The sequence below is a fragment of the Sinocyclocheilus grahami genome, unplaced genomic scaffold (assembly GCF_001515645.1).
Source record: "Sinocyclocheilus grahami isolate Dianchi unplaced genomic scaffold, SAMN03320097.WGS_v1.1 scaffold29.1, whole genome shotgun sequence".
Classification (NCBI taxonomy): Eukaryota; Metazoa; Chordata; class Actinopteri; order Cypriniformes; family Cyprinidae; genus Sinocyclocheilus; species Sinocyclocheilus grahami.
Window position 1 is genome coordinate 1,243,184 of NW_015505208.1, and position 68,073 is coordinate 1,311,256.

A 68,073-nucleotide genomic window follows, 5' to 3' on the forward strand; every position below is an offset into this window, starting at 1 on the left:
ATTCTTTCCAACAGAGGGTGCCAGAGGACTTCAGCGCTGTTTACACAACCAATCGGTCTTTTCCACAGATCAGTTTAAAACTTCAAATTCAAAGCTCATGTGCTTTACTGTCGGCATGTTTCAGATGCATTCGCATAAATATCCTTAAAATGATTGTAATAACCTTCTCTTGCCTTGACGTAATATTCAAATCAGCAGAAATCAAATAATTTGACATAGCCCTGTATAAACTGAAAGCTTTCCTGTACTGCCTTTCCACAAATGTGGATTTGAATCTTACATTGTTGCATGCTATTTTGAAGAACACCGCTAATAGATGAAGGAAATGATGTAGAGAAAGAATTGGACGTGATCTATGTCTATGTGACAAAACCTATCATTGTATTATATCAAATTAAACTGGTTCCTTTTGGAACACAAGAGTGTTTAGGAACACACGTTTCCTTTTCTGCTGTATTCACAGACGTTTGCTGTGTGGTGTCTTTGAGGATGTGTACTTGTTGTATAAGGGAGACCGGGGCTAAAATATTTCTCAGAGTAGGATTGTTTCGGAAAGTCCGTTTCTGTATATAAAAAAAAACGTACAAAAAGACCCAATATAGTTTACTGAACACGACCTAAAAAGGGCAGTTTGTCGAAGTCACATTGAAACCTGCCATTAAATAGCTTTTTATTGGCTTATCAGCTAAATTGTCCAGTAAAACAACTATAAATGAAATTGTAATGATCATTTGTATAAAATTACAAAATGTAAAGTATATGACAACTTACCCTAAAATTATGAAAAATATGTTTGTCCTGAAAACAAAGTCAAACCTTTCAGTCAAAATTATATTCTAATTATAATCTAAAATTATAATCTTCATTAAATAATTGACCTTTTTTTGTATCCCAGTGTGGTTTCATTGTGGTAATTAGTTCCAAGATATAATGATAATAAAAAATATAATGATATTTTAATTTCTGAGACTAAATTCACAGAAATGATTTGGTTTTTAGACTCTTTTGATCTGGGTGTTTGAAACCAACATACTAAATCATTGCTAGAGAAAGTCAAAATTTGTTTATTTGGACTTTTTGGCTTTTTAAAAAAAAAACTTTTAGTTATTGTGACAACTTGCCCCGTTAAGTAGGTTCTGGTGTAGTTTATTCAGAAGCAATTGGTCGGAACAAGACTTGCTTGTTGAATTTCTTCTTATTAAACTCCATCAGACACTTTATGTTGACCTACATGGATGAAAACCTTTACAGTCATTTTTGCTGTGGTGTATCGCAACTTTTTTGTAAAAAAAAAAAAGATAAAGTATATAGGATTTTTTATTTTTTTTAAACCAAAGACCAGAATCATACTGATATCAAACAAGAAGATCAGTGAGCTTTCTGTGATCTGGCTAGGGAATCTAGTTAACACATGCAGACATCTGGTTAATTTGTCTCTGTTTAAGTCACATTCTTTAGCAGTAAAGGGTTCATTTACACACACACAGATGGGGGAAGAGGGTTTGTGAGCATTCACTATCACAAAGGTGCCAAATCAAAGCAACTTCTGTCACGGCAAGTGGGATATAAACAGCCGGGGGTCCATTCACAGTGAGCTCCAGTAGAGCGCTATCCTCAGTGACTGTTGTCTGTCATTTACACCAGCCATTACGAGACAACATGACTGTGAACTTGATGGGAGAAGGTCAGACCACTGTTCTCATGAATGGCCTGACTATTTACTGACAACTGTAAAATGTCTGAAGTCTCTCCAGTCATGTGTCTTTGCTTTAAGTGCTTCCTCGACACCTTGGAAACAATGGCCACCTTAAATTAGCATCCTGAATGCTAGTACATTAACATTAGAATAAATGCAAAACGCTGAGGTCCGACACGCCATGTTAGATTTAACATTAGCCATTTGCTGAACTTCACACATCTGTTAAAATGCACGAAGTGTGCTTGATAAGGTATTAAACACTGTGAAGGAATGAACAAAACGAAGCACAAGATTTTGATTTGCACAGTTATTTGTGTTTATTAATATTTCACATGCTGGTCTTTAAAGAACTGTGCGCTATATAAACATTATATACATTCGGTTCATGTCTTGAAACTATTTAGATTTAGAGTGAAATAGATATTATAGCACATAGCAGTGCCATTCTCTGCAAGAAAACAAGACCTACAGTGATCTGTCAGGGAATAACGTTGACAAATTTTGCAACCAGAACTTATGATTTTAATATAAGGCATCAATTTCCCCTAAAAACTAGAGAAAGCAACAACAAAATGCAAACAAATGACATTATTACCATGTAACAAATACTTTTGATTGTGCTGTTTAGAGAATTTCTTTAGAGGAATTGAATTATCTTTAAATAAATGTGCAATGGCAAATTTGGTCATAAGAAGTCTTTGCATCCAGAGCCATGATAAAATGTCAATTTTATCAGCTCTATCACATCCACTGTGACCTAAAGTCTCTTTAAGGTCTCAAAGATCAATTTCGGTGCAGCATGGTGTGCGTTCAGGCCCATGCTCCTATTGCTTTTTGGAATATACTGTATTTTGAACAATTTCACCTTTTCTATAAAAAACGTTTAGATGACGCAAACGGCCTCAAAGGGTCTCTGGTTTCATTCCTGATACTATACTGTGTTCTTTTGCATTCAGCATCCTTTACTCTCTCTTAATGTTGCTTAGCAGTGCATCAGTCCCACTTTGAGAAGGCTGACTGGAACGGCTCTTCCTGCTCTGGTGGGTCTTCACATGCTTGGAGAGGTGATCGCTCCGCATAAACCTTTTCCCGCACTGTTGACAGCCGAAACGCTTCTCCCCGGTATGCGTGCGAAGATGCCTCTGCAGCTCATCTGAGCGAGTGAAGCTCTTTCCGCAGAAGAGCCAGTTGCAGATGAAGGGCCGCTCGCCGGCATGCCAGCGCAGGTGTGCCTTCAGGTGAGAGGTTTTTTTGTAGACCTTGCCACAATCTGGAATGTGACAAATGTGTAGTCTTTTTTTCCCGAACTCCAGAGCAGCACCTCCGTTTCCCGTGGACTGGCAGTTGGGGCATTTGCACCTGCGACAACGGCGAGTTGAGCTCAGCAGACCTTTTGAAGTTCCTTGCAGAAGAGCAGCGATTTGAGGCTGGTGGCCCAAAACCAGCTGGCGTCCCAGAGAGAAGGGGTGCCCGGAGGGTGCGCTGTTACTCTGAGGGAGACTCCACCACTGCTGGCCGTCCTCAATGTGTCCTCCTGGCAGGTGAGGTCTTCCTGAAGCATTCTGAAGGAAGCTAGGAAAGTTCTGACCCACAGCGTTGTGCTGCGTGTAGTACGGCACGTTCCCCTGCGCCTGGGAGGAGAGCATCTTTACTGGAGACAGATCGAATGAGTAGGCGGTCGGAGGCTCGGCTGGAGGGGGGAGGGGGAGCTCGTGGTGGTGATGGTGGTGATGATGGTGATGATGGGAGTGCGAGCCCAGGGGGGGCTGCATGTGGCCGGGGAACTGCATTTTGGGCACAGTGAAGGTCATCTGGTGAGCACTCAAGCTGGAGTTTGGGGCCACGTCATTGCTCCAGAACTGAAACATGCTGGAAGCGGAGCCCACCGACCCCTCGTAAGGGAGCTGAGACCCCTCCTGCCAAGCCTGACTGCATGTGGTGGCCAAAAAGGAAAGGGTGTTAGGACCACTTTCTGGAGAGGAGCTGGGAGTACGATCCTATATGGGGGGATAAAAATCATTGTAACTAAATGAACCTTCATACGTTCATATTCATATATACAGAATTGATTTAGAATTATATCTGGTATAAAAAATATTTTGTAAAATAAGTTTAATTACAGCCTTGTTTTAAGTTTTTATAATTATTTGGAATTATTTTTATATTATCAGTAAATTAATCATTTCTAAATAATTTTAAAAATAAGAATGTAGCTAATTTTACTAAATTATTTTTGTTTTTTAAAGTGAATATATTGAATATAATACATAATCTTGCCAAAATGACAACTTTAAGTTACTTGCACTTTTTAAATTACTTTTAATTTATCAACTGTTCTGAAACTAAATTCAAAGTTCTTAAATTTGAAGGAAACAATGTGACATGTTAAATCAATGGAAACTAGATGATAGATAGATAGATAGATAGATAGATAGATAGATAGATAGATAGATAGATAGATAGATAGATAGATAGATAGATAGAAAGAAAGAAAGAAAGAAAGAAAGAAAGAAAGAAAGAAAGAAAGAAAGAAAGAAAGAAAAAGAAAGAAAGAAGATGCACCCAAATAAATGTTATGCAGCGAAAATAATTGTTGTTGATTTAATTGTGCCAAAGTAGTAAGCGGAAAATGTATGATAAAACAAATGTATTAAAAAACAAAAGTGCAGTACCTGTAAGAAATTGTGCAGGAAATTGTCCGCTCTGGATAAGGTTAACGCAGCCATGTGTGCACGGGAGCTTCAAGATATATCCACACCTGCGTGAAGCGCGGCGCGCAGTGCGTAACCGTGCCAAAGTCAGAGCGTGCGGGCGAGGAGGCGCGCAAAGATCCTGCACGGATTTACCCCGTTACACAACCAGGTTATCTGTGCATGAGTTTAGATATAGTGATCATCAATAATCCTTTGATTCTCTCTTCCTACTCCTGTCCTTTATCGGTTGTAAGAGTCTTTGACCACTTCGCGCTCTTGCTCCTGGTTTTCTGGGTCCCTTTTCAAAAGCAGCGGCTTTCAAACCAGGACTCTTCCTTTTGAAGTGCGACTGAAGGGCCTGTCGAAATAAGTCCTGAGGATCATTTCAAAGGCGTTCGGATTGCATCTTCTCTTTATAGGGAAAAGATCCTCTCGACGGGGTCTCTTAAGTATGTATCAGGAGGGCCAGTGAATGGAGGAGAGATGCGGAGGGGGAATATTGGGGAGGGCAATCTTTGGGAGATTAGCAAGAGGGGTGTGTATTATAACCTTCATTTCATTATAATTTCATTTTGCCAAATGTTAACCTGTGAGAACCCCTTTACTTTACAGGTTGTTGGTGAGAAGAGTCTAATATGAGAACGTTTGTTTACATGATATTTACAGGTTTAAGGACTCGTTCTTTTGTCACAAATTAAAAACGAAATGAGCACACTTGATTCTTACAATTAAGACTTTATAATAACTTAATAAAACCAACAAAATGTAGCTAGTCACAATAATTTCCGCTCGATTTTAAGAGTTTCAACTTCATTTTTTCCATCAGTAATTACATAAAAGTGCGACGAACCACGCAAATTATAACTTTTTAAATGACCTTTAAAAAAACATATATTTTAGCAGTTGATGTGCATTTAAAACGAATATGAAAATATATTATACATTTGAAAATGTGACATTTCTAACTGCTTAATTGGCATTAATATAATGATTTCCCCCCCTATTGTTAGTTCCAAATGTAAGTTTTAGGGGTTTCAAGTATTTTAATGTATATTAGTTCCACTGTAGGCGGTTTGATTTTTCTGTTAATCTGTTTTGAATCTCTTCAGCTGTTATTAGTTGTCAATTTTCATTCTGGAAAGATGGCGTATTAATTATGACGCTTAATGAAGTTTGAAGACGATCGAATTAGGCTATTATTCTTGTCCCATTAATAAAAGCGAATGAAGAAGCTATACCAGGTAATCAGTAAAAGTTTCCAACAAAACAAATGTAATAAATCTCTATGCACACTCAGTAGTTCGCACTCTGAAGTGATATTAGAAAATAAAGAGCCCTGCGTGACATTTTCACACTCTGGGTTCAAGTTAAGGGCGTCATCACATTTAAAGGGATTAAATGCAGAGCATCCAAAGTTCATCTAACACTTTGAGTCTTTCTCTCACAGAATTTACATTGAAGTCGGAAAGCCATTTAACATCTTAATACATAGAAAATCCTCACTGCTTTGTGTTGCCTCTCACCTCCAGCCGCATAACAATCGACCTTTGTCCTCGCAGATGCATTGCTTTAGTCTGCTCAAATATACCACAGTGATGGAGAAATGAGAGGACACGCAGGAAACGTGCTTAACTTATACGTGTGTCGTCTTCAGATCGGTCAAAAAGGATTGAGTTGCTGTAACATTCATTTTTATTTTGAAGACTGCTTTTAAAATAAACTACCCTATAATGATACTCAGCCCATTAATGACTGTTTATACTGAGTTAGTGATTTCATTCACACATTTAAAGAAAGAAAAAAAGTTGTTTAATAAGAGATAGATAGATAGATAGATAGATAGATAGATAGATAGATAGATAGATAGATAGATAGATTGATAGATAGATTGATAGATAGATAGGCCTAGTCTCTAAAATGATTGCTGTTAAATTTGACATTTGCAAAATCTGAGTCATCATGTCTCGTTTTTATAATAAGTGAGAATAGTTGATCAGTTTTGTTAAAATTGCATTATTTTGCAGGATATTTTATGCCTTAGGTTATTAAAAGTCTAATTTGCATAGATTCCTCTTTCACAATATAGCTGAATTAATGTTTTCTGTTTGTCTGTTTATCTTAAATTTGACTGACTGCTGATTGCTTAGAGTTCATTAAAAAAACTTTTAACCTGCAGAATTGTTGCTCTGTGTAAAAATCATGTTAGAGAGAGGGGGCAATTAAGGTGTGGAATACTAATAAAACAAAATAATAGTCAAAAAAAAGAGGGAACAGAGGACGGAGGTATAACACATCAGAAATTTGGTGGCTTTACGTAGGGGAGGCTGCTTCTGTCTCCTTTTGCGTGCTTTATTACGGAGCAGAAGTTGTTAATTACCCAGATTCTTATTTCCTGTCCCCTAAAACCCCCCTCCTTCCCCCAGCCACCCCCACTCCTCTCACTGCCTCCCAGATGAGTGTCTTTGAAGTGCAAAGTACGCTCTCCTCACTTTGAACTGTGCAAACAATGCTCCAGTGGTTGTGCTTACCTTCCCCATGTTACCTCATTTAAATAGACCTGGATACGGCTTACGCCGTTTTCAAGGGAAAACTCATTTCCAAAGCAAGCACAGATCCCAGCCTTCATTAGGCAGCTGTAGAGATGGCAGGCAATCAGGAGAACTGCTTTTAACAGAGGTTTCGGCTGCACACTATTTCCTGAGCATGATTAGTTTACTACATCCATTCAGGCATAAAATGGTTAGCTCCTCCATTTATATATGGTTTGAACTGAAATTAAATTATTTAAAATTATGCTTTGAATTATGCTTAAGTAGCACAAGTATATTTGAAGAGTTCCAATGCAAAAGCCTCTAAAAGGCATCTTGGTCAAAAATGAGATAACGAATCTGAGTGAATGCTCTCCACACATAGTATATGTTCATCAAGTACTTTCACTTCAAATGCATTAAATCCCAGCCTCAACCCAATCAGAAGTACCAGTACTTACATAGAAACCTATACATAGCTAGAAAGAAATGCTAATTGAACATTTTTAAATGTTCTAATTTTAAAGAAAAACGTCAGACATACTTAGAGGCCTTTGCATCTGAACTCTTCATTTCTAGCAATAGCCAACAATACATTGTATGGGTCAAAATTATTGATTTTTCTTTTATGCCAAAAATCATCAGTATAAAGATTATGTTCCACGAAGATATTTTGTAAATTTCCTACCGTAAATGTATCAAAACTGAATTTTTGATTAGTAATATGCATTGCTAAGAACTTCATTCACTCACACCCTCAGATTCCAGATTTTCAAATAGTTGAATCAAGTTGTGTAAATAGTTGGCCAAATATTGTCCTATCCTAACAAACCATACATCAATGGAAAGCTTAATTATTCAGCTTTCAGATGACGTATAAATCTCAATTTCAAAACATTGACCCTTATGACTGGTTTTGTGGTCCAGGGTCACATATAATGCTAATTTACTATCATTATTTAAAATATTTTATATATTCTATATATTTCCCTATCATTTTATATATATGAAGGGATAAAATCATATAGAATATATATATATATATATATTTTAATAATGTATAAAATGTTTAATATCTACTGTTTTCTCCCCGCAACATTTATAATAAATTTTTTATTTATTATTTGTATTTTGTATTTATATTTTTTTTCAGCATGTAATCTGAAATATTATTCTAAATAATGGTTGTAAATGGTAGTAAATTTTATATAATGCATAGATATGTGTAAGATAAAATATATTACTTCCCTTAGCCTTTTCTAATTTCAGTTTAAACCGTTACTTTTACATTTAAATTGATCTGATTTATCAAATAATTTATCATAGAGAATATAAACGTATATATGTGTATAGTATGTAGATTTTATTTATTTCTACAATCTAATTTCTAAAATGTATTAGTGATACAGACCGCAAGTCTTTTCTCCATTACAAATGCAAAATCCAAAAGAAAAGAGATACTGGATGTCCAATAGTTATAAAACATTATATGTCAAAAATTAAAGATAATATTTAAATAATATAATATATAGAATATTATGTTTTTCTTTATGTCATCTTAAATGAATATAATTTTAAGTAATGGTAGTAAATGATCAAATTCATTCTAATTTATCATAGAATATATATGTATTATAGTATATAGATTATTTTAATTTAACTTTACGATCTAATTTCTAAAATGTGTTATTGGTCCAGACAGCAAGATTCCTAATCTTTTCTATCACAAGTGCAAAATCCATTCACTCAAAGATCAATGTCCTCATAAAATGAGCAAAACAATAGCATGCATGTTGTCAAGCTCTTTTTAGCATGTCTGGAGGGCAGTTTAAGAGTCTCAGATCGCTAAATTGTCCCAGCTGTCTTGACCATCTGCACTCCAAACAGCCAGCCACAAGCTTTTGTACTGCTGGCCATCTCCAAAAGCCAGTTTACAGCCCCACATGGACTAAATGACTTGAAACCCCCAACTTGACAAATGTGGCATAATGGATGAGACAGAGTACATGTAAAAACCTGCTGCCCCCTGCATCTTTCCATCTAAAACACTAATCAATACAATCAGGAACGACACTGGTCATAATTACCACGACAAGGAATGTCAAGGAATGTTGAATAGTTTAGGATGCTGCTGATGCTGGGCTTTAGGCCTAGCTTACTTATGAATTTGCACATATATTTGATTTAATTGGCATAAGCTCTCATTTAAGGTTCATATAATGCATCTTTAGAACACATGAAACTGTAATGCACATAATAAAATTGAAAGGATTCTTGAGGCATTGGAGAATCGTCTGGAGAACCTCTAGCACCTTTTGAAGTGGCCTCAAAAATCCTATGTTTGTATTCAAGAAAACCTGTTTCCACCACAAAAAAATAAAAAGTTGTGACAATTCTGAGTTTATATCTCACAATTCAAAATTAGTTTCTAGCAATCTGAGAAAATAAGTCACAATTAAGAGATATAAACAGAATTGTGAGATATAAACTCCTCTCGCAATTCTCAGAATTTTAAGTTTAGATTTTGCAAATCTGACTTTAATTCAGAGTTCACATCACAATTCCCTTTTTGTTTGTTTCTGCCACAGAATAAAAAATAAAAAAAAGTTAATTGCAACTTTTTCTCACAATATCTCATAATTTGAATTTTTCTTCTCAGAATTGCGAGTTTATGTTGAAGCTTATTTTACGATACTAATTAACTAGCTTTTTTTTCATCTCATATTTCTGATGTGAGAAGTGTTTATATCCCACAATTCAAACTTTGTTTCTCCCAATTCTGAGAAAATAAGTCTAAATTACAAGAAATAAATAGAATTGTGAGATATAATCTTGAAATTTTGAGTAAAAAACAAAATCCAAATTGTGATTTAACTATCCATCTCACAATTCTGGCTTTTAGAATTGCAAGAAAAAAAAAAACATTGATAATCAGAAACGTTTCTTGACCACCAAATCGGCATATTAAAATTATTTCTGAAGGATCATGTGACACTGAATTCTGGAGTAATGATGCTGAAAATTCAGCTTTACCCTCAGGAATTAATTACATTTTAAAATATATTAAAATATAGAAAACAGTTTTAAATTGTAATAATAGTTCAGTTTTACTATATTTTTGGTACAACAAATACCAAAGAGAGCATAAGACACTTTCAAAAACATAATAAAATCCCAAACTTTTGAACATAGTGAAGTTTGTTTGCTGCTTATAATGAGAAAAGACTTTCTAAAATTATACACAAAAGAGTCCAAAAGACTCCAAAATGCTATTTTGCATTTCTCAAAATTTTTCCAATAAAAACAACACTATTCAAATAATAATTTGAGCCAAAAATGTACATGTATTTCAGAATTTCTTAGTATCCGATATGTCTTATTTATTATTATAATTTTTTTATTTGATCTAATTTTTTCAATGTGGATTCTGGACACACAATATTTGTATTACTCTATTACTTTACTCTGACACTTATTAAAATGCACTCAGACACAGCAGATGTTGGTGTGTGCAAATAACGTATCTGAAATTTAAAATGAATGATTACTAATTTACAGTGTGAGGGGGGCATTGTTTATTTATGGATCATGTTCTTTAAACCCCTTAAAGACTAAAGACTAATTCCCCAAAATAGCTGTCAGTCTAAGGCAACATAATATAAATAATATACAAGCCCGGCTGAAAACAAAAGAAAAGAACAGGCGGATTATCAATCAAATACGGCTCATAACACGCAAACACACACTGAAAACAAAAGAAAATAAATAGTCAGAACACCTGACAATGTCAAGTTAATGTGGGTATTGTGCAGCACATGGACCCCAGCCAATTTCCTTAGAAGCTCAGAATTACAGTGAGACACATGAGCGGTGTGTCAGGCTTTGATGGCTGTGTTCTGATTACACGTATAATTCCTGTACCTCCATTTGATTACATGGCAGAAAGCTTTACTCTGTGGAAATCACTAATATAATCATGGAATTCTGATTGGATGATAACTAACTTTGCAATACATAATTTTTCTATCAAATCGCTTTAATTTAGTTAGAAACATTTCTAAGAAATAACTTTATTTCATTAGGAGAGGAAGTGAAAAAACAGCCTATCACATTTAACCAGCAATCAAAACCAAAACATTTGGTTAGAGGGGTCCAACCTTCCTATACCAAGCTATGCAGATCACAATTGTTCCTACATTCCAAGAAAAGCTGTTGAAATGGATATGACATTTGCTTGATACTGTAAAGCTGCTTTGACACTATCTGTATTGTTAAAAGTGCTATATAAATAAAGGTGACTTGACTTCTGACAGTGATGACATTCACATGGAAGGGACAAAAGTGAGTGATGACTTCAGCGTTTTCTTAACAGAAAGAATGTTCCTTTAAACTCATCAAATGCAGGTGATTCTACAGGCCCACACTCAGACCGTTACATGTGCGCACCCAGCAGATCTACTCAAATGTGCCTAAAATGCAATGGTTTAACATGCTAACTATAAAGTCCTTCAAATACACACTCTTAAAAATAAAGGTTGTTTATTGGCATCAATGGTTCCACAAAGAACGTCTCGGATACATATGTAACCCTTGTTCCCTGAAGGAGGGAATGGAGACGTCACGTCAGTGACCGATGAATTGGGATCTCAATGACTCGGAGTGACTGACTGAAAGGGAACCTTTTCATTCCACAGAAGGTTCTTTACAGTGGAAAAGGGTTCTTTAGCTTATTAAAATGTTCTTCACATTAAGAAAAAAATTATTCTTTTAAGAACTGTTCACTGAACGGTTCTTTGGGGAACCAAAACTGGTTCTTCTATGGCATCGCTGTGAAACCCCCCTTTTGGAAGCTTTATTTTTAAAAGTGCATGCTAAGTAAATAGTATCCTGATTACTTTTTTTTCCTCCAGACATACAGACATACCATAAATAAACATATACATACATACATACATATTTAAATACTCTTTGGAGTCTGAAAGTCAATAATCATTATTGAAGGCATAATTCACACCAAAATGATTATTCTGTCATCATTCATTCTGTCATTTTCATACGGAAGCTTGTTTCTGCCACTGGATAAATAAAAAATTAATAAAAAAGGTGATTACAACTTTTTTTCCATTAACAATTCTGACTTTTTAAAATCTAATTCTTGAGTTTGTGAGTTTATATCTCACAATTCTGTCTTGTTCTCTGAGTATGAGATAAACGTGACATCCTGAAATTTCGAAATTGTGAGCTATAAACACATTGGCAAGAAAAAGTCAGAAATGTGACATATAAAACAGAATTGCAAGAAAAAAGCCCAAGTTCTGAGTTTACAGCAAAAAAACAAAAGTTTGAAACGTGAGATGAAAAACTCACAATTAACTTTTTATTTTTTTAAATCCTGTGGCAAAAATATGATGCAATACCTTCATGTTATTTTAAATCTGTATGACTTTTTTTTGCAGAATATAAAAGAAGATCATTTGAAAAATGTTGGTAACGGAACCATTTCAGTTCCCATTGACCTTCAACAAAATTACAATGGAGGGCAGTGGAACCCACAATAGTTTGGTTACAAAGATTCTTCAAAATATCTTCTTTTGTGACATCAGGGTGAGTAACAACAGACCTTTCATTTTAATATGAATTCTCCTCACTCAGACCCCTCTGTGCCCCTCCTCCACCCTGTATCTCAGGCCATATGCGGCCTACTCATCCAATCCATTAGTGATGAGCTGGTGGCAGAGTCCCTGACACGAGCAGCAGCTCTCTGCTCATAGATGTAGATTTATTTGTGTTTGCACACCTCCATCAGCAGCTGTTTGGCCCCCATGGTTAGCACAGCCCCCGTAATGCACGGAGAGATGTCATCCGGCAGCGGGCCATGCCAGGCATCGGCGGTGTGCTGTTGTGTGCTGCTTAACCAGGGGCGCTTTGAAGATGCCACCTTTTGACAGAGAGGTGCTTTTATCTAATCCTCATGCCGTAATTTGCACCCCTGTACCTTTAATTTATGACTACTGATCAAATAGCTGCCTTTGGAAAATGAGAAACTTAAGTGTTTTTTTTTTCTTTTTTCCTTTTCTCGATGCAAAAAGAATTCCTAATGTTGCAGGTTGAAGGGCTGCGCTATGATGGAGAAGAACACTGGATCAAGGTGTCTTTGATCTATGGTTTAATTGAGTGTGCAGACAATAATAAGACCAAACCTACTGTGATGGATCAACGACAAATTAATTCCTGATACAAATTCATAATGCTAACTTGCCCAATGTACTGTACTAAGGAATGATGGGCATTTTCATATAAAATATATGTTCACACACCTTTAGTTCAATGAATTTTCAGTCACTTGTTACTGATTTGCGTTTTATTTTTAGCAATATTTTAGAGCTGAGTATAGCGAAAAAAACATAAATAAATAAATAAAATGTGCATAATTTTTCCATTAATTTTTAAAATATGTTATTTTTATTATGATTTTCATACTATTAAAATTCCCTGAAATTTCCTGGAATTGAACTGAATTTGATCTGTATTAGTTTGTCTATCTATCTATCTATCTATCTATCCATCCATCCATCCATCCATCCATCCATCCATCCATCCATCCATCCATCCATAAGTTTGAAATATAATACACTTACAAGTGACATACTTCTGAGTCACCACTGGAATGACACACACTGAGTGAGGCATTTGTGAGAAAGTCCTTTCAGGACGTCTCGGTCTACTGTACATTACGTCTATTGACTTCCCTTCATTGAGTTCACTTCACCCGCTGACGGCAAGCAGGCACGTCAGAGACAGTTTTACTCCTTGTCTTCTAAGATCTTTTCTTCCTCTTTCCCCACAACAGAACAGACGGCTCTAGTTTGCAAAACAAATGAACAAACAGATAACAGGAATGGAGTGATGAAAGAGTAAACAACAAGCTCAATGCCCCAAAACCATAATACACTCTAAGTAGGTTATCCGCCATAACCCAAATTGATTGTTGCGTAACCTACTTTCTCAATGACGAACTTCAACTGTCCACTAAATCCAGGTGAAATAAAAAAGATAAATAAGTCAAAGCTCTCCTTTCATAAGCTACAGTATACCCCAAACACTTCATTATGAAGAAAGATGATATTTAGTCAATCTATTGATGTTGCCTAACTAATTGTAAAGCAGGGACTCAAAGCAGATGCTGCATTTCAAAGCACTTGTGAGCAACTAGACAGGTTATGATTTATGCTAAGATGCGTGGCTTCAAAGCACCGAATGAGGCTTCTAAACAAATTGAACAAGTCAAGCACTATTCACCCAGGACTGAGAGAGTGCCGAGCGCATGCAGATCAGAGGAGAGTGCCTGCCGCTTGTAATATCCCTCAATGGAAGCACAGGTCCGCTGGGAAGAGCCAGCAGATAGCGCTTAACACTGGGCTGTGTGCTCGGGCATGGGAATTCTGTGCCAACGCTGCTGCAACACCTGTGCAGAGGATCCAAGCCCCACTCATGTCAGGGGCATGATCAGGCAGTCGGTAGTGGGGGGGCTGGCAGACCCTCCCTGGAGACTTGACACCTTTTCTGCACGGCACCGTTATTTAGGTGCGAGCAGAGAGAAACACACGGTTTGTGTCAACAATCTGATGCAATATCAGTAAACATCGATAATTATTTATGAAGCGCCAGCTTACTGTACCGTGATAGCTGTTAAAACAGCTTGTGGGATATCATCTGGATATTGCAGCTTGTGAGTAATGAGCGTTGACAAGTCAAGCTAGTTGCCAAGGTGGAGATGCAGGATTGTTTGGGATGAACTTTCCTTTTAAATTAATGTGAACTCTAAAAAAAATGCAGGTTTCAAAGGGAGGTTTTCACAGTGATACCAGAGAAGAAAAATCTTGGTCCACAAATAACCTTTCATTAAACAGTTCTTAAAAAGAAAAAAATGTTCTTAGTGAGAAAAAGATTGTTATCATCTAAAAACTTTAGATGTTCTCTGAACATTCAAAGAACTTTAGATGTTAAAGGTTCTTCATGGAACCAAAGATTCCGATAAAGAATTTTTATTTTTATGAGTGTATAGCCAGAGGAAATACAAAGTATTTTATTTTTAATATATTAAACATAAAAATATCATATACTTATTCCAGATATCTGTAATGATATTTTCTAGTCAAAAATGTAATGTGACAGGTTTATGCATCTCTCTCGCTCAATTTTTTTTTCCTTTTCCTTTCTCCCATTTGATGCAACCTAAATTGGTGCTGAAGAAACAAATTGCTAAATTTTTAATTAACTTCATAACATCTGCACTTCAGCTTTGAGAGAGCAGGGAGATTTCCTTTTAACCTATTCCAGCACATTTGCACACCAAGGTAAATCTTGACGCTGGCACTTTTACAGAGAGGAAGAAAAAAAATTAAAAATGGAAATGAACTCGTACTTCTGTGTGTAGATCAAAGGCACAGAATTATTCAACTTTTTGCCATTGCTTGATCTTCAAAAATAAAAGAAGTGAAAGTGGGGAAACGCAGTGCCGTCTGCTTATTTATCATACTGCTTTTACACTCCATCATACATTTGTTGTAAATATCTATCCTGTTGCTTTTTTATATTAAAGTAGATAATCCACATGGCAGAGAAAATAATATTTTCACATCAAAAACAGATCTGCATCCCTGTTCTTGTGAGGCTGTCATTTGCGTTAAATTAAGCATTAAAGAATTATAGTAAATGAGTACAGATAGATAAGTTTTGTTCATTTTCAAGATGTGAAAATATTCAGAAGATAGAATATTTATTGATGTAATGTGACTAGTTAAATCCAAATATTAGGCTATTTTATTATTAATGTTTTCATTTAAAATGTATTTCCAATGTGGAATACTATTTTAAATACTATACATTTAAATTAAATTGACTATCTTTAATCTGTATTAACTAAGATTTTGTTTCTTTTTTTTTTTCATAAGAAAATAGGAAACCAGTTTCAACTGTCTGTATTGAAAGTTCTGGTCCAGCAGAGAGCAGTGCTGAGTCAATGATCAATCAGTGAGTCTACACAGTATGTGCTTCACACATAGGCCTGTTGCAATATTCATAAACATAGTCTAACATAACAACCGACAGTTTGTTCTGCACAGACTTCACAAGACAGAACTCTGTAAAATAACAGATACACTATATATTTGCCAAAAACACAGATACGTTCATGAAGTAGACTATGCATGGCTGAAATGTGAGTGGTCCGGTGACCATCCCCCTCTGCACACCTGCACTGATGTGTATGCATAAGAAAATAGGAAACCAGTTTCAACTGTCTGTATTGAAAGTTCTGGTCCAGCAGAGAGCAGTGCTGAGTCAATGATCAATCAGTGAGTCTACGCAGTATGTGCTTCACACATAGGCCTGTTGCAATATTCATAAACATAGTCTAACATAACAACCGACAGTTTGTTCTGCACAGACTTCACAAGACAGAACTCTGTAAAATAACAGATACACTATATATTTGCCAAAAACACAGATACGTTCATGAAGTAGACTATGCATGGCTGAAATGTGAGTGGTCCGGTGACCATCCCCCTCTGCACACCTGCACTGATGTGTATGATAGTCCAGAACAGCACAGCTTCTTCAACAACTCTCTCTTTGATGAGAAACACAATGCCAGCTCTGTATGGCAGCCATCACCTGTCTACCTGTGGGAAAAGAGGGCACTAAGGGGATGCTTCCAACCCAAACAGCAGGGCAGTATACAGGCATGATGCCTGCTGAGCCTGAGTGGGTTGTGATTGAAAAAATTAATTCACACCTAATAAAGTATGAGGTTGTCTTGTATCAACATCTCCACTAGGGGACAGTCTTTAAATCATTAAGTCTTACATTATATAAATAATATTAGTCTTTAGTTAATTGATTAAATATGTATACTGTTAATAATAATTATATGTAGGCTACACCATTCAAAAGTTATCTACAGTAATCTTTTTTAATAAATATGTTTATTCAGCTTGGACCCAGCAAAGATTTTAAATTCCACATGCTTTTAACTAAATGCTGTTCTTTTAAACTTTCTATTTATCAAAGAATCCTAAAAAAAAATGTATCATAGTTTCCATAAATATGCAGATCAACCATTTTCATTTTAGTTGAGTACCAGATCCACATATTATAAAGATTTCTGAAGGATCATGTGACACTGAATGCTGAAGTAAGTCAGTGGCTGCTGAAAATTAGTTTTTTTTCATCACAGGACTAAATTACATAAAAATATATTAACATAAAAATACTTATTTTAAATTGTTATAATATTTCACAATGTGTATTTTTGCTTTTGTGAGCATAAGAGACTTACCGACCAAACTTTTGAATGGTATTTTATATTATTACATATTTTAATATACTAAACTATTATTATTTGAACTATCTTCCACCCAGTTCAGCACATATGAACTTTTATGTCACAATTCTGTTCTGCTATTAATCTTTAGCTGTGACAGATTGACTAAGAGCTCTGATGAGGCAGGGTTGCACTTTAGCATAAATTATAAAATGTATAAACTGGAATGTGTGTTCACAATTTCTATGTGCAATGAAAATGTATGAAACAAGAAATGGTTGTGAAAATAATTATAAGAGAATGAGGATCATAGCTTACCAAAATAAAGTAGATTTATCAACTCACTTTCACACAGCAGTCACTTCCTCCACCTATGATTAATATTTCACCTACATAGACCCTTGACCATTATAAAACTTGTTTATTTATCTCAATAGGTTATGCTCATTTAAAACGGCTGGTGTTTGTTTTCATTGATAATATTTAAGTTTCATTCACCTCTTTTTAATCATCCATCACCGTAACCTCAGCAAAGCGGAAGGGGTGAGTCTCCAGGCACTTGGCTTTGTCTGCCTTTTGGCCCGGGCCATCAGATAAAAGTCTGGACAATGGCCCTCCATTCTGCGGCACAGGTCTTAAATGACCAGGAAGTGGCCATGAGCGGTCCCGTTGGTCAGATCCCATGGGTTCGCTCAGCCCTGACGGGGCCTGGATCAGAATGAATGGCAGGAGAGCATGTGGGAGAAAATAAGAGGCCGGTGGCCACCCAGCTGGAGCCATGACTGCCCTTTGATGCTGAAAACAGAGGGGTGAAGGTGAAGGTGGGTGCAGGGAGAGCAGGAGGGACACTGCCCAGTTACTGGGTCCCATTGAGCATCTTGCATCTTTTGGCCTCCTCCAAGAGAACACAGATAGATAGAGAACTATGTCAATTCATCAAAGCTCTGCGGAAGCATTATACAATTACATTTAAAAGTATTCATTTTACCCATCACTGGCATACATCACTTAGCTTTGATAAAGCACTTGATTCTAAAAAATATCAGACAGGATGGTAGTTTGGCAGACCTTTCTTAAGGTCTCTTCCTCCGCCCAGTCTCAGCATTTTTAATACAACTCATAACATCCTTGTTTTAACTGACTGCAGAAAGCCTTGCTGTTACAATATCATGTTTTGAATCTGCATTCAAAAATAGTAGCCCTTGGAATATCAAGGCTCTCCTAAGTTTCTGCTCTATTCATCTGAATGAACTTGTGATTTAAAGGGTTACTCCACCCCAAAATTAATTACTCACCCTCATGTCGTTCCAAACCCGTAAGACCTCTGTTCATCTTCGGAACACAAATTAAGGTATTTTTGATGCATTCTGAGAGCTCTCTGACCCTCCCATAGACCACAATGTAAGTAACACTTAATTCGTCTCCTCTGCGTCACTGTAGCGGCATTTTGGAGAATATCCACTGAACGTAAACAGTGTATGCCGTGTGGTGCGGTCAGAGAGCTCTCAGAATGCATCAAAAATATCTTAATTTGTGTTCCGAAGATGAACGGAGGTCTTATGAGTTTGGAACAACATGAGGGTGAGTAATTAATGACAGAATTTTCATTTTGGGGTGGAGTATCACAAAAAGTATCACAAAAACTGAGCAAAAATATTAATTACAGAATATTATATATAATATTAATATAAAAGTATAAATTAAATATTAATTAAAATGAATATTTTAAATTAATTTGAATATTATTCGTATACATTTTATGTTAAATTTTTTTTGTTAATTTATAAAAATCTCTTTTAAATAAAGAAACCTAAATTCTAAACAAATATTAAAATAATATATTTTTTATTTAAATATTACTAATATAAAAAGTGTTATTTTAGAACTGTATATTTCTATAAATATCTAATTAAAATAAAGAAATCTAAATTCTAAATAACATTAAAAATAATATATTTGTATTTGTTTATGTTTATTATTAGTAGCATTACATCTGTTATTGTATAAATCTATATTAAATAAAATATAAATGAAGTTACATAAACATCCAATTAAATAAAGAAATATACATTCTAAATCACATATTAAAATAATATTTATTTAATTTTTTTAAATGTTTATTATTAGTAGTATTAAATCATTTTATTATTATTATTATTATTAAATACAAATTTTACAATATGTGGAATCTTAAACTGGTAATCATTAAATATAACACAGTGATATTTATATATACTATTAATTCAGGGTGACAGTATGACCCCAAATGACTCTATGTATCCGTGTGAACAAGACAAGTACTGTAAAGTACCTCCATTACAGCCTCTCTTGCAAAACTGACCACGTCAGTGTTTTGCCTGAGAAGATGCATTTGTTAATTAAAACTGTGCATCTAAGCAATACTGTAAGAACTCACTGTCTCATTTTTGCTAATCATTCTCTAAATCAAAACCTTTACTGGTTAACCATAAACCTAACATTAACCATCTCAACGACATTTGGTATAAACAAATCAAACTAGCCTGACAGAGTGGCCTAGAAATCACTGATGTCAGCTTTCCTTAAGAGCCAAGAGTCCTTCAGGATCTCTGGACACTTTACTTAAGATGACTGTCTGTCTGTGTCTGTGTGTGTGTGTGTGTGTGTGTGTGTGTGTGTGTAAGTGTGTAAGTGTGTGTGTGTGTGTGTGTGTTTGCTTGTATACTACCTTTCAAAAGTTTGGGGTCAGTAATTGTTTTTTTTCTTTTGCATTGGCATTTTTTTCTTTTATTCAGAGATAGCTGACCTGGGTCCACCCAAGACTGCTCTCTGGCACCAAATATTTATTATCAGTCTCCACTGAGATCCTCAGGGGTCGTATAAAGAAGGAATACAGAATTTGAGGGCCACATGGGTGGAGAACACATTGATGGAGCTGTGGACAATGCAAAGAAAATTTCACAATGTAGTTCAAGGTTGTGTCACAACAGGGCATTAGAGCAGCACAATGCTGAAAGTAAGGGCCAGGAACAGTAATTCCCTATAGCGCAATCTAATGCTACACTAACACTTTGGAAGTCATCTACTTACCATACATTTTAAGAAGATTGTGTTAAAAATAAAGGTTCTTCACAGCGATGCCATAGAAGAACCATTTTTGGTTCCACAAAGAACCATTCAGTCAAAGGTTCTTTAAAGAACCATCTCTTTCTTACCTTTTTATAATCTGAAGAAACTTTCGCCACAAAGAACATTTTGTGAAACAGAAAGGTTCTTCAGATGTTAAAGGTTCTTTATGGAACTATTTAGACAAGAAAGATTCTTCTATGGCATCATGAAGCACCTTTATTTTTAAGCGTGTATGTATAAAATCTATCAAATATATAAATAGAAGTGTGAGATTAGAGGTGAAGGTGTGTTTGCAAAGGTTTATCCTCCTCAGAGAACACAAGGTCACTGCATGTTCTTCCACTCCCCTTCCTCTCCTGCTGCTGTTCAGACGCCAGTCACACTCCTGTTTTCCCAATGACAAGACAAGTTACCATGGTTCAAAACTATTTAAACTTTGTAAGCATTTTGTTGGCCTGCATTTTCTGAGTCAGCATTCAATGACCCTAAACATTCTGTTTTCGTAATCAGTTATTTTCTGGCTGATTCTTTGCAGAGCCGGTATAATATTTAGCAATAGTATCATATAATGTGTGTGTGTGTGTGTGTGTGTGTGTGTGTATACATATATGTATATATATATATATTGCAGTACATATTTATTTTTAGATTAAAACTAATATAGAAAAAAATCCAAACTGTACAGAAATGTAAAATTATATTACAATTTATATAAAATGTATATATTGAAAATTATATAAATATGTTAAATTAGTATGTTAAAATTATAAAATAACATTTTATTGGTTTATTGATTGTGGAATAAGATTTTACAAATAAAATTACAATGTCCATTTTAAACAAAACAGATGTATCAGCACTCATTGACCCCAAACCTTCTTTTTTCAATAATCACTTCTTTTCTGGCTGATTCTATGCAGAGCTGGTATAATATTTAGGAATAATATTATAAAATACATATAATTTACATATAATTATTCTAATAACATTTCAAAATTATATATATCCTTGTTGCTTCTGAATGTATATATGATTGTTATAATTACATTTTAAAATACAGAATTATGGATTATGGATAATAATAATGGATATTTTCCAACTAAAATGAATATATTAAAAAAAATAAAAAATTGTATTATACATTTTTTTTATGAAACACATATGCAATATATTCAAAAACATATAAAACATATAAAATATTTTCTATAAATTCAGTTTATTTACTGCCAATTTTGCCACATAAACACTGCATGTATTGTATGCATTTTAACAAACCCAGGCTGTAAAATGTAGAAAAGCAAAACAAAGAAAGTCAATTAAATACACACTGATAAAAGGTAAAAAGTGCAGGTTACACAATACAGACATACAGACACATGACGCAATACAATCTATGGATGTGCCCAGTATTGCTAAGACGGTCATGCAGTACAACAGTATGGAGAGACCAGAATAGCTGAAGGAGCAAAGGAGAACTAATCATTATTCATTATAACCCATAAAATGAATGTGGAGACGTACTCGTGATTGAACAGGAAGGGAGAGGTGGTCGGATGGCCACAGAAAGATAGGTTCAGCACCTGTCTCGTTGTCGAGGTCAGAGCAAAGGACATACCAGTGGGGGTCAGCTGAAGTAGCCCATAAAAAAGATAAGGAACAATGAGAGGAACTATAGAATTCTGACAAATTATTATGACACCCCACCCATAACAAGAACAGCACGATGAAGCAGACGACAATAGCCGAGCACCCCGACACACTCTCAGCGTGAGGGGGGCATGAAGGTTAACAAGATATTGTTCTAATGCAATTATTGCATATACAACTAGGGAAATTATACCACAAAAGTTTTCTAGCCAAAGAAAACCAAGTTTGTCCCCCTTATGCAAGTACTATCACATGCTTTATTTTATGCAATACAAACTATGCAATGAGATCCAACTTTCTGTAACAATACTAATTCCTTTTGTTCAAATAAATCCATTAAATAGTTTCACAAATGTGCTATATGTTCAAAAATGCTTTTTAAAAAGGTTTTATGCAGACAGACTGTTGGGCAGTCAGAGGGCAAATATGTCTGAGACTCAACACTTTATCAACTACCAACCGCCTGTCAACTGACATCCAAATTAGACTGTAAACAGACTCCAGTCAAAGTGAATCACTCTTGTTGAAAAAGTCTATATTGTCTGGTTTATCATAGCCTTTCTTTTCTTGGAGTGCTTGAGCTTCGTCTTGCTTTTGAGGGGGGTTCAACACTCCATATCCTCTTCCATTCAGTGCATTGTTCCTTTCACCGCTGATTAAAATCTTGTTTAAACAGCCACCAGACGTAACACGCCATCAGCGTGTCCACAAATTCTCCTGAGCTGATGAACACAATAGCTGCATTCCTTGACAAAAAAACTCCACATATCTACAGAGACCTGGAGATTCTTGGAATATGAGATCAAAACAACCGTATTTTTCACTTATAATTAAAAATACACCCAAAATGGATACACTTCACATTTTGGACTATACCCAATGGTGAAGACATTGTGAAGACATCCCCTCTGGTTGGCTTTTGCTTTGTCTTTAGCAATACAGCCACAGTGACAAAAAGAGCTTACGAAATTAATGTCTAATGCTGATATAAAATGTTTGTGTAATTTGGGAACAATCTGTTAAAGAATGTATGAGATAATTAGTCATAAAGTTCATGCCCTTTAGCCATGCTTCCCTCAATCAGAGAAAGCATTCATTTGAAGCGTTGGACTGACTTTTCTGTTACATCAAAATGCATGATTTTTATAATAAATTATTCTATATTTGATCAATTTAAATTCGAAATGACTTTTCTTGTTCATATTGCTTTGTCAATATCTCTGTCGGTCAGAAGCAGTGTAATTTTAGCATTATTGTTTTAATCATTTTTGTTAATATTTTTAATTAAATTGTATTTGTATATTTTGTTTTTATTTAAAGTTTAAGTTTAAGTATTGTTTTGTTTGTTTTTGACATTTTTATTATTATTTTCAAAATATGCATGTATAGGTTTAGTTAAGTTAGTACTTCAGTTTAAACTTGTCACGAATCCGGTCCATGAACTTCCAATTTCATTGACTCTCGCACTACACACTGTTGCACATCACCCCGGACTACATTTTCCATCATGCATTGCACTGATTACACTCAGCACGGATTGCACACAGCTGTTTACACTGATTGCACCCAGCTGTTTCATATCACTCCCTCACTATTTAACACTCACTCTGATCCCTTCCCTCTGCCGAGTATTGTTTCAGAGCCCTTAGCCGGTCTACTGTCTGGCTCTGGTGGTCTTCTGCTCCGCCGTGGTGGTCTACTGTCTGGCTCTGGTGGTCTTCTGCTCCGCCGTGGTGGTCTACTGTCTGGCTCTGGTGGTCTTCTGCTCCGCCGTGGTGGTCTACTGTCTGGCTCTGGTGGTCTTCTGCTCCGCCGTGGTGGTCTACTGTCTGGTTCTGGTGGTTCTCTGCCCCACCGTGGTGGTCTACTGTCTGGCTCCGGTGGTCTTCCGCTCCGCCGTGGGGATCTTCGGTCCCGTCTGCTCTGCTGTGGTGGTCCTCAGCTCCGCCGGCTCTGCCTCAGTCCCTGGTCTCTCCTATCCTTGGACCTGGCCCTCCGTCCCTCCCCCTGTTCCGCCTCCACTCCACCGCCCTCCGGAAGCTGTCACGAATCCGGTCCATGAACTTCCAATTTCATTGACTCTCGCACTACACACTGTTGCACATCACCCCGGACTACATTTTCCATCATGCATTGCACTGATTACACTCAGCATGGATTGCACACAGCTGTTTACACTGATTGCACCCAGCTGTTTCATATCACTCCCTCACTATTTAACACTCACTCTGATCCCTTCCCTCTGCCGAGTATTGTTTCAGCGATTATCACTCCCCTAGTGATAGCTACACTACAGAGCCCTCAGTCATTTCCCAGCCTTAGCCTTAGCCGCTTTCTCGGTTTCTGATCGTCGCCTGGTTTCCTGGATTTCTCCCTTAGTCTTGCCCCTTCTGATTCTGTCTGCCAATCGTCAAACCCACGCTAGCCCTAGGATTATTCTTGTGTTTTGCCCGCCATATACCTGTCTGCCTCTGCTTGACCCTGCCTGCTTTATGACCATGTCTCTGTCTTCTCCACAATAAAAGCTTTGCGACTGGATCCGCACGTCTCACGTCTCGTCAGCCCCGTAACAAAACTAATGAAAATGTCTGAATTTTATTTTAGTATATTTTTATGTTTAGTTTATTTCAAGTAATTATTTTTTGATGTATTTTTTTAGTTAATGCTAATAACCCTGTGTTATTATAAGTAATACTGATATACTATTAGTTTATATATATATATATTGAATTGGATTTTTTTTTTTTTATACATTTTCTGTTTTCACTTCAATTTAAGTTAAAGGTATAAAAAAAATAGTTTGTCATCAAATTTTTAATTTTTTAAAATGTCTATACTGTTTTTTTTTTTTAAATGTATTTAGTTTGTTATTTAGATTATATAGTTATTTTGACTTCAAGTTATATTAAAGAAAAACCGGAAATGTTTCCTTGGCAACTTTAGTTGAAATAATTATAATAATTCATCATTTATAATAAGTAATAAAATAACACTTTTGTTTAAGTTGATTAAAGTTTAAGTTGTTATTTTATTTTATTTCAGTTAACATATTTATTTTTCAAGTAAAATTTATTTTTGTGGTTTTAGTTTTAGTTAACATAACCCTGATTGAGACAAATAAAAACTAGCAGTACCACCTCTACCAACAGTTTGCAGTGTGACAGTAGCCGGTCCAGTCTGAGCCAACGCAGGTGCGTGGCATTCTGCACGAACCAACAAACAGCATGCAGGAAGAGGATCGTTCATGCGTCCTAATACTGGGCTATTACCAAAACAACTGTTCCATTTATACTGTATCGGTCTTTGTTTTATGGGTTGGACATTTTGTGAGATTGCAATCTCAGCCACCCGTGACATTGTCTAGAGGTACAAACGGCAATGGCTTTGTTGGCTGAGCCAGAGCTGGAGTGATCTCCACCACGTTCACACTAAAACTCAGAGGCTCACCCATTTTTCATAGCAGTTTAACAACGCAAGTTACTCTTCAGACAACAGAAAATACTTGACAATGGCGAGTACAATGAAGTACATTCAACTGGTTTATTCCAAATTGACACTCTGGGCTTCCCCTTAACTACTAAGTAGTCTTAAAAACAGGAATACTTCCCCGAGACGTGGAAATTTGCTTAAAATGTATACCTATTTAGATTAGTTTGTTTCTTCATCAGAACAGATTTGAAGAAATGGATCATCCGTGGTGAATGGGTGCCATCAGAGTGAGAGTTCAAACTGCTGATAAATGCACCACAATAATCAACAAGTAATTCATACGACTCATTGCGACTTGAATATGACTATTTCTGGCCAAAATACGAGTTCATAATCCTAAATCCCCTTTTGTCTTCTCACATCAACATCCACCAACATATTTGTTTCGAATTCTGGAATGTTTTCGCTTCAAAATAGTGCTTGATCTGTGCATATTTCTCTCCTGATTCAGACGAGACAACTATTTCACTGGAGAAAGCAATATTATGGTTAGAAGACTCGTATTTTAGCCGGAAACAACAACGTTTATTACAAACATGCAGCTTTTCAATTCAGAACTAAATTAATTAATTTAATTAATTTATCGACTGGAGCAGTGTGGATTACTTGTGGATTATTGTCATGTTTCTAACTCTCATTCTGACAGCACCCATTCACTGCAGAGGATTGGTGAGCAAGTGCATAATGCTAAATTCCTTCAAATCTTTTCCGATGAAGAACCAAACTCATCTACATCTTGGATGGCCTGAGCATTCCTTCAGCAAATTTTCATTTTTGGGTAAACTATTATAGTTGTTTATGCAAAATTCGTTTGCCTATATAATTATACATCAAGTAAATTATATACACCTTTTTATATTTTATTATAATATGTTATGTTTTTAATAATAACATTTTTAGTTAGAAAATGTTATGAACATTTTCACACTGTGTGAAAAACGTTCGTAACATTTTCCAATTGATTAATTAATAAATAGTCTAAATAAAGTCTCAACCATCACGTTAGAGGAGTTAAATAATTTATCTGCGACTTGAATACACGTGAGTATAAGTTAATAATTACTTTAAAAAGGTGTTTTCTATTGTCAAAAATACATATATTTGAAATATAATATACTAATATGACATATATAGAGATTTTTTAGAACAAATATCGACGTTTTCTAAGGCGTAGATTTGCCCTGAACAAAACATTTAATAAATAAACATATACGTGATTTTTTTTTTGTACTTTTCTTGTCACATGACAGCAATATGGCGTCCTATGTGTTCGTTATACTTGTGGGGGTCAGTTTGAGATTGTTGACCGATTAAAATACTAATAATACTACTAATAATAACAAAACAACAACAATAATTCCGATATTGATAACATATTCATAGAAACTGCATATTTAATCAGAATCAGAATGTGCTTTATTGCCAGCTTTGTTTATACGAGGAAGTCTTTGAATTTAAATTTTAATGTAGTTTTAATTTAGTAGATGAAATATGCATCATGTATTTGACCCATATTCAAGACACCATAAATGATCAAACATACTGTTTGTTTGCTAGGAATGGCCTTTGCTTTGTTGACATCAGTGGCTCCAGTCTATGGCCTTTACACTTCCTTCTTCCCTGTAGTTCTCTATATGCTCTTCGGCACTGGTCACCACGTTTCTACAGGTAAAAGACTTTCATTTACCAGAGTTTAGCACAGTTTAAAAACTGTGGTTCCACAAAGTTTCCCCACAGATTTGTTCATCACATTTTGGATACGAGTATTCGAAGAGTGCTCGAATATTTACAATGTTATTAATCTGCAGCCATGTTTAACCGAGAAAATGAAATATAATTTCAAGAGTTTGGCTTTTGTAGGTACCTTTGCTGTGTTGAGTTTGATGACTGGTTCAGTGGTGGAGCAACTAGTTCCCATCCCACTCGCACTGAACTCCAGTAGCCCAGAGGCAGCAGAGTTTGAGGCCCAGAGGATTGGGGTGGCATCAGCTGTAGCATTTCTCTCAGGCATAATGATGGTAAGAAAATGTTGCTGTATTTATACACATCGCATCCGTGTGTTTTAGTTAACCAGTTTGTTATCTGATGAAATGTTAGACTCGGACTACAGAATTATGATATCATGTTGCTTGTTTTTATTGTCCCAGCTCTGCATGTGCGGGCTCCAGTTGGGTTTCCTTTCCACATACCTCTCAGAACCAATTGTTAAGGCATTTACAAGTGCAGCCGCCTTCCATGTGACTGTCTCACAGCTGCAAAGCATGTTGGGATTACGGCTACCCCGATATGCTGGTGCCTTCTCTCTTTTTAAGGTCAGAAATGGTGGAACACAGACTGTTTTTTCTGTTCTGGTTACTAGTGTAATAATTAGTTAAAACTACTATAATTATCACTGTAGTATCGCTCACTATTACTGGGCACAAATGAGTCAGTAGCTCCTTTTAAACCCACAGACTCTGGCATCAGTGATGGAGAATGTGCCCCACACTAATTTGGCTGAGCTGGTGATCTCACTGCTTTGCCTGGCTGTTCTGGTGCCAGTTAAAGAGGTCAACTCACGCTTTCGGGAGCGTCTGCGCACTCCCATCCCCGTGGAGATCATCACTGTGAGTTTGCACTCCTCAACAGATATTTAGAAGGGTTAGAACATCTCTGTGAATTCCTGACATAAATCAAAGCAAATTAACTTTTGTACAAATATTTGTCATTCACCAGACAACTAGTCCAGTATAATGAGAGTTTCATCATCAACTCTATTTCTAGTGTTGTCTGCACTGTGAAAAATAATCTTCCATTCTCTTGTGGCTCTTGCAGGTAATAATTGCAACAGGGATTACATATGCCTTTTCCCTGGATTCCAAATATGACATACAGATAGTAGGACATATTCCAGCAGGGTAATATATTGTTATTATTTTTAAATATATATACAGTGGGTACGGAAAGTATTCAGACCCCCTTAAATTTTTCACTCTTTGTTATATTGCAGCCATTTGCTAAAATCATTTAAGTTAATTTTTTTTTCCTCATTAATGTACACACAGCACCCCATATTGACAGAAAAACACAGAATTGTTGACATTTTTGCAGATTTATTAAAAAAGAAAAACTGAAATATCACATGGTCCTAAATATTCAGACCCTTTGCTCAGTATTTAGTAGAAGCACCCTTTTGATCGAATACAGCCATGAGTCTTTTTGGGAAAGACGCAACAAGTTTTTCACACCTGGATTTGGGAATCCTCTGCCATTCCTCCTTGCAGAGCCTCTCCAGTTCTGTCAGGTTGGATGGTAAACGTTGGTGGACAGCCATTTTTAGGTCTCTCCAGAGATGCTCAATTGGTAATAATATATAGATAGAGAGACCTACCTGCAAAGCTACAGTACTGTTAAAAGTTTGAGGAACTTGTGTAAAAATGTTGTAAAATGAGGATGCTGCCAAAAATGATGTCATAAATCGATTTTCTTTATCAATTAAATTCTATTAACTAAATTAAATCTTGTGACCATCCTTTGTGTTTAAAGCCGCTTTTGCCCTTGGTGCACTTGCGCATAATTTTTCAGGTTGCTTTGCAGGTAGGTCTCTTGAAGCATCTTGGAGACGTTTCTCACAGTTCTTCTGGATTTAGTCTGTCTCAGTTTGTTCCGTTTCTTCATGTCATTCCAGACAGACTGGATGATGATGAGATCTGATCTCTGTGTGGAGCTCTGGTTGTTGGCAGACTCCTTGTGCAAACAAAAATCTCACTGGATTATTACAATTAATGGCAAAATGAATGTTTGGAAATGTAAACTGATATTTCCTACTGACACACCACAGCAAAAGATAGAAATAACTGACTTTAAACCATTTTTTAGCTAGTTGAGATACTAGTGTTCTAATAATTTTGGCCACCACTGTACATCCTGCATTTTAACTATAATTTAAAGCTAAATATTTACTACTTTTCAGCTTCCCCGAGCCACGGCTGCCTGCATTGGAGACAGTTCCAGAAATTGCCGGTGACACAGTTGCCATCACCCTTGTTGCTTACGCTGTGTCTGTATCTCTAGCCATGATTTATGCTGATAAGCATGGATACTCCATTGATCCAAATCAGGTAGATACTATATTAATAATCTGAAAAGTTTGACTGGTTGAGCATAGATTTGTAATCACCATCAAAAAACAATGTTCTTTCATTTTTGCTGTAGGAGCTTCTAGCACATGGGATCTCCAACACTGTGTCATCTCTCTTCACATGTTTCCCCAATTCAGCTACACTGGCCACCACAAACATACTGGAGAGTGCTGGAGGTCACACACAGGTACTGGTTTGTTTGAGTTGTTCTTATTCCATGTTAGAAAACAAAGCAATGTTATGCAGTAAAGGTCCCGCTGAGATAATGTAATGAATGTTTACTGCAGTATGTTTACTGCTAGAAGTGTAAGTTGACTATTTTTCTGTACAAGATTGTCAAACATAGTAGGAGTTAAATACAATAATATCCTTTATCTGTACTTCAACAGCTCGCAGGACTGTTCACAAGTCTGGTTGTTCTTATTGTACTTCTGCTAATAGGACCTCTGTTTTACTTTCTACCCAAGGTAAGACACATTTGCAATGAATTTATCTTCTAATGTGACATATTTCAGAATGAAACAGTATTGAGTATTATTTTGAAAGTCGCTTTGGATAAAATCGTCTGATAAATGCACCAAAATCAATGTAAATATTGACTTATAGGTCATAGACATTTGGTAACAAAAAAAATGGTAATTTTGGATTTCATACTCTTTTTAAGGAATTATCAATATAACTTTTAGCATTACTGTCTCTCTCCTTTCTCTTCATCCAGGCAGTGCTTGCATGTATAAATGTGACCAGCCTGAGACAGATGTTCCTACTGTTTCAGGATCTCCCAGACCTTTGGCGAATTAGCAAAATTGATTTTGTACGGTCTTACCACCTCTCGTTCCCAGATGAGTGCTAAATATGTTTAATTTCTGAATGACATTGAGTCCAGCTGATTAATTTCAATTCTTGTTACGTATGTTTGAACAGATGGTGTGGCTTGTGACCTGGCTGTCAGTAGTTGTGCTAAATGTAGACCTGGGCCTGGCCATTGGAGTGGTCTTCTCAATGATGACAGTTATATGTCGTACACAGAGGTAAAAATACTGACACTTTCTATTATGACTACTTGGGCTTTCATATACTCACTTCATGAGCTATTTAGTATAAATTAGAGCAAGGTTTACTAACTTCAGGGTCATAACCCGCACTAGGAGGAAATTATTATGATTTCACTCTAATATGTGCTATAAACACAAATGAGTGAAAAATATTCTGTTAGAAAATAAAATAATAGATTATGAAAAATTATATGAATAAAAATAGATTAAAACCCTATGGCTAAAGGTAGAATGAATTTAGCTCTATTCCTGTTAAAAAAATCTAAGCATGTTTTTCCAAACTATTTATGATCAAAACAATACCATGTAACATATTGGAAGTGAGAAATGATTTTTGTATAGCAAGCAATAAAGTTACTCCTGAATGTATTTGCTGAAGAAATGCATGCACAGGTTTCACATTAAACATGAATTGTTGTGTAATTTAATATTTTAATAATAACCAAACTGTCCATGGATTTAGGGTACTTCTGTATAAATCTAATTAAATGTACACTTAGATTTCATAAGGGTTTTGAAACATATAACATGTAAAAAAGGGATCCTCTGGGAGAAAGATTGGGAACCACTGAATTAGAGTGTGTGTATCATTCTGGCTGTATAGAGATAATGATATTATCAATCCAACTAGAGCAGCCCCAGTGGAACGAGGTATTGAGTACATAATATAATTGAGATTGAAACTACCTAATTAGATTTGTGTATTTATCTGCTTTAATAATCATGTTTACTACATCCTTTAATTATGCGTTCCAAAGCTCAGGGGCTGTATAAAAACAGCGAACCAGTATCCCTTACAGACCCCTGTGTTCCAAAACAACTTTCCTCTCCTGGCGGATATGAAATTCACATTTAAGGAAAGGGGAGATAAAGTTGAGACAAAAAGATGTCCCTGAACTCATAGTAAACTTTCTGTTTTCAGGGCCAACTGCTCTGTGTTAGGAAGAGCTTCCAACACAGAGATTTACAGATCCATCAACAACCATAATAAAGTGAGTCAACAGGCATCATATTAAGTTTATTTTCTTATTACCACATGTAATGTAATTTACTATGATTAGAATTGGGCCTTGTGCTTTTGGAAGTTAAATTGATTAACCATTGCTGCATTTGTCTTAATCACATCTGTGTTACATAACTGCCGACGTGGTTATACCCTCTTCATCTCTCTGTACTGTAGTGCTATGAAGTCCCTGGTGTGAAGATCCTGACCTACAATGGGCCCATCTACTATGGGAACCGTAGCTTTTTTAAGGCTGATATGACTCAGCTTCTGGGCCTCACCCCTGAGAGGATACGCAGCCGAGAGAAAGCCCTGAAGGCCATTGAGAAGAGAGAGAGAGAGGCCATTAGCTCTGTAGTAAGATGATCAATCCATCAGTTTATCTGTAATATGTAATATGCAGAATTTTTATTTTTGGGTGAACTATCCCTTTAATGAGCCATGTTGCATGTAATTATATAATTAGATTATTGAACTATATTACTTGTTGGAAGAATTGTTTATTAAGATAATACGTTTAATGTCAGCTGTTGCTGTAGTTTTATTTGACTTGCATTTAAGTGGTTTTGAAATCTAGTGGCTTTTTGCTTTCATAACCTCTGAAATGCTTTACTTGTATTCAGGCCTGTATTATTGAATTGATATGTCTTTGCCTTGATATTTTGGAGATTTTCTTCTAACAACAACAAAACATATTTAAAGAAAACATCTGATTGGATAACTGTATTGTTTTTCAAGGAACAAGGAGTTACAGACAGTTCATTTTCTTCAAAGAATGACTTGTTCAGATCAGGTGCATTCCCACTTGTTCAAGTAATACCAAAAATCACATTAAAGAGTCTTTTATTTCAGTTGTTTCACACCTCCATTTTATTTCTTTATTTTTCTTATTGTTTACTGCAGAGATGGCTGAGGGTGAAGTCGAGGCTGTGTTAATAGACTGCAGCAGTGTCATTTTCGTGGATGTTGCTGGAGCTCGGTTATTCATACAGGTTAGCCAGACTGTATAGGTTTTGTTTAGACACCCATCAACATTGTCATGAAAAATGTCCTATGTTTACGGTACTTATATCCTGCCACAGATGTGCATGGAGTGCCAGAAGATAGGAGTACGGATATACCTGGCTAACTGCAATGGTGAGTTTTCACATATACTGTATACTTAAACAAACCTCTCAAACAATTCCCTGAGGGTAATATTTTCTTTCTCCTGTAGAGAGTGTACTGAAGATTCTCACATCCAGCGGGCTGATGAACTACATGAATCCTCAGCATATTTTTGTTACAATTCATGATGCAGTGGTCTACATACAACAGCAGCGGGTATGATGCAAAACCTTCTTCATAAATGTGATTTCATATCTCGACAAAACAGCATATTTTATGTGCTAAACTGTAGTGTTATGGCACAATTTCATTTCCATTTAAAATGTCATCATTTTGTTTGACAGGAGAAACCTCCTGAGAACAGCACAACGGTATGGGTGTGATCTATCTGACACAAAGTAATGCAAGACTGAGACTCAAAACAGGACCTAAAGAACCAGTTGGTGACTTCAAGTGTGTCAGAGAAATGACAAAGTCATTCCAGCATTTATTTCGACTCAACATGCTGTGATGAGTTTGTCGGGGCTATCAGTGGTTGTTTTAACAGATTACAGCTGTAGTGGCTGTTGTGTTCATTACATGCTAAAAACCAGTTCATACCAACACAAATATTCTGTGCAAAAATTAATTGCCATAAACATGGACATGCAATGGATTTTTTATGGAGAGGTGTTCTAATCTCTTCCATTGCACTGGTAAAAAAAAAACCTGGTCAATCAATAAGATTCATGCTTTATGTCAGTTGCCCAGAGCCGCTGTTGTTACATAAAACTAGAGTTGCTGGTACTCGCAGATTATTTTGCCGATTGTCAGTTAACAGCTTGGCTCGCTTGTCTCTGTACTCTTGTATTTGGTTAATAAACACCATAGTAAACACAAAAATCTGAATGGCTGTTTGAAAACATGTATATATTGTTTGACTCATTTCCTTTGCCATGACAGAAACCAAAAACGCAGCTCTTTGTGTACTGGAACAGTTTTTTCAGCTTTTATAAATGTCATCTACTGTCAGAGAGTGAAACTGCATTTGTATTCAGCCTCTGTGTGTTTTGTGCATTGGTCTGAAATCGGACCGAATATTTGTGCCGAACATTCAGGCCTTAACATTGCCAACCATGATTAACAGCAGTGTTAACGATATTTCTAGCCCTGCATAGGCAAAAAAGATCAAATATGGTTATTTTATTGATTATGAAAATTTTCAATTTATCAAAAGTGGCTGAATGTTTTTTTTTTTAATGAAAATTAGGGATGCACCGATACCGATACTGGTATCGGGCCCGATACTGAGCTCCTGTACTTGTTAAAATGCCCCGATACCAAATGCCGATACCACACAGCATGTGATAAGTGCCATATTCAGAAAAATAAACACGGACAACAGACAGCAGAATGGAGTTATTAGAGATTAAGGATGTCTACGAAGTATATGTATGAAATTAATGTAATGTTAAACATTCAGTATTAACGCCTGTATAGCTGATGTACGCGAGCTGATTAGCAAAGCGCGCTGAGTGGATTGAGCACGTGACGGCACAGATGCGCAAGCTTGTCGAGTGAATATACCTTTCTCACAGACATCACTGGAAAGCTTGTAGTTCGGTCGGATATGTCAAAACAAGTAAAACAATGCACAAGTTACTTAACGGAAGGGAGGGAGGGAGAGAGAGAGAGCGAGCTCACTTCTGTTGTAACCTTCGATGTTCACTCACTTAGCACACGCATCATTTAGATTAAAACTAAATCGTAAAAATAAGACCATTTATAGGGGCATTCACTATAAACATCATTTATTTTCAACCGTCGGCATACACGACTTTCTGGCGAAAGTGAATCTAGCAGCCTGTGTGAAATGCGCTAGACTGTACTACTTGTCCCTCTCATTCTGCACCAGTACAAATACATGTACGCGTTGCGCGTGTTTTGCTTGCTTGAGTGTTTCTGCATTATATGAGTGGCTTTGGAATATAAATCGCAGCACGTTTCAGATGAAAAAATCTTCGCGACTTCTATTTCTGAAAATATCAGTTAGGAGATTTATAACGAGTGGTTCCCTGCATTATTATAGCAAAGCGCGTGATTACAGTACTAAGCCGCTGCAATGGAGCAGCTCTAATGCTATCAAATTAAAGATGATGTACCATAGAGCGAAAATTTAAAGAACAGTGAAAGTAACAAAAACTTGTGAAATACATTTTAATGGGCATAATTAAGTGTGAAAATAACCGAAGGATATACAGTCAAACCAAAAATTATTCAGAAACCAGATATAATTTTTGAAATTTTTTTACTAGTGGGTGCAGGACACTATATTTTGCTGTCCTCACTTACATAAATGAACTAAAGTAAACTGACAAATTATACCCCAAAATTCTTCATACAGTGGACTACCAGTAAAACTGATACAAATTTGGGACCAAAAATTATTCAGACAGAGTCTGGGAAAAATAATTGAAGTTCAGGTTTGCATGAAGCTGGATGACAGCATGCCCAGGAGACTACAGGCTGTCATTAAGGCTAAGGGTTGCCCGACTAAGTATTGATAGTTGTGTAAATACTGTCATACTAACAGCTGTCTGAATAATTATTGGTTGATTGTAATCCATTACATACCTTTCTATCAAAGTTATCTAACATTATCAAGCTGAATTTGTTCTGACACAGTTTAACTCTGAGTTCTTGTCATATTTTATTACCATTTTCTAAACTATAGTGAATAAACGGTGATAATGTGCGAAATGTTGAAGGTGTCTGAATAAATTTGGGTTTGACTGTATCTATTTGATAAATGAATTTAACCAACGAACATTATACATACTCTTTTGGTTTCTGTAACCAATATTGAAAAAAAATTTACAAATGCAATAAAAATATCGGTATCGGCAAGTACCAAAAATTAAAAGTATCGGTATCGGGCGAGTACTGGAAAAAGTGGTATCGGTGCATCCCTAATGAAAATGGATGTTCTGATCTTGTATTGTTGCCATTGCTTTTAAAGTACACAAATGCTGTACGTTACTAAAATGTCCTTCCATAAGCTATATATTATGCAATATTCATATTTCTGGTAATCATTACATGATAAATGATTACCAAGAGACCAAACCAAGAAATAAATGTCTGATTTAATTTGAAATAAACATTTTCTCTTTCACTGGACAATTCATTTTTCTTTTCAGTATCATTTAAAGCGCAAATTATAAAATAAAATGTCATTTTACTGTATCCTGCATTATCCTGCTTGCCTCTATTTAACCATTTTTGGATCAAAGTTTGGTGATTGTATAAACTTTTAATTTGTAGAGTTAAGAGTTTCTAAGTCTGCAAGTAAAATACTACTATCTTATTATAACCTGTTAGTAGGCTACCTTGACTTGATAAAAAATACTGTTCAAACACAGACTCAAAAATTCTCAAATTTTTCTGTTTAATGTTTGATGTCTGCATTTTTCCTCTGGTATTTCAAAGACCAATCTCAGGAGCACACCAGTTTTTTCTTTAAAGCTCAAGAAATACTATACTAATTGGCTGAATGGAAACCAGCCCACATTACTGGTGCACAGCACTGCCCAGCTGCCACTGCTGGCATCTCTCAGCCACGCTGGATGCTAATGTTATACAAAAAGCATAGAATAGTAATTGTTTTCAAATGATGATGTGACCTAACATTGGTTTTTATTTGCTCTATGAAGACGTTTCATATAGGGAGGCAAAAACAATGGTTTAAAATGTAAGGGATATTGTATTGATCAGTTAAATATACTGAAAAAAAAATACTCATCACATTTATGAATAACAGCATAATCGTGGTTCAACAGAAAAAATCTAAACAAATAAAATAAGAGAGACTGGGGAAAGCTGTCTCAAGGGCAAACAGTTTTTTCTGGCCCTTACTGGTGGAATTTAGGATATGATTCTATAAATGAATTACTTATAAAAAATAAACCTTCGTTGAGAAATATCAATAAGGGATAGAAAACCCCCACATGTGCCAGCTGTAAAATTTCCTGTCAACTTAATGGACGCTCTGATGAGCTGCCGCCATCTTGTGGCTTGAAAAGGAAATGGCCACATTTAATAAATTGACAGCAAAATATATTTAAGATACAGCGGACAAATGTATTTTTTATCTAATAGGGTAAGATGTACATAATGTTCATAATGATGATGCATTAGCCAATCTGTTAATAAAGGGTAATAAATAGAAACATTTGTTATTTTAGTTGGCATAGTAGGCTACAAAATGTACAATTATTTAAAAATAAAGATACCCCAATAGTCTAATTATTTTCTTTAATATCTCTCTTCAAAATAAAAAACATATTTTACTCCACTATTTATTAAAAAAAAAAACATCAGTGTCCACGAATCCATCATCAATACATATGCACAAAAACCTTTAGTATTCAACAATGTCACATAACACTGTTTTCCAGAGACACAATTTATTGGACCTTCAAACTGTTTTGAGATGAAATTACACAATTAATGTCCCAAATCATGTTCTTTCTGGCTTTGTTTTATAAAGGCTCCTTTGAGAGTGTCTGCCATGAAAGTGCTTTGCAGAACATACATTTTATCATTCCACATTTAGTCACTGGTGACACATTTAAAATGATTCTTGAGATAATAAAGATCATATTCATTCATAGAGGTCTCCTGAGTGGCAGCATAACGGAACTTGGAATAGGCTTTGTCATTCTCAGACTGTCCCCATGGCAACATCGCCTTGATCTTCGATGCATGACTGATAATAATATCATCACAGGAGCCCACATGGAGGGAGCCGAGCCCATCAATAAAAAATGCTAAAGAAGAACCAAAAACATCATAGTAACGCACACACACGTGTCAAATACATGCATAATCTACTTTGGATTAGGCCTCTTACCTAAATGGCCAACCCGAGCCAGACGCGGGTCAAAGCCCACCTGTCGTATCTTTTCTGTGCGAGCCAAGAAGAAATTAACGACGGCGTCTGCAACCACACAATTGGGAAATCCCTCGATAACGTGGTGGAATCCCGTCCTTATGTGTAAGCAATCCCCCTCTTCATCACCTGCGTCTGTGGAGATGATGTGTCGATAGGTGGCAGTGTATCCTGTCACTTCTCTCACAGCTCCCCCCACCTCACAGTGCAAACACAAACCCAGGAAGCAGTTTGTCAACACATGTACAAGCTTTTTAACCTATTTTAAACATTTATATTACGTTTCTAACATATAAGCAATTTTACATTTAATCAGAATATTTATTAAACTTCGTACAATTACACTTAGACAGGGCTGCCAACTTTTGAGTTTAATTTAGAGTGAGAATTCCCACAGCCGGTTGGGTTGTTTTATATATAAAAAAAATTATGTAGACTACTGTAAAATAACTCTTGCAGTGCTGCAAAACTATTCACTTTTTACAACAACAAGAATAGCAAGGCAGCGTGAAAGAATTGCAAGATTTAGCTACTAGTCATACTTTTATAAATAATGCAACCGCATTTAAATTATATTTTGACACGAAAATTCAAATATTTTTCTGTTAATCTATTAGTCTGCATTGCTTGAACATCTATTCTGAGACATAATATTTTTCTGCCATTCGAAAACGAATCCCGCATTTATGCATTTATATGGCCGTTAGCAGCACGAAAAACAAAACTTTTATTAAAATTCTAGAAAGTGCACAAATAGCCCTTGCTTTATAATCACTGCTTTATATCCTTTATAATCAATGCACCTCTTATTTACATCGTGTTACATAGTGAGAGGATTTGCGATCGTGCAGGAAAAAAAATCCCCCCTTTAGAGGTGAGTGAAAGGCCAAACACAGGTGTTCAAGAAATCAACAGATATGTCTGTGATTGGCTACATTGCTCAGTGCTACGAAAACACGTTGAAAATAGAATCTTTTGACGCTTTCCAGAGCGCCAAAAACAAATACGTACAGGAGCCTTTAAATCTGTTTCGCCAATATATTATTACAGTTTTAACTGAGGGTGCTCTTGACTGCGTGAGAAAATGGATGTGTGGCATTGCGTGAGAGCGTGAGAAAAGTGCCAATTGCCTGAGTCTCACGCTGAATGCCAGCAGTGTTGCCAACTTTCAGAGACTTTGTCGCTATTTTTTGCGAGTTTTCAGACCCGTCTAGCGACACATATGTGTAAATGTGAAATGATTTTTGTCTAATGAACAAAGCTTAGTCATTTTACATGCAAATATAGCCGAAATCACAGCACAGCCCACATGAACAAATACTAAAGTGTTTTGAACCATACTATAGTAAAGTACTTGAATTAATTTGTTAATTCTATAGTTGCTGTGGCAATATAACAACTATAGTAATATAAACAAATTACTTTACCGAATACTGTACAGTAAAAGTTTTCTACAACTATAGGGTATAGTATACTACAATACACTAGTTTTTACTACAGTAAACTGTAAAGTATACTACAGTTCTGGACAAGAACTCCCTGCGCATCCATGCAGCCTAGCATGGATGAGAGCAGGGAGAGCAGCAATGACCCCCCAAAACAAAACCATATGCTGATATCCCCCAGCACAAACTGATAGCAAAATCTCAAAGCCTTAAGCAACAAGCATGTTGCCCTTAACCAATGACCAATCAAATATGTTGCCAAAACCCGCATAACCTGTAGCAACAATTCTGTTGCCTTAAACAAATGACCTAATGAATGTTGCCAATACCTTAAAAGCTCAAGCATTATCACCAAAGCTTGTTCTATTTTGATGTAGATCATTGAACCGTTAAGCTGCCTCAGAAGCATGTCCGATATCAGGTTCATGAGTTAACTTCATGAACAAATGCTGCCTGCAAAGTCATTGGCTGATGTCAGCAGCCTAGGTTTTCGGATGCATACGACTTCAACTGAACAATGACCGTTTACTATTTTCTCTTGGAGCTGCGCCGCAGCAGAAATGATTCCATTTGCACCATGGTCGTTATTTCCTGCGGCTTAAATCTGTGCTGTAGTGCTATAAAAATAAAGACGACTGGACTAGGTTAAAGGGGACACAACGCACAGTTTCGGCCAATCTCAAGTTAATCTTGAGTACCTATAGTGTAGTATTACATCATTCACATTGAAAACAGCCAAGCTCCTGGAGGCGAGCTGTGGGCGGAGCTGAAGAGTCGCGAGCACTTACGGGCCGATTGGCAACAAAACAGACATTGATGCAGTTTTACAGCAGTTCCTAGTCATGACCAGGATCTTTGTTTTATTGCTGGGACTGCTCCGTCTTTCAGTATCAAACGATGTGCAAATCCAGTGTCAGAATGTATCTTGTTATAAAACATTCGTCACCGAAATGACGGGAACAAACAAACATGCTTGAGAAACTCTTGCTGCTTCGGAAAAACAAATTGCATCCACTGTTCACATAACACTAAATAAGGTTATCTTTTCCTCACATCCAAAAAAACACTCTTTAGAGACATTAGGCTTGTTCGACTTCATGCAGCGCCGCCTGTCAAAAGCAATGCATCCTGGTTAGAAAATTTGTCCGACTTTGATCGGCGCTGCAGCCGCCTTATGATCACATGTGTACCAAAAAGTACCGCGAGAGCAAAACGAGACCAGCCGCCGGCTGCAGTGAGGGGAGGAGTGAAATAAGCTCAGTCAAGACGGACAGTCCTGACCTCTCGAAGTGAACAGATACCAACGAGATCAAAGACAGATATCGCGCTATTCTCACTCGTGTGCTCTACTGCTGATTAGCATGATATAATTTCAGTTCTGTTGCCTTTATATAAAAATAAATATGATGACCAAGACACTCAAACTGCTTGCTATTTAATACGAAAGGCATTTTTATCATTCATTTGTACTTTAATACAAACATGTATTTTAGATTTTTATAGAAATATGACAACAATAACATATCTCACAGAGATCGCACAGACATAGTGTTTGGGAATATTCATGCATAATTTAAATACTTAAATCACATGTAAAATAAAAACTAAAACATTTTAGCAGAGAACACAGCATCACGGTTGTCTGAACCAATGAGCATTAAGCTGTGTCTTCAGTCAGTCGTTTCCCCATCATGCTTTTGATCTGCGCAGTCTTTTGTAGAGTAATTTACAACAGCTTCGAACTTGGCTCAACCACTCAGAATCAAGAACTATCCGTTTTATATTTGTTTTACTCCTCCTCCATATGTTGCAAAGCATATAAAGTCTCTAGCAGTAGCGAGCTAGCGCTTAGGCCAGCTAGGGACCGTCTACAAAGTACATGTAAAGGATAAAAGGATTAATGTTTTCCCACCGGAATGTTTTTTACAATTAACAAAACAAGAGCAATTTCTGCACCAAGGTCTTTGAAAGATACAAAGACAAACACTTATAACGCTCACTTGAATTTAAATAAAAAATATTGTAAACAAGATATGTGATAGTGATTATTATTATTATATTACTATTAATAAATATATTAATAAAAGAAAAACCATATTAAATTCCATAATCCAGTGGTTATGCAGTAGGCTGATTCCAGGTCCTTGTGAGAACATTTTAATGTTCGTTGTTTTCACAGTAGTATGACACCAAAAAAGTACACGCTATTGAAATTAAAACCAATAAATACATTCATTTAAAATAAATACACTCTTCTGTATCAACCTCATGGTGTGTCTTGTTATTTTTATATTTGTTTTAGTCACAGAACTATAACAGAAAACATGCTATTGAAATTCAACAATTAAGATAAAGCTGGCAAAGTCTTGTTTTGCAGTTGTTTTGACTTGAACTTGAAAATCATATGTTTAATAAATTAATTTATTACACACAGTTTTATTACACAACTTCAATGGGTGTGTCTTGTTACAGATTAGAAAAAAAATTTGATGGTGGTTTTAGCCACAGAACTATAATTGAACACATACTATAGAAAATTAAACCAATACATAATTTGATAAATAATAAATAAATTAATTTCAAATGCATACAGTTTTCCATCTCAACTTCAAAAGTTGTGTCTTGTTAATTGGGCCTAAAAGAGCATTTCATATGCAGGTTTTACTCTCATTTGTAAATCAAGATACATGCTATTGAATTGAATTCAAAGCTGTTAATAAATTCATTTAAAAGGAATAGCCTATAGTCTTCTATTTCAACTTCAAAAGGTGTGTCTTGTTTCTGATTCCTAAATGAACATTTAAATTCAGGTTTTAATCTCATATGCAATTCAGGACACATGCTATTGAATAAAATTCAAATCTGTTAATAAATTAATTTAAATGTATGCAATGTATTTTCCATCACAACTTCAAAAGCGGTGTCTTGTTACTGGTGAATAGCCAATTAAATTGTTTATTAAGTTGAATAATTAAATTCAAGTCAAGTTTATTTGTATAGCGCTTTTCACGATACAAATAGTTGCAAAGCAACTTTACAGCAAATTAAGTTTCTACAATATTTAGTGGTAGCTTATCAGTGGTGACTGTCAGTCAATGTACATAAGACAGAAATGTACGGAAAAATCAATTAAAGACGTAATCAAACAGACGATGAACACTATTAACAGCAATTATTATATGATACAATCAAACTTATAGCAAAATGTGGTAGTTCTGTATGTTGTTTTGTAATAAATTCTGTAATAACCAATACATCAGTTGGTTAAATTAATTTTCGAGCTCATTTTCAAAGGGTCCGTATTTAATGTTTTGTAAGAGGGATCAGACAAAATGCATGTTATTTTTTTTAGTACTGTCCTGAGTAAGATATTTTGCATCAAAGATGTTTACATATAGTCCACAAGACAAAATAATAGCTGAATTATGTCAGAAGCTTCAGAAGAAACCCATCTTTCCCATGTTACCTGGAGAATTTTTCTGAAGAATAATGGACAGTTTGACTGCTCAGGACAAATAAGGGACTTATGAACAACTATCCAAAAAAAAAAAAAAGAATGGTATTTTTAAATTAAATTCAATAGCATGTGTCCTGATTTACATATGAGAGTAAAGCCTGAATTAAAATGTTCATTTAAGAATCAGAAACAAGACACACCCTTTGAAGTTGAAATAGAAGACTGTATGCATTTTAAATAAATTTATTAAAGGTTTAAATGTCAAACTCAGTCAAAACAACTGCAGTACCTTCCTCTAGGGGACAGTTATACTGGAGACTCTTTGGAAGGTTTCGCAAGCTATTCTTGAATGTCAATAGCGTGACTTCTGCATCTCTTTTGACAATGAAAACTGGAAAATGTTCTTTGCGAAATCTGTAACAAGACAGCCTTTGAAGCTGAGGTAAAAGATTGTAATTATTTTAAACTAAATTATGTATTGGTTCCATTTTCTATAGTATGTGTTCAATTATAGTTATGTGGCTAAAACCACCATCAAAATGTTCTTCTAGGAATCAGTAACAAGACATACCTTTTGAAGTTGAGATGGAAAACTGTATGCATTTTAAATTAATTTATTAAATGTTTGAATGTCAAACTCAGTCTTAACAAATGCAACATGTTCCTCTAGGGGGCGGTGTACTGCACAATCTATGAAAGGCTTTGTGAGCTTTTTGCTCAATCCTTACATTTAAATAGCTTTTGCTGTGTTGCAGTTTCGCGACTAAAACCACCATGTAAATGTTGTTCCATGAACCAGTAACACGACACACCCCTTAGAATTGGGACAGAAGAGCGTTTTTATTAGAAATGAATAAATGTATTTGTTGCCATTTCAATATCATGCATTGTCTTATAGTTCTGTGCATGAGACCAGCATGTAAATGTTGTTCTATCAACCAGTAACAAGACACACCCTTTAAAGTTGACATGTCAGACTTTGTGTATTTTTAATTGATTTCTGAATATGAAACTCAGTCGAAGCAACTGCAGTGTTGCACACTCTTTGAAAAGCTTCCAGAGCTGTTTTTCCAATTCAATAGCTTTTGTTACACTTTTGTGAATAAAACCAACATCTAAATGTCATTATAGGAAACAATTACAAGACACACCCCATAAAGCTTAAATAAAAGAGTATTTCTATTTTTTATTAATTGATGTATGTGCTTACATTTAGCATGGTGTGCTATAGTTCTGCAAATTCAACCGATATCTAACTGTTATTCTATGAACCAGTAACAAGACACAACCTTTGAAGATGAGATAAAGTGCTGCATGTTTACAAAAATGATTTGTTAATAGGTTTGAATTTGATTCAATAGCGTGTCCGAATATTTTTATGAGAGTAAAAGATACATAGAATGTGGTTCTATGAACCAGCAACAAGACACACCCTTTGAGGTTTAAATGTCAGACTCTGTGTATTTTAAATTAATGTATTCACATTTCTGAATTTTAAACTCAGTCAAAACAACTGCAATGTGTTTCTCTAGGGGGCGGTGTACTGCACATCTTAAAGGGTTAGTTCACCCAAAAATGAAAATTAACCCATAAATTACTCACCCTCAAGTCATCCTAGGTGTAAATGACTTTCTTCTTTCAGACGAATCCAGTCGGAGTTATATTAAAAATTGTCTTTGATCTTTCAAGCTGTTTAATGCCACTCAGCGGGTGTTGCATGCATCAGTCCAAAAGAAGTTAAATAAAAAGCGCCCATCCATAAAAAAAAGTGTCTCACACGGCTCCGGGGGGTGAACAAAGGCCTCCTGTAGCGAATCGATGCGTTTTTGTAAGAAAAATATCCATATTCAAAACGTAATAATCACTTTAATGTAGCTTGCGCCAACAATTGTACACGGAAGCAGCTCTGGGCAGATGACATATGAGGTCTGAAAGAAGAAAGTCATATACACCTAGGATGACTTGAGGGTAAGTAATTTATGGGCTAATTTAAATTTTTGGGTGAACTAACCCTTTAAGCTTTTTCTCAATTTTTAAATTTTAGGAACAAGTATCAAGACACACCCTTAGAAATTGAGAAATGTATGTATTTGTTTACATTTTAATATCATGTGTTGTCTTATATCTGTGAATAAAACCAACATCTACATGCTTTTTTAGGGACCACTAACAAGACACACCCTTTGAAGTTAAGATAGAAGAGCGTATTTACTTTACATTGACTGATATATTCGTTGACATTTCAAAATCATGTGCTGTGTTATAGTTTTGTGAATAAAACCAACATTTAAATGTTCGTCTATGAACCAGCAACAAGACACACCCTTTGAAGTTGAGATGGAATACTGTATGTTTTTAAAATGAATGTGTTAACAGATTCAACTTTAATTCAATAGCTTGCATCCTGATTTACATATGATAGTAAAAGATGGCTGTAAATATTGTTCTTTGAACAAGTAACAAGACACACCCATTTAAGTTTACATATCAAACTGTGTGCATTCTAAATTAATTTATTTAAAGGGGTCATATGATGCGATTTCAAGTTTTCCTTTCTCTTTGGAGTGTTACAAGCTGTCCGTGAATAGATAAGATCCCTAAAGTTGCAAAGACTAAAGTCTCAAACCCAAAGAGATATTCTTTTTTTTAGAAAAGTTAAGACTCGTCCACGCCCTCCTACAACGCCTCATTTAAACACGCCCCCACGTCTACGTCACTGTGTGGGAAGATTTGCATAACACTGCCCAAATGTATACGCAAAGAAAGAAGGCATAACTTTGATTCTTGCTGTAATATTGTTGCCGCCGCCATGTCGTGGAGACGCTGTGTGTTTTGTTGTGAAAGCGAAACTACTTTGTTTGGCCTTCCAAAAGAGGACACAACTAGAAATCAGTGGTTAAGTTGTATTTACAACACTGTTCCAGAACAGTTCAAACCAAATATTCAGATGTGTTCAACGCATTTAACGGAGGACTGTTTCCTGAACCTACAATGCCGGCTGTTCTGACTCACAACCTGTAAGTATGTTTCCATATTTAAAGAATTTGCCACTGATGATTCAAACACGAGTTTTGAGCAGTGTAGAGTAGTGCTTGTTGTTTGTCGTTTCTCCGATCACAAATGCAGACAAATGGTTTTATGTTTACGCATCGCAATACACAACGAAACGCGTAAAAAGACAATATGTCATTATAATCAGTAATTATGTCCCCACTGGATGCAACAAATGCCTCGTTTGTAATGGGCTTCATTGTTTTTGTTTTGGAGCGCAGGGACACAGAATCACAGTATGGCAAGGGGCGTAATAATTCCGTAACACGCTTGAGGTATTCGGCCAATCACAATGCACTGGATAGCTGGCCAATCAGAACGAACACACTTCGCTTTTCAGAATGATGAGCTTTGTAAAAATCTACGCGTTTCAGAAAGGCGGGGCATAGAGGAGAAACAATAATGTACAGCATGTGGAAAATAATGTGTTTTTTTACTTTAAAACGCATAAACACATTTCATTACACCAAATAAACTTTTTAGCAACGTCATATTACCCCTTTAAACTTCTGAATGTCAAACTTGGTCAAGACAAGTGCAATATCTTCCTCTAGGGGGCGGTAAACTGCACAATCTTTGTAATGCTTTGCAAGCTTTTTCTCAATTTTTCCATTTCAATAGCTTTTGTTGTGCTATAGTTCTGAGAATAAAACCAACATCTAAATGTTCTTTTATGAACCAGTAATAAGACACACCCATTAGATCTGAGATTTATTTTTTATACGTTTCACAAGTGAAGCATTTAGATGGAGTAATTGTGATTTTTGCTCTTTGCAGACGGTCCCTATCCTGCACTTTTACATTATAAGGTTTATCAGTTACAATGCCTTAAGGCAGATTAAAACAAATAACAATTATAGCACATTATGTTTCTTGTCCTTGTGCAAAATCGTTAAAGAAATATTGAAGATTTCCTAGGCTGAATCTCTGACAAATGTCAAATTTCGAACTAACTTTATATCGGTCTTTCCTTGGGGGTTTTAGACATAGAAAAGGTGAAAGAATACACTGCATTGTCCGGTTTTCTCTCAGAACGATGATCGGAGTTAACGTTACTTTTGCAATTATCGATGCAGCATGAATGACATCCAATGATGACATTTTCCACAAATCAATATTTGTGCATGAGTCCTTGAATTATTGTTTCAACTGGCTTGTTCAATCAGTGAAACAGCGCCTACCGTGTTTTACTTGAAGACGTGGAACCATTCCATTGTCACAGTGTTAGTATAAAATGGACAAACAACTGGAAATATGGACTTGATATTCGGTAATAAGGCACCATTGATTTATTGCCTCTAGTGAAAACTACACTGGTATACAAGGCAGAGCAGAGGTGAAATGCACAGAAAGTAGTAAAAAAAAAATATTATTAATAATAAGGGTGTAACGGATTGTGAAATAGGAAAGGGTAACGGACTTCGGTAACATTTAATGCTGCCCTCCTTGTTGTGTTTGGTGACCCTTTTGTAGCTATATCTGTAGTAGCTGTTTGCATCAGAGCAAAATGCTTTATTTGATTAGCTTTATTATTTATTTGAATGAAGCTTAGACATTAACTGGGTAACAATAAAGCCTTTTTATGAAATAGAAGGGGATCATGGATTTCTAAGGTATGAACCGACAAAAAGGCAACTATACAAGAAGGTCTCGCTGTTTTGTTAAAACCCTGAGAAGTCTTTAATATTAATACTTCTCAAATGACTACACATCCATGAATGAGCAAACAGCTACTAATTATACTCACAAATTAAGTAATTAAGTGAACTCACCCTCACAAGATTGCTTATCTAAAGGGAGGTACTGACTGTTTGTGGTGAAAAGTCACACCCTGCAACTACACTTGGGAAACTATTGCTTAAGCGAGTTCATCAGTATTCCTTACTACCAGAAGTACAATACAGCTTTAAGTTTTGTTTTTTCACCATACATTAGAATGTGTCCTGTTTAAGTTTATATTTTTCTGAACAAAAAATAATTATTATCATGCATTTTTTATTATGTTTGACAGAAAACACACACTAAAATGTAATTCATTTATATACCAAAAAATCTTGTTAGGCATATTTAAAACATGAATCATTTGACAACATATTAAACGACTCTATTTAAGCATCACAGTGCAGCCCTCAAATATCAATTAACTTAATTTAAATCTTTATACTTTGCTAATGTCCTTCAAACCACTATGTTTTCCAATTTGCCAACAAGAAGTTTTTGTAAGGAAGTGAAAATCATTGAAAATATATTAAAACTTAGTTTGATCATATATTCTTATTTGTATTTTAATAAGTACAGGTCAGAATAAGCATATTGTTTCACTTTTACATAAATATATGTGTTACACTGAATGACCATGGTTTGTTACTCTGAATGACGATTTGCCAAAAAGAGAGATAACATTGCCATTGTTCCCATAACTGAAATATTTCTAGTATTAATCTGTGTCATTAAATTAGTTCTGTCAGGACCACTATCGTCAAAATGATAGATACTTAGCATAAAGTTTGGTTTGGCGGTATGGTTCTGTTCTGGGCAAAAAACCTCCCTGCCCATCCATGCAGCTTGTCATGAATGAGCAGGGAGAGCAACAATAATAACCCCCCCAGGGTTAACAGAACAGAACAAGGCAGATATCATTAATGTACTCAATGATATTTAAGTGAAACACTTTATTCAAGATAAAGGAGTCTGATTAGCAAGGAATATCAGAAAGCTAAGTCCTGACTGTGGCGAAAGGTGGAGCTGGGGATGGAGGAGGGTAATTTGCTCCGAAGCAAGCTGAAAAGCTGCTGAATAATACTGAATACAGCTTATATAGGAATGCCGCGATAGGTGTCGTATTCCTATAGGTAGATGTGATCAGCTGAGAATCAGCTGATGCAAGCTTGACTCACGTGACCTGCCAGAACTAACGCTAAAGCTTAATTTTTAATACTATTCCTGAGTAAATGACTGCAGAAACAGATGTTGAAGTATAATAAGCATTTTCTTGATGCTCCCCTGCCATGCTTGCTTAGCTTGTCACTTTGTTTCTGACTTGCTCAGCCTCAAAAATTCCTGCTTGCAGCCACATTTATTAATACTTTCTGTTTGCAAACATAAATGACATTATCAGGATGAGTATTTGGGGTGGGCCTCAGTGATCTCTCTTGAACTACTGACATACTGTAGTGAGGGGGTCTCTCTGCCCAGAATTATTGGCAAGCTATTATTCCAACAATTACAATCCTCAATACCCTTCTCTTTTCCTGGCTAAACGCACGTTCATACCAAGTACGGTAAGAATAAAGATTTTAAAAATAAATTAAAAAACAATCATGAAAGTGGAAAAAAAAGCAGATTCCACAGCACAACTAACGATAACTGAAGAGAGAAACGATATTGTTGGAATCTCTTTTATATTGTTGGATTTTTTTTTCCAGCTGATGAATGATAAAAGCATTAACAGCCAATTAGAATTCATTCAACTTTAAAGAACTCGATCATTTAAAGTGGCACACAACAAATCTGCAGCACATGTTTAGAATGAACAGTGCTATTGTTCATCAGTGTGGAGGCTAACAGTTACTGTTATAGTTATTGTTCTTGGTGTGAACGGGCTTTAAGAGTGCCACCCAAGCTACTGGGTCCACACTTTTTTGGCTTTTTACAGTGCCAAGTGACTCCCCCTCTGTTCATGGGTGTCTATAATTAATCAATAATCAAATTAAACAATACCAAAATGCATTCAAATATTAATATTTATTAAATTTAACACATATTTGTCAATGCTAAACATTCCTCATTTATCTGTAATATAAATAAGATGGAAAAACTGTTATTTATACAGTTATACTGCCACTCAGTGTAATGAATGACACTGTGGTGTAACAGAGAATTTGCATTACACTAAATGACAACACCATTACCCTGAATGACGAAACTTCTACATCAGCTAATATTTCAGGCAATCAAATGACCACCTATTTCAAACAGTGAACTTGACCAGTAAAGTTAATCGCAATTATTCACAACATCTACTTGTTTTTCAAAATATCTAATATTAAAAGTGTTTTTTGGCATTTCACTGAATGACGTGTGTTTTTGTAACCTATGTTAACACACCATGAAAAGGTGAAATTATCAAGTATTTAAGAGCAATAAACTCACTTTGCTGCAGCACCACACGGTCTTTCAGGAGCCATTTAAGGATGTCACAGACTGCCGAATGACTATCAGTTTTTTATATGATTTCAGAATAACGTCTTATTCCTGTTACACTGAATGATCTCAGTTAAACTGCATTTTCGGGACAAAAGTCCCCTGTCCATTTAAATACTTTAAAAAAAACAACAAGACAGTCCTTTTAATATAACACAACCCATACTTACTTGAAAATGCCAAGACAACAAATATATTTTTTAACTTGGTATTTTATATGTTCATTTAAAGATGTATTAGTAAAATCAAAGTCCAGACCATTACGCTGAATGACAATTTTACTATTTGGAACATTATTTCCTTCATATTTTGACATTTGATTGTAATTATTTAATTTTAATTAATTATTTTTTATTGTCACAAAAGTTATTTGAAATCTGAAAGTAGACAATTCACTTGCATTTAAGATGTTTTTTATGCATTTAAAATGACTTTCGTAAATGTAATTTAATGCGGACACCAAAATGGTGACATCTAGTCTTTGACCTACATACAAATACATACAAAACAAGAATGTTGTGGGTTTTGTTCAGGCATGTAAACCAGCCCGCAGCTGTATGATGCCTTTGTTTTCTCCTTTGCATCTTACAATTTTCTGTTTAGGTTTTCTTTGAATCTCATTTGTTTGGCACAACCAACCAAACAACACAAAAAGCTTTGTGTAATGAGAAATGTATGCTCTGTGGTAGGGCTGCACGACTAATCGAATGCGATTGTCATGCACATTTTGTTAGTAAAGCCGGTTCTGTAATCAGCAGTAAATCATCATCACGTGCTTTCAGATGGAGCAGCATTTACTACACAGAGCCATAGCTCACTGACAAGTTACGCAAAAAAATCGCAGATGATTTTATTGCGCGATTATGAAATCGAACAAATCGTTCGCAATAATGACAGCTGTTTGCATAGCTTCTCAGTGAACTATGGCTCTGTGTAGTAAATGCTGCTCCATCTGAAAGCATGTGAAAATACCACATTTAATAACATATTTTTACTCCAAACTCACTTCATAATGTCAGTCGAGTGTTTGAAATAAATCCTTCTGTGAGATGATGTGGCTTCTTACACAGAATAAGGCACGGAACATATTTCATAGTATTCTAAGCAGTGATAAAGGCTTTGCATTATAAATATACTTTATTTGAATGAAAATAATAATAGTAATAACTCAGATAAACCATATATTGCCATAATCGTGTGTTTATTAGTCACGTTGAATCAATAAAAGCAGTTAAATCTTCTGTTTATCCAGCTACCGCTGTAGGCATTTCCTGGGTTTCTTCTGCGAGGCGTATTTTGAGTTTCAGCGCGAGAGCGCCCTCTGACATTTGGATGGAGATTTACTACTGATCACAGAACCGTGCTTCACTGAAAGATATGCATGACAATCGCAGCTTCTGTCGAATCGCGATTTCGATTCCATTTCGATTTATCGTGCAGCCCTACTCTGTGGTATGTTTTTCTTCAACCATGTAACCTTTAGGTTTTTTTGCTGTATGAAATATTAGGAAGTTGTCTCCAAATGTAAGCATGTGTTTGTTGCACCTTAGCATGTGTTTAATAGTTGCCCCACACAATAACCACATAGACCTAAACACCTATGCCTCATTTGTGCTGGACTGCATCAGCTTCTGTAGGACAATGTCACCACAGAGAGGAAAATTCACACACTGCCCAATCACAAACCATGGATGAATAAAGCTGTGATTAGTCTCTGAACTGAGGGCTCTGAACCACATCAACCCGAGCAAGGCTACTGGGCTAGAAGGTGTACCAGGATGGGTCCTAAAAAAACACTGTGCAGGCAAGCTGACAGCATTATTCACTGACCTGTTTAACACCTCCCTGGAGCAGGCCATTGTTTCAACGTGCCTCAAGTCAGCCACAATCATCCAAGTTCCAAAACAAGAAGGTTTTGATTAAATGTTTTGAGCGACTGGTTTTGTCACACATCAGGAGAAGCATTTCTCCCTCCGAGAATCAACACCAGTTTGCCTATAGAGGAAACAGGTCAACTGAAGAAACTGTGTCACCGGCTCACCACACAGCCCTAACACACATAGGTCAGTGGGACACGTATGTGTAGATGATATTTATTGATTATAGCTCCACCTTCAATACCACCCCCACCAACACCATCTTGGCCTCAATACACACCTGTGTAACTGGGTGCACGACTGCCTCACCGGTAGACCGACTGTGCTCATGAATCCCCCTCCATAATACTGAACACAGGAGCACCGCAGGGCTCTGTGTTGAGCCCCCTTCTCTTCTCACTCTACATGTACAACTGCAAACCCTCTTATGAGACTAATAGCATCAGTAAGTTTGCAGACGACACCATCGTTGTAGGTAGAATAACAACAACAACAAATCAGCCTACAGAGCAGAGGTCAAGAAGTTGGAGAGCTGGAGCTGAAACAACAACCTGATCCTCAACACAACAAAGACAAAGGAGAGGATTTCAGAAGACTGAAATACACGAACCTTGAGACCTCAACCTCCTCTCCCATATTATCTCTTGTGCAATTCTTTATCGTGCAATATTTCATTGTGTATTATTCACAGTGCAATATGACAACTACCTACCTCAGCACTTGTCACTTCCTACTTCACTGCACATCATTTTTACATTTATGTACATCTGTTGTCTTTGTTTGTCTCTCTGTAGTTTTTATGTATTGTACTGTTACATGGTGTACTGTGTGTAATGTATATTATGCATGCATAGTAGCATAGCCATTAGTGTATAAAACTTGTGTATAGAATTGTAATATTGGTGTTTGTGTATTCGTAGGCATCTGGAAGTTGCTTCACCAGAGTTTCAAAGTGCATGCACTATGACGATAAAAAACTTACTTACTGAAGACAAAACCACAGCTGCATGACACAGATGCACAGCAAAGATTCATCCAATATTTGAGACATTTTGTAAAGCAGTTTCTTATTATTCTTAACTTATCCTGTTTCTAAATCACAAAAATCACAAATCATCTAGATCCTAATCTGTCTGTTATTATTTCTTAGTCTCATACCTCATCACTTTACATTTAGAACCATGACTGGTCGGAACAGACATTTTTTTTCATGCATCAAAATTTGTCTTGGTATTAACAGATGATTGAAAAGACTCACCAGGTCCAAAGTTGTTCTCTCCAAAATATCCACCATTTTTTCCAGTTTGGTGCTTGAGGTGAAAATGAAGTCATCATCCACCCAAAGCACATATTTGGTTGCTACCTGAGAGACGGCCAGGTTACGGCCAGCAAACCAGCCCTGTAATGAGAAGTAGACAGCACTTTAAATCTGTTTGTCCTGAAAAGAAAACATAATAGCTCAAATAGCCTTTGCTGAGTTTATATGAATGAATATAAACATAGAACATCCATACCTTGCCAAAGGGCATGATATAATGTTCAATGTAGGGTCCATTTACAGGTTTAGGCTCCTCTGTGTCATCAGCTATCACTATAGTAATAGTGGGGTAGAACTGTCGAATGCTATTGATCAAATCCTGAAGTTTATCATAGCGTAGAAATGTTTTTGTGGCAACTGTGACAAGAGTGCTTATATTGTATTCTGTAAGAAGGATGATATAAAAAATTAGTATGTATTGTAAAATAAAATTGTATTATGAATTAAATATTTATTATATTTGTTTTACCATTTTTGGGTCCGGGATTATAGAATTTAGGCATTGGTGGATGTCTGATCTTAACAGTAAAGGAGGCCTGGAATATACCTGCTTTAAATTGTACTGCCATAGACAAAGGAACAGTGTTATATAATTTAAAAAAGGCACAAAATAGACTGCTGAATATAGAGATAAGCATGTATTACAGCATAAACAAAATCTAAATGAATACCTTCTAGTTATCTAGAAAGTTTTGAAAGTTTTTCTGCATTTTAAAGTCAAAATTGTTATGTCCTGATGATCTTGCCTTAATCATTGTTTGCTTTGGATAGTTGAATCATATAATTATTCAGCTCTATAAATCCCTGTGGATGGCTATATTCTCTGTGTCATTACAACATCATCACAGGATCCTGCTATATGAGATGACAGAGAACATATTCTGGCCAGATAATTGATATTTGACTTGAACAAACCGTTATACAATGCTACTGTACATCACAAAAGGTCATTCGGAAGCCGTTTGCTGCAGTGCTGCAGTTTGTTGTAATTGTAGATGGGGTAGAGAACACATTTCTGATGGCAAACCCATTGTTTACTCAAGTAAATGAGATAATACATTGCTGTTGTTTGCATAACTCAAGCTTCTGCTTTCGTTATACCTAATTGCTGATTTTGAGTTTTGTCACATTAAAGAAAATAGCCACATTGTAAAAGTGATTTATGCTAAAATTGCTTACTTCAAATGAGTTTAAATAACAGTTTCTGAACATTTTGTATACTTAATTTGTGTTCAATCTACTTAAATAAGAACAACTGAAGTTCACTGAAGTCTTTACTCAACCAATGGTGTGAAATCTACCCTAAAAAATTGTTACCTCAATTTTGAGTAGATTCTATAGGTTTGTTTTTACAGTGGGAAAGACTGTGTTCTGGGGTCTCACCTATGTCTGCTGTGTTGGGATGGAACCGTGTGTTTGTGTAGGTAACAAACTCTAGCTGTCTGTTCAGGGAAGCCAGTGATCTGCTTATAAAACTAATATGCATCTCTCCTTCCCCTTTGACTTGCACACCATCCACCAGCGCTGCTGTATTGAATGTTCCCATTGTAGCAATCAGATCTACCTGCAAGTGATATTGTAATAAAAACAGTATGACTTTGCTGTTTTAAAGCAGAAAATTCTTGTTCTTGGATAAAAATTATAGTCTGTCTGTCAATCCTTTAGTGAGGAAAGCTTTCTTTGAATCACATCCCTATTAAAGGGATAGCTCACTCCAAAATAAATAAGATGTCAAGATTTACTTATTTCAAACCTGTATGCTGTATTTCATTCTGTGGAACATAAAAAACAATTAAGAACATAAAGGAACATAAAGAATAATTATTTACAAATCTCAAAATGGCTCTATTCCATTCAACAGCTCATAGTGGCCATAGGCTATCAAAATTAATAAAAAACACTATAAAACCACCACCAAAGTAGTCCAAACAAATGGTGTACTATATTTCAGCTCATTGAAGCTATATGGTAGTTTTATGCGAGAACAGATGTAAAATGTAAGCCATTATTCACTTTCATTCATGGCAATTATTATGCAGCTTATGGCGCATATGGCAGGAATGATGTTATGATGATCGTTCACAAGATATGCAAGCAGGGCCGTAGCTGGGGATGTGGGGCCCCGGTTGAAACCACAATCCAGGAAGGGGGAGAAAGGGGCTTTGGCTGAAATCGTCAGGGGCCTCTGATAGCCATAGAATCATCAACACCTTTCTCCAAGCTAGTGCCGGCCCTGCATACAAAAGCCTATGACCTGAAAATGACCTTTCATGCAGTGTGTAACGCAGCTGTACGTGAATGCAAAGTTGTTTATGTCTCTCAAAAGAAAGAGTTGACTCTGAATCACTTAAACGAGTCGTTTAAAATTTCGAATCCCATTTCCGTGAAGTTCACACATCACATGTTATCACATTTGCAAAATGTCCACCTACTATAGGTTCTGTGTGGACATCCCACGAAAACTTGAATGCCGTAGCTGGTTTGTGTGGATAACATGTCGACAAGTGAAGTGAAGTGAAGTGACATGTGGCCAAGTATGGTGCATATTTTATAGTGCTCTGCATTTATCCCATCCAAAGTGCACACACACAGCAGTGAACACACACACCGTGAACACACACCCGGAGCAGTGGGCAGCCATTTTTTTTTGCTGCGGCGCCCAGGGAGCAGTTGGGGGTTCGGTGCCTTGCTCAAAGGTGGTATTGAAGGTGGGAGAGTGCTGTACATTCACCCCCCCCACCTACAATCCCTGCCGGTACGAGACTCGAACCCGCAACCTTTGGGTTACGAGTCCGACTCTCTAACCATTAGGCCACTACTTCCCCAAGACGGTGTGCTCAGTGTTTTGTCACACACACACCCACACACACATACAGTTTGTATAGGAAAGGGTTAAAGCTTAATGCAGTAAAGAGAAGAGAAATAAGAATATGAAACTATGGTACCATTTGATATTCAGCAGATAAACCAGTGATATCAGCATTAGTTGCCATGGGGACCAGGGGGGCCTGGTGTCGTTGCAGACATCCTGGCACCCAGTTTATTGGGTGAGGGGACTGTGACGATTTGTTAATCTAATGAATAACTGATTTGTTAAATCAAATGAAAAATTGTGTTTTTGATTGGTCCAGATGCTACATTTCTTTCGTCCATGTGATACATGTGCAGATCATGGTGTTCAGATCCTGACACTTCAGCAGGTTTGGGGTTTGGAAGTTGAAATTCTCCAACTTTTGTTTTGTGTGTTTTTTTGTCAAGTAACTGGTATATTATGTTTTCATTGGCTAGGTAGTTTCTTGTGTTGTTGATTTGTGTAGCGCATGGCTTGTTTTTATCATCGGCCGCATGTTTCCGTGTTGTAATGTTTTTTTGTGAATGCTCAGTAGGGGAGAGCTCTTATTGGTAGCATGTTCATCTCATGTTTTGTGTGGGCTATGTGCTCCTCTGTCAGTTGTCTTAACCCAGCACCTTATTTAACTTGGTTTATTTGCCCTACCTGCTCTTCCTTGTTACCCTCCTATTCTGCTCCTATTTATTCTCCCTGTGTTCTCAGTCTTGTGCCAGATTGTTGGTTAAACAAAGCATGTCAACATTTGAGTCCTCAATCATCCCTTACCACAGAACTTGACAGTCTTTTCGTCATGAAATATGTATAAATAATCTTCTGTAGCAAACAGAATACAGGTTTATAAATGACATTAGGATGAGTAAGTTCATTTAGTCAATTACATTTCATTATTGAAGCATGAAGAATAATTCTGTACTTACCAAATAAGGGCCCTTTTTGGATATTTGGTTCAGACCTAAACCTTGAAAACACAATAACAGACTTTATGTGAGATCTTGCCCATGTGCTTTAACTCGTAAAAGATATGGCTTATATGCTTAGCAAAACATTATTGGTCATAATCTTTTATGGTACATCAAAGATTATGTACATTAAAATTAAAAATTTTATTTGTTTCCTGTGGAATGAAAATTAAGTAATGTATTACAATTCAAGACCGATATAATTTTTTCAAAATGCTGACACAAAACCAAATTAAGTCCACATTTCTGATTCTAAATTACACATCAAAAATTTATTTATTTATTTTTGGTGAAACCAAACTGTTATTTAACATTTATCAATCTGTCAGACACATATTCAGCTGTATCATATATATGTGAACAATGTCTCTCGTAAGTTCTCAGTAACATTCTATGATTTCTATCGAGGGGGACCAAACACCCAACCCCTCCGAAACACGATTTCTACCGAGGGGGCCCCCAAAACTCTAAACACACCCCTGCACAGTAAATGGTTCACTCTGATTGGATCAAAAATAAATCAAATTGATCAGTGGTTCTCGAAGACAAGCTAAGAAAATCAGATTTTACATATTAAAACAACTTGACTGTATTTTACCAGGAATTAGAATGATCCTTGTTGGTCTGACTTCCACACCCTGCGTAGGGTACTGAAGAGGGCTGTTGGCTTCAGCTATGATAAGTGAGTCTGCAGTTGTATACGTCCTGAATGGAGAAAACACTACTAATTTAACAGTTAGTTATTTATTCATGTCATTCCAAAACTGTATGACTCTCTTTCCCAGTGGAACAATAAAGATATATTTTATTAGGTTTCCCCAGAATGGGCAATGGCAATTTTTTAGAATGCAGAAATATGGTAAAAATGGTGCATCACCTCTTACGGAAACTGTGATACTCTTTATTTCTGTATTGCTTTGCTTTTTGCATGTCTGAATCCTTTAAGGACACATGTAGCTGGGTAGCTGATACTTGAGGAAACAGCAGTTGAGCGAATGGGAAATTAATGCCTGATTTGTCGCCTTCACAAACACACCCATTATTGGCAAGACTCCTGGTTAAAAGTAAAAAGCATAATTGAAAATGTTCTAAAATCCAGACACACGTCACATCTTTCATTCAGTGTATTACAAAAAAAATGTAAAGTGGAAGAGGTGCCATGATTTGTGAATTATAATGATACATTTCCCTGTTTTAATTTCAAATACTGAGGTTTTTAATTGCCAATGGAACTGAATTACAACATACACTACATTTGAGATGGAAATCTGATGGTGGTAAAAAGCTGCAATAAACTGACCAGGAAGTGGTTTTGTAGCAAAGCTACGCTGGCACACAAATTTCCTGTAGTTCCCTTTCAGTCAGTCACGTTCTATGTTACGTCAGTCGTGACTGACGAATTGGGATCTCGCCCGAGAGCCCAATCACCTTGGAGTGTAAACTAAACAAGCCAATGACAGTTGGTATGCGTGTTTCGCCACGCGCACCCCGCCCCGCAGCGCGGGTATAAAAGGAGAGCGTGTGCAAACGCACATCAGCTTTTCGCTTTGGAGCCGAGCCTTCTCAGGACGAATCTCCACGAGTGTTTGGAAGAAACAGCTGGTGTTGGTGTTACGGCGCGTCAGCGGCGGTTGCCATTCAGTGCTGCTCACCTGCATTCTGCGGTCTCGCCGCGACCTCCCCTGGGCGCTTCAGTGCTCTCGGTCGACGATTCGTTCCTGGAATTCAGAACGGGTAACTCTCACGTTGTCCTGAGACCCCGACCTGGATATGCCTCCTATGCGTGGGATGTGGTTTCCGTAGCATTCCCAACTGGGTACGCTTTCCCAGTGTTATCCAATGTACCACTGTATGGAACAGCAGTGGCGGACACCTCTGCCTAGCCGCTGTCCTATCTTCCGCCCCAGCTGGTGTGGGGGGACTTGCCGGCTTCCGCAGGGCACTGGAGGGGGTCAGCAATAGTGGCGTTTTCCATACGGATCCCAATTCGTCAGTCACGACTGACATAACGTAGAAAGTGACTGATTGAAAGGGAACGTCTCGGTTACTTGTGTAACCCTCGTTCCCTGAAGGAGGGAATGGAGACGTTACGTCCCGTCGCCACAGTTGCTGTACCACCGCTGTACGGCCGGGGCACGTAGTCTCGGCTCCTCAGCGAAAAACTGATGTGCGTTTGCACGCGCTCTCCTTTTATACCCGCGCTGCGGGGCGGGGTGCCCGTGGCGAAACACGCACACCAACTGTCATTGGCTTGTTTAGTTTACACTCGAAGGTGATTGGGCTCTCGGGCAAGATCCCAATTCGTCAGTCACGACTGACATAACGTCTCCATTCCCTCCTTCAGGGAACGAGGGTTACACAAGTAACCAAGACGTTTCTACTCACTTTGACAGGCTCTCTTTGAGATGGTAAGGAATATGGTCATTTTTGCGGTCTATGTTTTGTATCCTTTCCTCCAGTAGCATTTTTAAAGAGTCTGATCCTCGTAGCACATCAATCGTCGTCATCGTGTATGAATTCCAGTGGTAAATGAGCATGGCTGTGAGCGGCAAGACCACCAACAAAACTGCCACTGCTTTCCTTTTTACAGCACACATAATTGCCTGAAGCACAAAAAGACAGAAGAGAGGTATTGGGAATTACCCACCAATTTATACACATTATCATCAGGACACAGTTGACATTAAAGACAGGTATAATAATTCACATGTCTAAGCCCTGCTTTGCATTTATCTTGTATTCTGGTCAGTAAAGAATTCTACATGTCTCAAAGCAGACGATTAAATCCAGCAAACCAACTATAGCGTCAGTTGAAATGCAAAGGAAGGACCTTGTTGATTTCCTTACATTTGTATTCCTCTTCAGTGTTATGAAACTGGAAGCTTAGTCAGATTGAAAGCGGTGTAACATGTCTTTTCAAGCTTAAAATTCAGTGGCTGACAAAATTGAATGGTTTAAGGCAATCCATTTCATCAAATGAAATGAGTTAACTCATAGTTTGCAGAGCACGTATGCATTTGAATGTCTAAAGAATGTCTAAAGATTCCTTAGCCCAGGTAAGACGCCTCTGACGTTGTCTGTGGTTCAGGAGTGGCTTAACAAGAGGAATACGGCAACTGTAGCCAAATTCCTTGACACGTCTGTGTGTGGTGGCTCTTGATGCCTTGACCCCAGCCTCAGTCCATTCCTTGTGAAGTTCACTCAAATTCTTGAATCGATTTTGCTTGACAATCCTAATAAGGCTGCGGTTCTCTCCTGTTATGAGATCCCAGTGCCACTGTTATTTCATTGAAAAATGTAATTAAAAAATATATATTAAATAGATAAATAGATAAAATATATTAAAATAGAAAAAAATCATAATCCTATAAGATTGTGAAGTTAAAGATGAAGTTTGAAGATGAAGTGCAATTGTCCTGACACTTAGAAAACTATTTTAAAAAATCCACAAACACATACTGTATGTGTCACGGTGTGCCTACTGTGAGGAGCGAGGAACAAGAAGAAACAAAGGAACAAGGAACAAGGAAAGAGGAATGAGGAACAAGGAACGAGGAGTGAGGAGAACGCAGGATTAACAGTCTTTATTGACATCACAGTCAATACTTTATTGTCACACTTTGGACACAGGGATTGACGTTCAAAACGGGAGAACTCAAAACAGTAAACACCTTAAATACACAAGACATGAGAGGGGAAGACGAGAAACACCTGGGATCAATAAATATAATAGGAACAGGAAAAAGGAAGGACCAAATATGGGCATGGACATAACCTGGAGCACTGGGGGAGCAAAACATACACAAAACACGGAACAGAGTCTAACAATATGAGGACATCTCATATACTTCTATTTTTATCCTAACCATATAAATACATAAATCGAACCAGAGTTGACCCATTTTTATTTTTTTTTAACCAGTGTGGTCTGCCTCACAAGTGTTCAGGGTTCACTATATTATTGAGGACATTTTTCAGTAGTGTATAGCTAGACCCATACACACACATTTAAATAATGAGTTTTAGAAGCAAATTCAACATTTATCAAATCTGAGGGTGGGTAATGAAAACCTTGTGAAAAGAAGGGAACCTGAAAATTTTTTTTTTTTTTTTATCTGTGACCTCAGCTTGAAAACTTAAAAAAATTGAAATTGAAATAAAATAATAATAACCTAGGCTTATAATACTTATATAATATCATATATGTAAGATAAATCAAAAACTTATGCTTTAAACTAAAATTGACTGCTTATAGGATGAAAATTAATTAATATACACAATTTACCATGCAAAATGCATTTGTGAAGGATGGCAAGTATAAATTAACAATATAGGGATTTTTTTTGGCCCTGTATTCAGACTCCAACATTTGAAATGCATTAAAAATTCAGTGACCTCAGCTTGAAAGATAAAGATCAGGAGGTTGGAAGCTTGTGTCCCAGTATTGTAGACTATGTGGCCTTGGAGCCATGCTTCAAGTGCAAGCCATCACAGTCAATGATTAGAGCTGTAGTCAAGTCCAGCTTTGTCGAGTCCAAGACCAGGACTAGTCGAGACCGAGTCAAGACCGAGTCCAAAGAGATTTGAGTCCAAGTCAAGTCCAAGTCCAGAAGTTTCAAGTCAAAGTCAAGACCGAGTCCAAATGAGAGAAAAAAAGGATCCTCTTCAAGACCACATACTTAACTATTGATAATGTATGTGATGCGAGAGACAGCATATCTCCTATTCAAAGAAAATAATTTTACATTATTATTTGTAATGATTAAAAAGCATGTGCAAAGTAACAACTCTGTAGGACTGGGGTCTCCTAACTAGATCCTGGAGGGCCAATGCCCTGCAGAGTTTAGCTCCAACTGGCCTTAACACACCTATCCTATTATAGCAGACATATCCACTGATTTGCATTGATTTTGGTGACAAGAATCAACCAATCAGCTTCATCCTTTCCCGTAACAAAATTGAAAGCTAAGCCAAGACGGAGAAACAGCTGATCATAGCTGTACAAGGATAGCCATTTTTTAAAAATAAATTTAGTAGCAGAGCTACTGCAAGGGATTTTTAGTGCTGCAAATCCATTTATCCTTTGCTGAAACTTCCGCGTCTTTATGGAGAGCGCAGGTCAGAGTTGCTTAGCAACGGCAGACGCCACAGGAGCGCAAGCATAGAGCGCAGGCTACAGAGGGCTTTGGAAAGAAGCAGAAAGCGGCGCGCCTAGCGTTTTCCACGCGTTTTCAGGCGCGACATGCAAATGTGGTTTTGTTTTGAAGGAGAAAAAAAAGCATATTGCTGGACTCGGTCGAGACCAACGAGAACATTTGGCGAGTCCAATGTCCGAGTGCAAACACCAACGAGTCCGAGACGAGTCCGAGACCATAGAAAAATGCCTCGAGTCTGGACTCGAGTACTACAGCCCTATCAATGCTCGAGTACTACAGCCCTATCAGTGCTCGAGTACTACAGCCCTATCAGTGCTCGAGTACTACAGCCCTATCAGTGCTCGAGTACTACAGCCCTATCAGTGCTCGAGTACTACAGCCCTATCAGTGCTCGAGTACTACAGCCCTATCAGTGCTCGAGTACTACAGCCCTATCAGTGCTCGAGTACTACAGCCCTATCAGTGCTCGAGTACTACAGCCCTATCAGTGCTCGAGTACTACAGCCCTATCAGTGCTCGAGTACTACAGCCCTATCAGTGCTCGAGTACTACAGCCCTATCAGTGCTCGAGTACTACAGCCCTATCAGTGCTCGAGTACTACAGCCCTATCAGTGCTCGAGTACTACAGCCCTATCAGCCTATCAGTACTACAGCCCTATCAGTGCTCGAGTACTACAGCCCTATCAGTGCTCGAGTACTACTGCCCTATCAATGCTTCAATGCTACAGCCCTATCAGTGCTCGAGTACTACAGCCCTATCAGTGCTCGAGTACTACAGCCCTATCAGTGCTCGAGTACTACAGCCCTATCAGTGCTCGAGTACTACAGCCCTATCAGTGCTCGAGTACTACAGCCCTATCAGTGCTCGAGTACTACAGCCCTATCAGTGCTCGAGTACTACAGCCCTATCAGTGCTCGAGTACTACAGCCCTATCAGTGCTCGAGTACTACAGCCCTATCAGTGCTCGAGTACTACAGCCCTATCAGTGCTCGAGTACTACAGCCCTATCAGTGCTCGAGTACTACAGCCCTATCAGTGCTCGAGTACTACAGCCCTATCAGTGCTCGAGTACTACAGCCCTATCAGTGCTCGAGTACTACAGCCCTATCAGTGCTCGAGTACTACAGCCCTATCAGTGCTCGAGTACTACAGCCCTATCAGTGCTCGAGTACTACAGCCCTATCAGTGCTCGAGTACTACAGCCCTATCAGTGCTCGAGTACTACAGCCCTATCAGTGCTCGAGTACTACAGCCCTATCAGTGCTCGAGTACTACAGCCCTATCAGTGCTCGAGTACTACAGCCCTATCAGTGCTCGAGTACTACAGCCCTATCAGTGCTCGAGTACTACAGCCCTATCAGTGCTCGAGTACTACAGCCCTATCAGTGCTCGAGTACTACAGCCCTATCAGTGCTCGAGTACTACAGCCCTATCAGTGCTCGAGTACTACAGCCCTATCAGTGCTCGAGTACTACAGCCCTATCAGTGCTCGAGTACTACAGCCCTATCAGTGCTCGAGTACTACAGCCCTATCAGTGCTCGAGTACTACAGCCCTATCAGTGCTCGAGTACTACAGCCCTATCAGTGCTCGAGTACTACAGCCCTATCAGTGCTCGAGTACTACAGCCCTATCAGTGCTCGAGTACTACAGCCCTATCAGTGCTCGAGTACTACAGCCCTATCAGTGCTCGAGTACTACAGCCCTATCAGTGCTCGAGTACTACAGCCCTATCAGTGCTCGAGTACTACAGCCCTATCAGTGCTCGAGTACTACAGCCCTATCAGTGCTCGAGTACTACAGCCCTATCAGTGCTCGAGTACTACAGCCCTATCAGTGCTCGAGTACTACAGCCCTATCAGTGCTCGAGTACTACAGCCCTATCAGTGCTCGAGTACTACAGCCCTATCAGTGCTCGAGTACTACAGCCCTATCAGTGCTCGAGTACTACAGCCCTATCAGTGCTCGAGTACTACAGCCCTATCAGTGCTCGAGTACTACAGCCCTATCAGTGCTCGAGTACTACAGCCCTATCAGTGCTCGAGTACTACAGCCCTATCAGTGCTCGAGTACTACAGCCCTATCAGTGCTCGAGTACTACAGCCCTATCAGTGCTCGAGTACTACAGCCCTATCAGTGCTCGAGTACTACAGCCCTATCAGTGCTCGAGTACTACAGCCCTATCAGTGCTCGAGTACTACAGCCCTATCAGTGCTCGAGTACTACAGCCCTATCAGTGCTCGAGTACTACAGCCCTATCAGTGCTCGAGTACTACAGCCCTATCAGTGCTCGAGTACTACAGCCCTATCAGTGCTCGAGTACTACAGCCCTATCAGTGCTCGAGTACTACAGCCCTATCAGTGCTCGAGTACTACAGCCCTATCAGTGCTCGAGTACTACAGCCCTATCAGTGCTCGAGTACTACAGCCCTATCAGTGCTCGAGTACTACAGCCCTATCAGTGCTCGAGTACTACAGCCCTATCAGTGCTCGAGTACTACAGCCCTATCAGTGCTCGAGTACTACAGCCCTATCAGTGCTCGAGTACTACAGCCCTATCAGTGCTCGAGTACTACAGCCCTATCAGTGCTCGAGTACTACAGCCCTATCAGTGCTCGAGTACTACAGCCCTATCAGTGCTCGAGTACTACAGCCCTATCAGTGCTCGAGTACTACAGCCCTATCAGTGCTCGAGTACTACAGCCCTATCAGTGCTCGAGTACTACAGCCCTATCAGTGCTCGAGTACTACAGCCCTATCAGTGCTCGAGTACTACAGCCCTATCAGTGCTCGAGTACTACAGCCCTATCAGTGCTCGAGTACTACAGCCCTATCAGTGCTCGAGTACTACAGCCCTATCAGTGCTCGAGTACTACAGCCCTATCAGTGCTCGAGTACTACAGCCCTATCAGTGCTCGAGTACTACAGCCCTATCAGTGCTCGAGTACTACAGCCCTATCAGTGCTCGAGTACTACAGCCCTATCAGTGCTCGAGTACTACAGCCCTATCAGTGCTCGAGTACTACAGCCCTATCAGTGCTCGAGTACTACAGCCCTATCAGTGCTCGAGTACTACAGCCCTATCAGTGCTCGAGTACTACAGCCCTATCAGTGCTCGAGTACTACAGCCCTATCAGTGCTCGAGTACTACAGCCCTATCAGTGCTCGAGTACTACAGCCCTATCAGTGCTCGAGTACTACAGCCCTATCAGTGCTCGAGTACTACAGCCCTATCAGTGCTCGAGTACTACAGCCCTATCAGTGCTCGAGTACTACAGCCCTATCAGTGCTCGAGTACTACAGCCCTATCAGTGCTCGAGTACTACAGCCCTATCAGTGCTCGAGTACTACAGCCCTATCAGTGCTCGAGTACTACAGCCCTATCAGTGCTCGAGTACTACAGCCCTATCAGTGCTCGAGTACTACAGCCCTATCAGTGCTCGAGTACTACAGCCCTATCAGTGCTCGAGTACTACAGCCCTATCAGTGCTCGAGTACTACAGCCCTATCAGTGCTCGAGTACTACAGCCCTATCAGTGCTCGAGTACTACAGCCCTATCAGTGCTCGAGTACTACAGCCCTATCAGTGCTCGAGTACTACAGCCCTATCAGTGCTCGAGTACTACAGCCCTATCAGTGCTCGAGTACTACAGCCCTATCAGTGCTCGAGTACTACAGCCCTATCAGTGCTCGAGTACTACAGCCCTATCAGTGCTCGAGTACTACAGCCCTATCAGTGCTCGAGTACTACAGCCCTATCAGTGCTCGAGTACTACAGCCCTATCAGTGCTCGAGTACTACAGCCCTATCAGTGCTCGAGTACTACAGCCCTATCAGTGCTCGAGTACTACAGCCCTATCAGTGCTCGAGTACTACAGCCCTATCAGTGCTCGAGTACTACAGCCCTATCAGTGCTCGAGTACTACAGCCCTATCAGTGCTCGAGTACTACAGCCCTATCAGTGCTCGAGTACTACAGCCCTATCAGTGCTCGAGTACTACAGCCCTATCAGTGCTCGAGTACTACAGCCCTATCAGTGCTCGAGTACTACAGCCCTATCAGTGCTCGAGTACTACAGCCCTATCAGTGCTCGAGTACTACAGCCCTATCAGTGCTCGAGTACTACAGCCCTATCAGTGCTCGAGTACTACAGCCCTATCAGTGCTCGAGTACTACAGCCCTATCAGTGCTCGAGTACTACAGCCCTATCAGTGCTCGAGTACTACAGCCCTATCAGTGCTCGAGTACTACAGCCCTATCAGTGCTCGAGTACTACAGCCCTATCAGTGCTCGAGTACTACAGCCCTATCAGTGCTCGAGTACTACAGCCCTATCAGTGCTCGAGTACTACAGCCCTATCAGTGCTCGAGTACTACAGCCCTATCAGTGCTCGAGTACTACAGCCCTATCAGTGCTCGAGTACTACAGCCCTATCAGTGCTCGAGTACTACAGCCCTATCAGTGCTCGAGTACTACAGCCCTATCAGTGCTCGAGTACTACAGCCCTATCAGTGCTCGAGTACTACAGCCCTATCAGTGCTCGAGTACTACAGCCCTATCAGTGCTCGAGTACTACAGCCCTATCAGTGCTCGAGTACTACAGCCCTATCAGTGCTCGAGTACTACAGCCCTATCAGTGCTCGAGTACTACAGCCCTATCAGTGCTCGAGTACTACAGCCCTATCAGTGCTCGAGTACTACAGCCCTATCAGTGCTCGAGTACTACAGCCCTATCAGTGCTCGAGTACTACAGCCCTATCAGTGCTCGAGTACTACAGCCCTATCAATGCTCGAGTACTACAGCCCTATCAATGCTCAAGGATGCAAAATCAGCCACTAACAGAGAATATGTTAATTTGTGAACCTGTTTCTGTTAAATGTGTTTAAAAAAATTGTCAGTAAAGCTAATCAAATTCTATTCAGTTAACATGTTTTGACGACAATTTTGTGTTGAATTCTCAAGTGGTTTTTCATCTGAATGAGAGACAGGAACAACATACACTGAAAATGTTTTTTCATTCATCCAAATAAAAAATGTAGGGTAATGATTCACATCTATATTTTTTAACTTGAGCCAATGAAAAATAAATAACTTGCCCGAAACAATATTTTCTAGGTCTAATATTTTCTATTTCCAAGTTAAATCTATATCAGTTATTTTATTTTTTCAATTTGTTAAACTAGAAGATTAAGAAAAAAGCTAACAAATAAAGGAACATTAATGCAATTTTCTGTTTTATTTTAATTCAATTCCAAATGTTAATTTAAAAACACAACAAAACAATTTTTTTTTTATCTGAAAACATTTCCCCATAAAACATGGAAAAACAGTTTATCTCAGAATCACAACAAACGGCATCAAAACTATAAGGTTTTATTCCACTCTGAGTTCACAATATTGGCAGTACTGAATTTTAGGTGCTAACTCACCTTTTCCGAGGTTGAGCATTACCTGCTGAATAAAATATAAAGTTCTTTTCAAACACTTAGTCCAGGTGCAGAGCATAAATCAGTCTGAAAAACTGGACATAGAAGGCCTGAAATCGGTCGGTTCATCCATTACAAAGTTTTCTTCCAAGATGATTCCCACTCTAGATGGGTTAGATGTGGACTTGCTTGATCAATGCTGAGGATTCTTACTGGAGTCTGTCTTGTCAGCTGCATCCTAAGAGAGGAAGAAACAGATCGATAAAGACATTATCAAGTCAGTCAGATAATGCTGTTGTCTAATACTCAAGATCATATGCTGCGTTCACACCATGTTCTACTTAGAGCTGTTCATGTCCTTGGACCAGGAACTGTGCGTTTCTATGGCAACACTATCAATGCCTAAATTAATCTGCAGCAGTCAGATACAGTGGTCATGTGGTACAAGTAGAAGCTCTCAGAAAATTCCCAGATTACAGATGGTAATTATGAGTTCTACAAGGACATGAATTCTTTTTCCAAGTTGGAATTTTGTAATTATGGCAAATACAACATGGGATGAATGCACTTATACTGTACGTACCTGGTTTACTGTAAAAAGAGCTGGCCTTTGGGTGATGTCAG

At 37.5% G+C, this 68,073-nt stretch overlaps 4 protein-coding genes across 5 annotated transcripts in view; 2 read left to right on the forward strand and 2 right to left on the reverse strand.

The window, feature by feature from the left end:
• The window catches only part of arhgef25a (Rho guanine nucleotide exchange factor (GEF) 25a), an 82,560-nt gene extending 81,793 nt beyond the window's left edge, over positions 1 to 767 (forward strand). For both annotated transcript variants that reach the window (XM_016256804.1, XM_016256812.1), the window contains one exon: positions 1 to 767. This exon is cut by the window's left edge and continues 1,549 nt beyond it. The gene's annotated coding sequence lies outside the window, so the exon portion shown is untranslated.
• A 1,894-nt stretch (positions 768 to 2,661) lies between these two features.
• Positions 2,662 to 4,475, reverse strand: sp5l (Sp5 transcription factor-like). The gene is made up of 2 exons (XM_016258081.1): positions 4,372 to 4,475; positions 2,662 to 3,696 (listed from the first exon to the last, which is right to left on the reverse strand). The coding sequence occupies exons 1-2, from the start codon at positions 4,423 to 4,425 to the stop codon at positions 2,662 to 2,664; spliced, it is 1,089 nt and encodes a 362-aa protein (XP_016113567.1). The 5' UTR covers positions 4,426 to 4,475.
• A 22,263-nt stretch (positions 4,476 to 26,738) lies between these two features.
• On the forward strand, positions 26,739 to 34,023 carry LOC107570587 (solute carrier family 26 member 10-like). The gene is made up of 18 exons (XM_016256820.1): positions 26,739 to 26,775; positions 27,046 to 27,156; positions 27,349 to 27,506; positions 27,636 to 27,800; positions 27,942 to 28,094; positions 28,303 to 28,385; positions 29,441 to 29,588; positions 29,683 to 29,796; positions 29,999 to 30,076; positions 30,328 to 30,423; positions 30,534 to 30,640; positions 31,587 to 31,656; positions 31,845 to 32,024; positions 32,406 to 32,460; positions 32,571 to 32,659; positions 32,750 to 32,804; positions 32,884 to 32,990; positions 33,119 to 34,023. The coding sequence occupies exons 2-18, from the start codon at positions 27,048 to 27,050 to the stop codon at positions 33,155 to 33,157; spliced, it is 1,806 nt and encodes a 601-aa protein (XP_016112306.1). The 5' UTR covers positions 26,739 to 26,775; positions 27,046 to 27,047; the 3' UTR covers positions 33,158 to 34,023.
• A 3,061-nt stretch (positions 34,024 to 37,084) lies between these two features.
• On the reverse strand, positions 37,085 to 59,821 carry b4galnt1a (beta-1,4-N-acetyl-galactosaminyl transferase 1a). The gene is made up of 11 exons (XM_016256829.1): positions 59,713 to 59,821; positions 59,251 to 59,468; positions 57,743 to 57,919; positions 57,464 to 57,570; positions 56,824 to 56,864; positions 54,439 to 54,619; positions 53,525 to 53,617; positions 53,252 to 53,439; positions 52,996 to 53,136; positions 37,666 to 37,903; positions 37,085 to 37,582 (listed from the first exon to the last, which is right to left on the reverse strand). Exons 2-11 carry the CDS (start codon positions 59,460 to 59,462, stop codon positions 37,365 to 37,367), a joined length of 1,596 nt encoding a protein of 531 aa, XP_016112315.1. The 5' UTR covers positions 59,463 to 59,468; positions 59,713 to 59,821; the 3' UTR covers positions 37,085 to 37,364.
• Between the last annotated feature and the right edge of the window lie 8,252 nt (positions 59,822 to 68,073).

Excerpts from the sequence above, each read along its gene's own strand:
- LOC107570587 (XM_016256820.1), top strand. The coding sequence starts at position 27,048 with ATGGCCTTTGCTTTGTTGACATCAGTGGCTCCAGTCTATGGCCTTTAC. Across the intron at positions 27,157-27,348 it reads TGGTCACCACGTTTCTACAG|GTACCTTTGCTGTGTTGAGT; the intron begins GTAAAAGACTTT and ends TGGCTTTTGTAG. Across the intron at positions 32,805-32,883 it reads ATACCTGGCTAACTGCAATG|AGAGTGTACTGAAGATTCTC; the intron begins GTGAGTTTTCAC and ends TTTCTCCTGTAG.
- b4galnt1a (XM_016256829.1), bottom strand. The coding sequence starts at position 59,462 with ATGTGTGCTGTAAAAAGGAAAGCAGTGGCAGTTTTGTTGGTGGTCTTG. Across the intron at positions 53,137-53,251 it reads ATATCATGCCCTTTGGCAAG|GGCTGGTTTGCTGGCCGTAA; the intron begins GTATGGATGTTC and ends TTCTCATTACAG. Across the intron at positions 37,904-52,995 it reads AGAGAACAACTTTGGACCTG|GTGGGGGGAGCTGTGAGAGA; the intron begins GTGAGTCTTTTC and ends TTGCACTGTGAG.
- sp5l (XM_016258081.1), bottom strand. The coding sequence starts at position 4,425 with ATGGCTGCGTTAACCTTATCCAGAGCGGACAATTTCCTGCACAATTTC. Across the intron at positions 3,697-4,371 it reads TCCTGCACAATTTCTTACAG|GATCGTACTCCCAGCTCCTC; the intron begins GTACTGCACTTT and ends CCCCCCATATAG.